At 40.5% G+C, this 72,089-nt stretch overlaps 1 protein-coding gene across 3 annotated transcripts; it reads left to right on the top strand.

The window, feature by feature from the left end:
- The first annotated feature begins 61,951 nt into the window (after positions 1 to 61,951).
- LOC127088159 (uncharacterized) lies at positions 61,952 to 71,784 on the top strand. Of its 3 annotated transcripts, none has more exons than XM_051029081.1 (5): positions 61,952 to 62,394; positions 62,475 to 62,603; positions 62,685 to 62,849; positions 63,481 to 63,786; positions 70,618 to 71,784. In XM_051029081.1, exons 1-5 carry the CDS (start codon positions 62,116 to 62,118, stop codon positions 70,648 to 70,650), a joined length of 912 nt encoding a protein of 303 aa, XP_050885038.1. In that variant the 5' UTR covers positions 61,952 to 62,115; the 3' UTR covers positions 70,651 to 71,784. The 3 variants fall into 3 exon arrangements, with proteins under 3 accessions (XP_050885038.1, XP_050885037.1, XP_050885036.1); XM_051029080.1 differs by lacking the exon at positions 70,618 to 71,784 and adding an exon at positions 64,176 to 64,534; XM_051029079.1 differs by lacking the exon at positions 70,618 to 71,784 and adding an exon at positions 64,159 to 64,534 and having other exon boundaries at positions 61,954 to 62,394.
- The last annotated feature ends 305 nt before the right edge of the window (positions 71,785 to 72,089 follow it).

Genomic DNA, 72,089 nt, shown 5'->3' with positions numbered 1-72,089 from the left:
TTGCATATAAAAACATGAAGGCTACACAATGACGTGCAGAAAGATTAAAACGTTTGAAAATCATTTTGAATGTTAAGGACACTTGACCGTATCTTGTCCATGTACTCCCTGGGGCATCTGTTGTCCTGGTTTGCAGATCGTCATCTGTGAATATTTTCCCCAATAAGGTCGTCACCTATGAGCATTCCCCAGCAATGCTTTCCCCAGACAGAATCATTCTCCTAACTTTGGATTGTTTAAGCCTTCCCCAGCGAAGCAGTTACCTCTCCAGCAGAGTTTATCCCGCCAGAGGATTGGATGAGTTATCGTGGCAGATCGATATCCGCATCCCCAACTGAGTTGTTTCTGCTTGTATGGTGGGTCGTCCCCGGCAGAGTAACAGATATTCCCCGAAGCAAAGTTCATCATATCTGAGGATTGTCTGAGCCTTATCCCCAGAGAGTTTTCTTGGTTTGTCTTCCCCAGCGGAGCTTCTCATTTCCCCGAGCGGAATTTTTCATGGATTGATTGGGCTATCCCCAGCAGGTTTCCCTCTGTTTTCCCCTGGCAGAGTTGATTCATTTCTCCCCAACAGAGGTGTTTCATTACTCCCCAGCGAGTTGCCTTGTTCTCCCCTGGCGGACTTGTTTTGTTGGCTCCTCAGCAGTTGCCATTGTTGTTCCCCCAGTGGATTTATCCTGAAGATTTCCTCAGCACAGTCGTCCTGTGTATCTCTCCCCGCAGAGTTCTTATCATATTGCATCGCATATAGTAATCATTGCATCCTCAAACTGCGTAGCATTTCCATTCCATATGGAGCATTACGCCATAGAAAAATTCAAACATATGCATTCATGTGTCCGAAACCCCATCAGACCGTATCCCCGGCAGAGGCGGATCTTTTTTGTTCGACATCAGCACCAAGTCTGCTACAGTTGCTTCGACAGTATTCAGAATTTGCTTATCCCCACAGAGGTTTATTTCCTCACCCAGTGGTGACAGAAAGTTTGTTTCTCCCCAGTGAGATTCCCAGCAAGTGATCAGCCTTGTTTTCAACACATTAGATTTGATTCTTGTGATACCAGTAAGTGTCATGTCAACACCCGCGTGTGTCTTCTTTGTTTTGGTGTCGGTAAACGCCATTGTTTCGGTGTCGGTAAACATCGAGTTCCACCCAGTCATCGGTAAATGTTTGGTCATTTTTTTGGTGTCGGTAAACGCCATTGTTTCGGTGTCGGTAAACATCGAGTCTTTCCTTCAGTCATCGGTAAATGTCTGATAATCCCCAACAGAAATCCCCAGTAGAGTCATCTGTAAATGCCCTATCTGGTTTTCAGTTGCAAATATTTGTCTGTCTCTCACCAATAAATTTCTCATCCCAGTCATCGGTAAATGTCTGGTCATTCTTTTTGATGTCGGTAAACATCATCTTTCGATGTCGGTAAACATCGTGTCTCACCCCAGTCATCGGTAAATGTCTGGTCATTCTTTTTGATGTCGGTAAACATCATCTTTCGATGTCGGTAAACATCGTGTCTCACCCAGTCATCGGTAAATGTCTGGTCATTCTTTGTTCTCTTATCAATAAAATCAAAATCCCCAGAAGTCGTCGGTAAACGGTTTGTCTGGTATCATCACAAAGATTCTGTTCCTCCCCAAGCGGAGATGCCATCGGTAAATGGCCCAGTTTTCTTCGATATCGGTAAATATCGAGTTCCCAGTTGCAGCAGCCATCGGTAAATGGCCTTGACATCGGTAAATATCAAGTTTGCTTTGAAGCAACCATCGGTAAATGGTTCTGTTTTTCTCATTACTTCCCAGCAACCATCGGTAAATGGTTTTGCTGAAGTTGATATCGGTAAATATCAAGTTTTAACCATCGGTAAATGGTTTTGTTTTTCAGAAGTTTGTTTTCCCCAGTCGCCATCGGTAAATGGTCGTGCTGAAGTTGATATCGGTAAATATCAAGTTTTAACCATCGGTAAATGGTTTTGTTTTTCAGAAGTTTGTTTTCCCCAGCCGCCATCGGTAAATGGTCGTGCTGAAGTTGATATCGGTAAATATCAAGGTTCCAGTTTCCAACCATCGGTAAATGGTTTTCCTTTTCTGAAGCTGTCGTGCAGCTGTCATCAGTAAATGACGTGGTTTGTTTGTATTATACCCAGTCGGTGCAAATTTCTACGGTTCTTTTGTATTCAATCCCTGTTTACCCTGAAAGTCTGACAGCCATTGCTATCATCCGTTCGGGTTCCCAGCTGATTGAATAGGGGCAGCTGTAGCACCTCAAATTTGCACCTATCATTGTGCATATCATTTCATATTAAGTCATAGCATATCATGATACATTGCATAGCATTGCATTGTCCTCAGTTGCCTCAAGTGCAAGCAAGCAGAATTAGGTCAAACTGATCAGGAGGTCAGTCAACCAATCAAGCAAAGGTGTTTCTCAAGGAATCAAGGCCCTAGGGTTTGTCCATCAAGTTCACATGCCTTGGGGGTCTTCTTGAAGTGTTCAAGTCAAGGGTTGAAGGCTCGGATGTCATCAGTCAATGCAAAGCCAGGTCAGAAACCCTAGATAATCAACAGTCAATCAAAGCAGTGGATGGTGGCCATTCTTGTGGGATTTGGGCACCATGGTCATCAATCAAGAGTTCATATGTCTTGTTACATCATTTGAAGTCAAAGTCTCAAGAAATTAGGGTTTGGAATTCATCAGAAATACACAATCAAGTCCAAAAACCCTAGAAAGTCAAAGTTGGTCAACTGTGGTTGATTCTTTGGATTTGATGGATAGAAATGGTTTGAAGGGGCTTATTCATGTCCTAATAGGTCTTATATGTCATGGCAATCAACATCACGGAAGAATTTGAAGCCAATCAGAAAATTTCCCAAAATAGAAACTGGACCTGTAATTTCAATTGCCAAAAATGGAAACTTCTTGATCCTCAACTTGCATCATGATACAAGCTTCAAATGAATTTTTGCCCAACATGAAAGTTGAAGGTCTTGTTCTCCCATTTTCAAAAAGTCCAAGAACTCTCAAATCCCATGTATGGTTGTCAAGATATGATCCAATCATTTTCATCAATTTGTGAACTTCAAAGGGCCATATCTCCCAAACCATAAGGCCAAATTTGGTGGGGTTTTTTCCTACAAACCACATTTTTCATCCTCTTTCCAAAAATATAAATTTCATGACCTGAAACCTTGCCAATCGAGATGGCATTTTTGGACCTTTTGCATTTAAATTCAAAGTTTGACCAAACTTTGACTTTTTGAGTTTTTGACTTTTTCTTGATTTGGTCAATTGGGAAATGTTCCATATCATATTTGTGACTTGTTCCAATTCCCAAACCATGTCCATACCATCATTCCATCATCATTTTGAATCAAAATGCAAAATTGGCAAAAGGTGCAAAAAAGGAAGTACATAAGCAAAACACATACAGCATTTTCTGTACAACCACAAGCAGCAATTGGAATGTCCTTCTGCAGCCTTTCCAGCCCACTCAAGCAGCATTGCACCTCCATTTTCCACATTTTTCAAATTGGCAAATTGTACAATCATTTTCATTTGAGCAAGGCATTGTTAGTAAGACCAAAAACAGATGCAAAACAGCAGTTTGGCAAGTCTGTTTACAGCCTGTTTAAGGCCCACTCGAGCAAATACACCCTCCATCACTCACTTATGCATAATTAGCAAAATAGCAAATGGGGTATTTTGAACTAAACCAAGTTATAATACCATTAGCAGACCTTAAGCAGGTGATATAAAGCATTTCTTCTGGACATTTGAACCCTAATTTTACACAGCCTACCAAGCAGAACACACTCTCACTCTCTTCTTGCAAATTGGCATTTTGGAAAATTCTGAGAAGACTACCAAAAGACACGAGCAACCTTTGCTTCCTCCATCATCCAAGTATTGTTTGGGAGTGCTTTTGAGCATCATTTGTCAACTGGAGCACCTCCTTTTGTACTGCATCATCAACTTGCTCCATCATTGGTATTTTTTCGAATTCCTTATTATCCAAAGCCATGCCATGTTCCGTGTACATCTTGTTTAGTAGGTTGGTTTAAGCTTTGAATGAACTAAAATGGTCGAGTATGCTGTCTGAAATCTGGATTTACATTTTGGTGAACAAATGCATTTTCCATTGGTTTAGTTTGGTTGTGATAATTTGTTGAAAATTGATGCCGTGATTGTGATACTGAAGGTTTGTTGATGCTATTCATACGTTTGATTTTTGATTTTGGGATTTTTGTTCTTGGTCGAATGCATGATGGTAGTTGCTTGTTGCTGTCTTGAAACCCTACCCTGCCCAGTACATGAGCTCATGATTATGTGTATTTGGCTGTTAATTGATGTACATGTTAATGGTGCTTCATAGGTCAGGATTATTGAGGATTCTGTTTATGTTTTGTTTGTTCACAATTGTTGGTTGATGTTACTGTTAAAACCTTGCTGTTATAAACCCTAGAGCTTGCCAAAATTTCTGCATAAATGTGTATGTTTGATTGTCGTTGGGATGTGCATGAACATTGTTGTTGCACTGCTGTTCACCATGTTGGAGTTTTGATTGCATGAAGGTTACTACACCATGTGTCATTTTTCTGCATGAGGCTATTGAATTCCTTGATTAATGATGAATGTTTGGAGATACCATGAAGTGCCCCTGCTGTTATTATGTGTATCTGCATAATCATGTTGTTGCTGCTATGCTGCTGACCATGCTATAGGTTGATGTTGAGCTTCGATGAAAATGTTCATGCCTGCTGTTTCTTAAATCCATTAGATCTGCCTAGAATATCTCCTTGAACTGTGTCTGCTTTTCTGTTTAATGCCATTTGGAGATGATGTTTAGTTGCCAGGCAAATTGGGCCTCTTGGTTGAGATTGATTTTCTCATGATGTTGGTCATATAAACAAACCTGTACCAGTGCCATGTTATTATGTGTTTTTGTTCGAATTTTGTTTGATGTTGATGAACCTTGGAGTGGAATTGATGTATGTTGCTGTTGTTTGATTGCTGTATGGACATTACATGATTGCCCTGCCTTTTGTTAAAACTCTTGCTGCATGAACATTGGCTGTTGTGTTTGCTCATGTTGCATGAAGATACCATGAATACATGCTGCCATTGCCAAACCCTAGTTACATGAACCTTGTTGTGTACCATGCTAAGTGATCTTGTGTTGGTAATACCATGGTGAATACCATGCTGTTTGTTTGCTTTTGTTCATGATGATAACATGTGGATGATGAATGCTGCTGTTGATTAAACCAAACACTTTGTCCATAATTATGCTATGCTGTTGTAATTGTTGGCCAAGCTCCTGTGTTGTTGAGTGTTTGCAATGCCAATGTCCTGCTGTTTGAGTGCTTTTGTTGGATTCCACTTTTGGTCGATTGCATGATGAATGTTGTTGCTGCTTAAAACCTGTCCAGAATTTTTTTCATGCTCATGTTTATTAGTAGCTGGATAATGTTGCATGAACCAAATACTATGCTGCTGTTGTGCTGGTCGAATTTCGTATTTGATGTTGGAAATACCATGAACATGTTGCCAATGCCCTGCTGTTTTGCAACTTCAACATTGCCCATGAAAATCCATTCGAATATGTTGTATGCTGTTACTTGTTTTGCTTGGTTTGATGATATTAATGAACCAAGTTTCAAGACCATGTTGCTAAACCATGCCGTGACAAACCCTGTTATTCTTTTTAGAAAATCCAGCTCATGTATGTTTTGGTTGCTGTTTGATTATTGTGTGAGCATCATGAGTGTGTTATCATGTAGTTACCATGCTGTTGTCTGATTTTGATTTGTTAATGAACATGAAGATAATGCCATGCTGTTACTGTGCTATTGAAATGTCAGTTGATTGATTACATGATGATGATGGTTGTATGCTGTTTTTTTTAAACCATAGAACAGAACCCTTCCCAGAATTTCCCATGAGTGCTTGTTCTAATGTGGGTTGACATTGCATGATGATGATGTTTCGTGCCATGATTCACTTTGATGCTGTTTGTCGACTGTTGTCCATGAATATGAGTCCATTTGCCTTGGCCATGCTGTTAGAAACCTTAGGGTTTTTTTTTCTTAAAACCCAGAGTTTGAGTTGATTGGCTCGGTCACTATTCCATTGGCTGAGAGCCAATCAGATTATTTCATTGCCATACATCAAAACGCTGTAGTTTTGTTTAATGAACCCAGAATTACTAGTTTGCCACTGCGTTGACTTATGTTGACCCCATTTGCCATGCCTTGTGTTCATATTTCATCCATAATTTCATCCAATTTCCACAATTTATTTCTCATTCAATTTTCATCAAAAAATCTTGAAATTTTTTCCACATGTTCATGAATGTGTTCTTTATTTAATCATGATTTTTAATTAATTTTCCATGGTCTGGATTTTAAATGACAAATATTTTCTTGACATGTATGCCAAAATGACACCCTTTGCCATTTCAATTGTGAAATTGTCATGTTATATCCATTGCCTTTGAATTTTTTTGTGATGAAACTAGACACTTTGACCTTTGTCTCCATATAGACTTTGTGCATTTATCATTTGTGGATTGGGAGTTATGATTTTTTGAAGTCATGTGTTACAATTGTTGCTATACCATGAACATGCATCTTCACAAATTTTGTTCACATACTTCCCTACATCCAAATGACTCCAAATTTTGCATGAATGATCCTTTGTATGTCTATTTCACCTATGAATTTTCGTGGAATTAATCTTGCTGTTTTCCATTTGATTGTGAATTTTCTTCCATGCTTGGTCATTTGTTGACTTTTGGTGCTATGCATTGCCAAATCTTTTGTGAAATTCTCAAATCATATTGTATGACCATGAAATTTCATATGTGATAACTAGACATCTCAAGCTTTGCATTGGTGTTAATCTCATTCATTTATCTTCTGTTTTCCAATTGATATGATTTTTTGAAGGTGACCCATGCTTGTTGACTTTCACCATGCTTATTTGAATTTGGTATGGCTTCATGATTTTAATTGACTGCCTTCCTCTCATCCAAATGCCATGAAATTTTATATGTCTACCATGTTGGATGTTAGGATTGAGTGTGATTTATTTCATAATTTTTGGAATTGTTTGGGTTGACTTTTGATGCAAGTCATTCTGTTGACTTTTGTGTGCTTCCCTTTGCCATGTTTTGACTTCTTTGATTCTTGAAATGACAATGATGCATGATATGATTGTGAGCCCAAGTGTGTTAGCTTCCCAAATGTTTGACTTTGACTTTGAGTTGACTTTTTCTTGCTGCCTTGACTTTCTTCTTTCATGTTTGACCCTAGGCTAGTCCTAGTGGTCCTTTGGACTTATGTTGAGTTCATCTGTTTCAGGTTGAGCACAGTGCTTCAAAGATCATTCAAACTTGTTTGAATTTGATTTGTTTATCCTATGCTAACCTTTGTTTTGCAGATGGTTGGACTCATAACTTGAGTCTTATGCTTTGCTCAGTTGATCCCCTGTGTTGACTGTTTGCCATTTCTTTTGATTTAAACTTTTGACTTGTTTACTAATAAGTTTGACTTTTTCAGGTACTTTAGTTGCTTAAGTTCTCTGAACTTGCTTGCTTTGCTATTTTAGCATTTGCTTTTGAGGTATAATTACTTCTTCTTCATGTAGTCTGGAGACCCGGTCTGTTATTTGACCGGGCAAACTGTCTGAAGTCCTCCTTAAGAGGCAATGCCTGTGTTTGTTTATATTTGTCCTCAGCAGGAAAAGTCCTTCAAGTAAGGCAGTTGGTGGAAGGTAGGGATAAGCAATCTATCCCCCACTATTCAGTGTGTCCTCTCTTTGCTCCCAGTACCTGGTAGAAGCATTGAGATAAATACCCAAGATCCGATCGAGTCAATAATGTGGAGAGAGTTCCTACTTTCTGAACTCCCACACTTTCTTTGATGCTCTCTCTGATTTGAGATAGAAGCAATGAGGCACACCCCTCATCTCCTTTTCATCTGCTTCACCTTAGCCTCTCAATGGCAAGGTTAAGAGCGACCTTCACCCATTACAGTGGACTTTTATAGTCAAGCCCTCTTGTGTGAGCCCCTTGTTTGGCTATAGAGTGTGCTGTTTGATTCTCATTGATTGTTTGATTGCTTCATATGCACTTGCTTGCCTGTATGTTATGCATTTATCATCATCAATTGCCATTAATGCATGAGCATCTCTTTTGTCTGTTTGACATCACTATTGTTGTTTACCCATTGAGGACAATTGTAAGTCCCACGAGTTGGCATTTGTTCCTATGATATGGAAGTGAGTATAAGTCCATCACATTGGCCACTCATCTTATTTTGTTGTACTGTTTGTATGTGAGGATACAATTGTAAGTCCCACAAGTTGGCATTTGTCTTCCTAGGATCATACTGTGTGTTAGAGTAAGTCCCACAAGTTGGCATCTGACACCCCTGTTTTGCTTTCTTTGTTTGTGAGAGGATGCAATTGTAAGTCCCTCAAGTTGGCATTTGCTTTCCTATGATCATGTGTGGAGTTAACCTAAGTCCCACAAGCTGGCAGTTGACTTCCATATTTCTTCATTGTTTTCTTTTTGAGGAGATTAGTGTAAGACCATTGAATGGCCTCTGATATCCAGTTCTGTTTTAGGAGATTGGTGTAAACCCAGCCATTGGTATCTGATATCCGCTTTTGTTTGTGAGATTGGAGTAAGACCATTGAGTGGCATCCGGTATCATTTGTTTGTTTACTTTATCATTACTTACTTCCCATTCCAAAGGACACCCTTGAATCATCCTCTATATGATCTCAAGAAGTGAACCTCCTGAGAAGCTTTACTTTCCATCCTCACTCATTCATCCTCATTGTGTCCTAGAACCTTTTCACACTTTGATCTTAAACTTGACATAGACATTGTGCAAACTTCTTCATGTTTTCAAACTAAAAACCTGGATTCAAGTCCTTGACTCTTTTTTTGCAAGCTCCATTTCATAATACTTCTTTTGAATTAATCTTAATCATACTTTGACTTCACTTTCATAATCACAATCAATTAACTTCACTCATTCACTTGTTTTGGCCATGTCCATTAATCTTTTCATGCATTAGCCGTAGGTTTCAATTATCATTGTGGTTGATGTAAACCTCACCTTATCTTTAGTGAGTCGACAGTAAGACTTCCGTACTGAAAATAGGGTTAACCCCTCTCGTACGTCGAAGCTATCCTCGCATGGTGGATGTTGGTTTGGGTCGAGTGTTCTCCCGTTGATAATGAAAAGCCTCAGTGCTATTGTTTAAAATTGAATCCAACTCACTTTTGGAAATCTTTTAGCCGAACTACGACGTTTTGATCCTTACCTTTGATGGAAGGTACGTAGGCAGCGGGTTCATCCGCTCAAACCCAATAAAACTTGTACATTCTTTCCTCGCCATCTCACTCATGTTTGCACAATGCATATGTCTTAACAAATAACAATCTTTTACAACAAGTGTGAAAAGGGCTCCCTAGGAGTACCTAGGACGTAGTGGGTGCCTAACACCTTCCCATTGCGTAATTTACCCCTTACCCAGACTCTCTGATCTTTTATTAGTTTTCTACGTGTAAAACTTCTTAGGCTTTTGTTCGCTTTTTAGCCAGTCCTTTGGATAAATAAAAGTGCGGTGGCGACACGAAACTTCATTGTATGCTTTGCTTATGATTTAATTGATAAATCATATGGCGACGAATACACCGCTACATCAGCGTCTCTTTTTAGTGTTTGTTTCGGCGTGCGTTAGCCGAGCTACGAGTGCTCTGATTCTTACTCTGGATAGAGAAGATATGTAGGCATAGGATGCGATATCCTAGCGAGCATGTTTCCCATTTCCCCGAACTACGTTGACTCTGATGTTTGTTTTTGACAAACTACGTAGGCCCAGGATGCGACATCCTGCGGAGTCCCCTTCCTCCGTTTTCCTTCACCTGTTTTACTATTCCAGTGTTTGTGCAGATTCTTTGAGCAGTTATTTAGCAACCTTTTCCTATTCTTTTGAGCGTGGATCCCGTCGAGTACGACGGACGGAAGGGGTGCTAATACCTTCCCCTTGCGTAACCGACTCCCGTACCTTGTAATCTCTGGTCGTAAGACCATTCCTTTCCCATTTCTTAGGTTAGTCCTGTGCTTCCTTTCCGTCATAGGATGAATAGCGTCGGTGGCGGCTCTGTGAACTTGTTTTTTTTCGCCGGTTGTTTTTCGCGTTGCGACAGCTGGCGACTCTGTTGGGGACTTAAAGTTGACCTCTTGCTGGTCCATCTTCCCTAAGCGAGTCAATCCTAGCGCTCTTTAGGGTAGTTTTAGTTGCTTTTACTGCTCTATTTATTGCATTTATGATTATTATGTTGTGTATATATTTGCATATATGTTTGCATGCATCATATTATCATTGTGCTGGATTCTGGACAGGTTTGGTTCCTTTGATTTTGGATGGGTGTTCTGAGTGGGGCTAAAACCCAGGCCCGAGTATACACCTAGGATTAGCGTGGTCTCATGTCTCCTCACATGTTGGATCAACATGTTGTTGCGACGTGACATACCACAGTCGGACGAGGTTCATCTGAGAGAGCTCTTCCGGGTGGAGTAGTCCACTTTGGTTGGGTTACCTCTTTTGAGTTGTTGACTTCGGCGACCGTTCTTTCCCAGATCTTTGGTTTAGATGATCTTATGAGAGCTGTAACGGCACACCCGAAAGGGCAAACCCGTTGAGTATCTTGTCCGATTGTCGAGACCATTCTCCGCCTTAGGATGACCTTATAGAAATCACCTGTGAGGGGAGGGTTTGATTCTGGCAGATGCAAGTTCTGTTGGTGACTCTCTGATGGTGACTTTAGTTCAGTCGAATTATGGATATTTATTTCTGAGACGCCGGAGTTCTGTCAGTGGTATTTATCAGCGGGTTCCGTTTATTTCGGATCCCCGGGTTGAATTTGGGGTTACTTGTTCAGAGGATCTTGTTGATTATCCCGTCAGTGGTTTTCCGGGGACGATGGTGGTGTGTCCTCAGGTTCCGTTTATTTCGGAACCCCGAGTCGGAATTGTGGTTACTCAGTCCCTCAGATGATTGTGATCAGTTCGGGGATCGGAACTCAGTGCAGTTGATGTTCAGATGACTTGGAGGATGGCACAGTGCATTGCATTCATACATCAGCATCATTCCCATTTTGCATTTATCCGCATCTAATTCGTGTTTATCCATATGCAGGGGACATTATTGATTGAGATCCTGGTTGAGAGACTTCTTTGTTCCAGATATGAGGACTGGCTTGAAAGACGATGTTGTCTATAGTTTCTTCGACTCAGAGATTGGCGTGCTGAGAGATATGATAGCATTGATTACACCTGACCGTGTGGGGATGTTCCGTGAGGTTTATGGTGGTATTCTGAAGATGGTTTTCAGGCTTACAGATGGGGATAGGAGCGCCATCCATACTTTTCTCCAGTTTTATGATCCTGGTTTGAGATGCTTTGTATTCCCGGATTATTTGTTGGGACTTTTGATGGAGGACTATACCGGTATCCTGGGTATTCATATCAGAGATCAGGTTCCTTTCTATGCCACTAAGGAAGAACCCGATGTTGGTGAGATCTCTCGTGCTCTTTATTTGAGCCCCGAGGTGACTAAGGGAGGTCTGAAGGAGAAGGGAAAGTTGCCCGATTTTCATCTGAGTTTCTTGGAAGCTAAGGCTAAGGAACATGTTGTTTTGGGTGATTGGAAGGCTGTCTGTGCTCTGCTTGCTGTGAGCGTCTATGGAATCATCTTGTTCCCTAATCAGAAGAACTTTGTGGACATTCATGCCATCCGGTTGTTTGTGCAGAGGAATCTCATTCCTACCTTGGTTGGGGATGTCTATTACTCGGTCCATAATCGGAACGAGAAGCGGCGTGGGGGATTGATTAGATGTTGTGCTCAACTGCTGTACAAGTGGTTCATGGGATATTTGCCTTCCAGAGGTGCCTTTGTCTTTCTGGATCATACTGCCAAATGGTCAATCAAGTTGATGGGTTTGCGAGCCAAGGACATAGCTTGGACTCACAATGGTATGGCTGGACGAGATTTCATTTGCAGTTGCGGGAGTTTTCCCAATGTGCCTCTTATAGGAGTTCAAGGTTGTATTAATTACAACCCGGTGCTTCTTAAGAGACAGATGGGGTTTGCTATGGAGGTTCCTCCTCTTGAGTATGAGATTCAGGAGTCTTTCTACTTCCCGGCTGAGGGTAATCAGACATTATTGAGGCAAGTGTCTGGAGCATGGCGCCACATTCAGAGGAAGGGCAAGGTTCCTTTTGGTAAGGTTAATAGTAGGTCTTTTCCTCCATTTGATGATTGGCTCAGAAAGAGGATTGAGCTCACGCATCTACCATTTCCTGGGGGTGATCCTTGGTATCCGTTGATTGAGGGGCCACGTTCTTCTGTCAGCATGGAGGAATTCCTTGAGATGAAGAAGGCAAGAGATCAGCTGCAAGCAGAGAAGACTGAGTTGGAGATGAGTGTTGCTAGAATCCAAATGGCAACTCAAGAAGTCAAAGGGAAAGAAAAAGACCAGGCTAAGAGCCATGCTCTTGTGGTGAAGCATTTTGAGATAGACACCGCCTATTACCGCAAGATCAGCCAAGCGTTAGAGTCATCTACGAAGGATCACGACATCACCAAGGAGAAGTTGGCTAGAGCTTTGAAGGTCATTAAAGATGAGAAGAGAAGACAAATCCTTGTGAAGACTCAAAGGGAAGCTAGAGGCAAAGTCCTTACTGCCGAGTGGGAAGCGAAGCTGAAAGTTAAGGAAGAAGAGCAAGCAAAGATGGTGGCTGAGAGAGATCATTATCTTGCTGAGAGGGACCATTATTTCCGTCAGATGAAGATTCATCAAAAAGAGGTGGGAAGACTTCAGCAGGAGAACACTGAGCTCAGGTTCGCCGTGAAGTTTACCAAGATAGTTGATGACGTAGAGCCTTCTGTGGGACCTTCTTCAGTCTAGACTTTTATCGCAGTTATTATCATGTGTGGATTACCGTCAGGCATGTTGACGGAATTCATTTGCTTGTATTTCTTTCTAATTCTGGAGAATTGTAACTTGATTTGTATCAAGCCTGATGTACGACTTTTGCACGTGTGGTGCACTTTTGATATATAGTGGTTATTGTCATTCAATGATTGATCTTCAAGCTTTATTTGCTTTTCTGTGCGCACTCACATAACACACACATGGTCGGGTGATATCTTTGCTAAATCATAACTCTCTGATCCGTATGGTGAAACCAGAGGATTGATGTCAGAATGTTGTTGTCAAATTATTATCTGTCTCGATGAAATCAGGATCGAAAGACAGAGTGTTCCTCATATGGAAAGACATTGCATTCATGCATGAATCATAATAACTTGTCTTCTATTTTGTAGGTGTCGGTTTCTAACGTGTTTGATTGTTTCAGGAATCATTGCTCGCGCACGTAGAATCATTCCTTTGCACGTAGCACGTCCGCACAGATACCCTACCAGGCGCAACAAATCCAAACTGATGGATACATCCAACGCAGATATTCTCGAGCTGAAAGAGAAGATGGGAGAGCTGATCAACGTCATGCAAGGGTTCGCCTTGGGGCAGAAGGCACTGGTTGAGAAAGTGGAGAAGCTTGAGCGGGCTTCTGCTGCCAACCGTGGTAATAATCTAGAGGGTGTCTCCAACAACGGTCTCGGTGGTTCTAGGGATGGTGGTGATCCCAGAAGGAAGGCGACTACTGCTGGTGTGGTGATCCCAGAAGGAAGGCGACTACTGCTGGTGTATTGATCAACAACGGTGGAGGTTTTGGTTTTGCTGCAGGTGGTGGACCAGGTCCTATGGGCAATAATCTGAAAGATAATCAGTTTCCTCCTCTCTTTGGGGCTATGGAGGATAAAGAAGAAGATCAGTTCTCGATGCTGAATGAACAGTTTGGTCAGTACGGTGTCCAACCGCCAAACAAGGAAATTCAGGTGCTGGCAGAGAAGATCAGGGCTCTGGAAAGCCATGCTACTCATGGGGCTATCAACATGACAAACATGGGGCTGGTTAAGGGGATTGTGATCCCACAAAAGTTTAAGGTGCCCACGTTTGATAAATATAATGGGAGTTCCTGCCCGGAAACTCATCTTCAGGCCTTTGTCCAGAAGATATCTGCCTATACTATGGACCAGAAGCTCTGGATGTATTTCTTCCAGGACAACTTGTCTGGAGGGTCTCTGGAATGGTATACCAAATTGAGATCATCAGACATTAAAAGCTGGCAGGATCTGGGGGATGCTTTCTTTAAACAGTACCAATTCAATGCTGACATGGCTCCTAGCCGTACCCAGCTGCAGGGTATGTCTCAGAAGCCAAATGAAGGGTTTAAAGAATACGCTCAAAGATGGAGGGAGTTGGCTTCCAAAGTTCAACCTCCGTTGGTGGATAGGGAAATGTCCGATCTGTTTATGGGTACCCTGCAGGGGACTTTTGCCGAGAGAATGGTGGGTTGTCCCGTCACGGGTTTTACAGACATTGTGGTGGCAGGTGAAAGAATTGAGAGCTGGCTAAAAATGGGGAAGATACGGGGAAATGCTTCGTCGTCTGGATCGAAGAAGCCCTTTGGTAATGGTCAGCAGAAGAAGGAGGGTAACACGAGTGTTGTGTATGCCCAGAGAGGACACGGTAGGGATCGTTACTACCAGCACACTGTTGCAGTAACAATTCCTGCTGATAATTCACCTGCACAACAACATCAACAACAGCAACAGCCACAGCAACGACAGTCGTTTCAACAAAGAACACAACGGGCCGGGTATCAGGTGAGAGGACGAATGACCGATCGTCATTTTGATAGGCCGCCTGTGACATATTCATTTTTCTTGAAGAAGTTGAAAGATCTGGGGTTGGTTCAGTTGAGAATGTTGGCTCCGTTGAGACCAGATCAGAGGCCTGCTAACTATGATGAGAACGCCAAGTGCGAATTTCATTCTGGTGCCCCTGGACACAATGTTGAGAATTGTAAAGCTTTCAAGCATGTGGTTCAGGATCTGGTAGACTCCAAGGCCATTAATTTTGCACCATCTCCGAATGTTAATGCTAATCCCATGCCGGCGCATGGTCAGATGGGGGTGAGTGCAATTTCTGAGGATAGGAGGACAATTGGGTTGATGAATGTAGATCAGTTGAGGACTCCATTGGTTGAGGTCAAGAGACGACTGTTGATGAATGGGGTTTTTTCGGGATGTGATGATTGTTGTGCTGCGTGCACTGTTGCTCTTAATGGGTGTGTTGTATTGAGGGAGGCTGTCCAGAGGATGATGGATGAGGGAAGCCTCAGATTTGAGAAGGTTGGTTTGGAGAGGGAGGATGTCTCCACCATAACCATTTATTTTGATCCGATCGACTTGTCAGCGCCAGCAGATGCAGCTCCAGTTACCATCACGGTACCTGGGCCAATTCCTTATGACAATGATGATGCGGTGTCGTGGCACTATGGTGGGGAGGTTTATTGTAATGGAGAGAAGCAGGAAGATCAGGCTGCAGGTGAAACCACCGTTTCAAAGGTGGATAATGCCGGACCTAGTGGTTTCACTCGTAGTGGAAGGTTGTTTGCACCTGACGCATTAAGGAGTGGGGATGGAGAAAAAGAAAAGAGAGATAAGGCCGAGGCTTTAGCCAGGGCAAGAGGGAAGCAGGTGGTAAGTGAGGGTACTCCTGTAGCGACACCGGCGCCTGTTGAGTCGGAAAAAGAACTTGATGATGAGGCCGAGGAGTTTCTGAGGATCATCAAGAAGTTAGAGTATAAGCTTGTTGACCACTTGCAGCAGACTCTGTCCAAGATTTCAATCCTGTCATTGTTGTTAAGCTCCGAGGGGCATAGAGAGGCTTTGTTGAAAATATTGAAAAGAGCCTATGTCCCGCAAGAGATAACAATCAATCAGCTGGAGACAGTGGTGTCTAATGTTAATGTCAGCCATGGGCTGGGTTTCACTGATTTGGATCTTACTGTAGATGGGCGTAATCACAATAGGGCATTACACATTGCAATGGAGTGTAAAGGAGCGGTGCTTTCGCACGCTTTGGTGGATACCGGCTCATCGCTCAATGTGTTGCCGAAGAAGGCCCTGGCAAAGCTGGACTGCGAAGGAGTAGTGTTGAGGCCTACTGACCTGGTTGTTAGAGCGTTTGATGGCTCTAAAAGGGCTGTGTTTGGGGAAGTGGAGCTCCCTGTGAAGATTGGGCCCGAGGTGTTTAAGTCTGTGTTTTATGTCATGGATATTCAGCCGACATACAGTTGCTTGTTGGGTCGACCATGGATACACGCTGCTGGGGCAGTGACTTCGACTTTGCACCAGAAATTGAAGTATATATGGGACGGGCAGGTTGTAACGGTTTGCGGAGAGGAGGACATCTTTGTCAGCCACCTGTCATCGTTCAAGTATGTTGAAATGGACGGTGAAATATTTGAAACACCGAGTCAAGCATTCGAAACCGTCAAGGTGGAGAATGCCATTTTTGCTAAGGAAGAGAAGAAGCCGTCCATTTCTTCGTATAAGCAGGCCGCCGAGGTGGTGAAGAGTGGAGGAGCCCCAGGTTGGGGAAGGATGATAGACATCGGTGCGAAGGAAGACAGGTTTGGGGTTGGTTATCAGCCAGGCCGAGGCTCGTCTGGACAGAATAAAGGACGTCGTTAGCCGTTCACGTTCACCAGTGCTGGAATGCTAGATCCAGATCACATCTGTGCGGTGGGTGAAGAGATCGACAGTGACTGCGAGCTCAACTCGTGGATAAAACCGTGCGTACCAGGGATGGAGATCCAGAACTGGAAGGCCGAAAAGATCATCACTGTCACTCTACGTGAAGAGTAATATTTCTGTTTTTCAATTCTGTTTGCATGAAAGCCATACGTTTTGCCCGAAACGTAATGGTTCATTGTAAGGGGCCATCTCATATGTTTCATTTTGCAATATTTGCATCATTAATAAAAAGGATGTTTTTTACATTAAAAGCGGTGTTCCCTGTTTTTCATTTATTTTTGCAGTTTAATAAAAAATAAATAAAAATGGCAATGTTTGTTTTCATTTGCCTTTTAATTTGCTTCGTTCCGGTTCTAAAAGCAATGCATGAATCAACATTCATGCAGATGCGATCATTCTCCGGATCTCATTGATAACAATCCTGTTACACCCTCATATGACTTCGACAATCCGATCTATCATGTCGAAGAAGAAGGCGAAGAAGATTGTGAACTGCCGGAGGAATAAGCCAGGTTGTTGAAGCAAGAGGAGAAGGTGATTCAACCACATGAGGAGCAAGTCGAGATTGTGAATCTGGGTACTGAGGAGGTTAGAAAGGAAGTGAAGGTTGGGGCCGCTTTGGAGGTGAATGTCAAGAGCAGAATGGTAGCCTTGTTGAAAGAGTATGTTGATATCTTCGCCTGGTCTTATCAAGATATGCCAGGGTTGGATACTGTAAGACCCCAATTTTGTCCCTAAGATCCCTCATGGCATCATATCATATCATTCATTGCCTCAAGGATCCTTGTGCCCCTTGCTTCCCCTCCTTGTGGGTGGGTCATCTTTTGAGAGTGGCTCTTGATCACCAAGCAGGTTTTGTATATGTATATCATTGCTTTTCATTTGTTTACTAACCAAAAGTACAAAAATATGTCATCTAACCTTGTTACTTGCAGATGAAGCAATCTTAGGTCAAAACAGTCAAAGGCATTCATTGAGCAATAGATGGTGGCCATTCTTGAGAATTTGGGCACCATGATCATTCACAAGAGTTCATATGAACCATGATATCATTTTGAATCAAGATCTCAAGTGGTAGAAGCTTGAATTTCATCTGAGCATAGCCAGGTCAACTGAAACCCTAGAAAAGTCAACACAAGTCAACAGTGCATTCAATCATGGATTTGAAGGTGGGAGATGGTTAGAGAGGCCTCATTCATGTCCATACAAGTCTCATTTAACATTTCAAACATCAACAATGAAGGATTTGAAGTCAGATGAAAACTTTCCAAAAATAGTAAGTGACCTGTAATTTGGAATTGCCAAAAATGGAAAGGTTTTCTCCTCAAGATTATATCACCAAAAATGCTTCAAATGAAATTTTGTCCAACATGAAAGTTGAAGATATTTCTCTCCCATTTCCAAAATGTCTAAGAACATCAATTTCTCATTTGTGGTTGAAGAGATATGATCAAAACATGGCCAAGTGTGGATTGAACTTCAAAAGTGCATAACTTCTCAACCAATGCTCCAAATCATGTGGTTCTTTTTGCTAAATTCTTGTCATGACCTATAATTTCATAATCTTGCATTGCATTGCATCATTTCTCATCACATGAACTTTTGCATTTTCACTTGAATTTTGGAGGGAAATTTCACAATTTAAAATTGGTGAATAATTTGGATATTTTACAATTGCCAATGATTTTAAAATGTGTTTTTAAGTGAAAATCATTTAAATTTCGTGCACTGTTCATTAACCCTCTCCATGCAAAGGTGAAAATACCAAAATGTGCAAAACACCTCCAAAGTTAATCATTCATTAGCATTTTGGTTAAACATGATTAAGCATGACTAATTAGGAGTATATAACCTCAAACCCTAACAGAAAATCATAACCACAATTCACAAATTTCAGATCTCAAATTTTTCTCTCAAATTTCTCTCAAATTTTTCTCTCATTTTCTTCAATCAATTCACAAATTCTTGCTTCATTCATCATCTACTATCATCACTGATCAAGATGCAAGCAAGAACCACTTGAATCCGTGCCATTTGAAGCAGCTCAAAGCAAGAATTCATCAATGGTGAAATCCTCATTCTGTTGATTCAAGCTCGATTGGACATCAAGAACTCCTCCAATACACTCCATAAGCTTGCTAGAGGAAGATCTAAGCGCTACAAGGCCAGGAACTCGTGAATTTGAAAGCTGCTCTCCAAGAGGTCAAGAATTCGACTCTCTCTTTTCTCAATTTCATTATGTGATTCTTGTAGATCGTGTTTGTGTGAGCATTCTGAGCTTTGAACCACTTGATTCCATGCATTATTCACTTAGTTTCGTTGATTTGAAGTTTGCATGATAAATGTTGATTTACTCGATCCACACGATTCTTGATGTTATATGCCATTCCAATGATTGATTCATGCTCCTTGATGTGTGTGCTTCACGATTATATGCTCATTTTAAGAATCTGGAGATTTTGTTCATGATGATCTTGCTCTATTACTGTTCCTGGAACGCGTGTTTGAAGAAGATGATTGCAGGTGCTATGGCAACGGTTTCTCTGTTTGTTTCACCACGCTTTTCTGTTTTCTAAAATTTGCTAAAACCGTTGCCAAAGCCTTAGGGTTTATTGCCATTGGTGCATGCGCGCGCCATGAACGAATTCTGATTGGCTGAGCCAATCACTAACTGAAACGCATCGTTTTGTCTAGTGGCGCCATTTCCTAATTTGAATTAATTCAATATATTCCTATTATTTCATTTAATTACTTCATTTCATTTCATTTTTCATTTGCATCTTCAAAAAATCATAATAAATTCAATATTGATCCAAATGACATGGGGATTTTTGCTATGGTTTTCTCTTTTCCTCTAGTTTTTTATCAGCATGATAATCAAAGTTGTGCCTGGCCTGGATTTAATTTTGCCTAGGATCCTTGTACATGTATGCATTTTGACATTACTTTGCCTTTTCCTTTGTGAAATAATGGTTGTTGATCCAATGCTTCTGGAAATTTGCATGATGAAACTACACTCTTTGATTGATATTTTGGTGTTGAGTTTGCATTTTTATCATTTGTGGTTTCTGGTTTGTGAATTTTCTAAGTAGGTGTGACAATTTGTGTCACACCTTTTGATGTTCATCTTATGCTATGTGATTACCCTATCAAATGATGCTCAATTGTTCTGATTTTTTGCATGCTGATCATATGAGATGTCTTGAATATGTATGAATTTTTCCAGATTCTTGTGAATCATTTCTGATTTAATTGAGATTTTTCATTCTGTTTGATCATTTTTGAGCTTTAAAATTGCTTTGAACTTAGAATGATCATGAAATGCATTTGGTAAATGATATTGATGTGAGACTTTTTGCTATGTGTCAATAATTGTTTGAAGTTTCATCATGTTAAATTTCAGCTTCTGTTTTGAATTTTTTCCTCATCTTTGACCCTAGGCTTTGACCTAGTGGTTTGCCTCTCATCTTTGAGCTTTGTTTTCAGGTTAATCACTCAAGTTCCATAGTTGTTGATGCTCCATCATTTGAGCACTTGATGTTTACCATTGTCTACTAACATTGTGTGTTTTGTAGAGTTGTTAACTCATTTGAGCTTGACTTGTGGCTTATGCCTTTGCTTATTGGGTTTGACTGTTGATATTAACTGTTGTTGGATTGTCTGAACTTTGTACTGATTTGTGTGATGTTTCCACAGGTACATAAGTTGCTTAAGTTCATTTTGAACTTGCTTTTGCTTGGTTGCTTAACCACTTAGGTATAATTTCTCTTCTCCATGTAGTCTGGAAGACCTGGCCTGTTATGTGGTCAGGCACCTGTCTGAAGTCCTCCTTAAGAGGCAATGTTTGTGTGTGTTTAATTTTGTGCTAAGCAGGAAAAGTCCTTTGATAAGGCAATTGGTAGATAAAAGAGATGTGTAGTCCATCTCCTACTACTCAGTGTGTCATCCCTTTGCTCACATAACATGTTGATGCATTATGGATATTAACCCAAGATCTATAGAGTCATTCACTTGTGGAGAAGAGTTCCAACTTTCTGAACTCCCACACTTTCTATTATTCAAAGCTCTCCCAGGCCAGGGATAAGAGCTATGAGGCACACCCCTCATCTCCATTTCATCTGCTTCACCTTAACCCTCAATGTTAAGGTTAAGAGCACAACTTACCCCATTCCAGTTGACTGTAAAGTCTAACCTTGCTTGAGCCTAATTGCTTGTATATAGTGTGTGCTAACTGAATTGATTGTTCTACTTACTTGATTCATCTGTGCATAGTTGCTTGAGTGTGCCTCAGTGCATTTATCATCATCATTTGTTTATCATTTCATAAGCTTTGCTTTATAGCATTTTTGCTTTGTCCATGGAGGAGACAAGCATAAGTCCATTACTTGGCAGCTGTTCCAATGATATGGTGTGAGATTAGTGTAAGTCCATTGATTGGCATCCGGTATCATTTGTTTTGTTTTAGGAGATTGGTGTAAATCCATTGATTGGTATCCGGTATCCATCTTTGTTTGTGAGATTGGTATAAGTCCATTGATTGGCATCCGGTATCACCTTGCTTTGCTCATTTGCTTACTTGCATTGTTGCCTCATTCCAAAGGACACACTTGAATCATCTTCCATATGATTTCAAGAGGTGAACATCTAAGAAGTTTTACTCCTTCACCCTCCCACCTTTTGTTCTTTAAAACTCCATTCACATGCTAATTCAAAAACTTTGACATCTATTGTGCAAACATTTTCACTTCTTTTCAAATTAGAAACCTAGGCTTTAAGTCTTTGATTTTTCAAACTCCATTTCATAACACTTCTTTGAATTGAATTCTAATCATACCTTGACCACTCTTTTTGTGAATAACTCCTAATTGGTTAATCCAACTCATTCAATTGTTTTGTGGCTTTGTCCATTCTTGTTAAGTTTTCATACATTAGCCATAGATTTGATTTATCCTGGTTGGTTGATGTTAACCTCACCTTGGTCCTTAGTGATTGAATTGTAAGACTTCCTTGCTTATTATAGGGTTAACCCCTCACTAGCAAGTTGAAGATATTCTCACGTGGTGGACTCGTTGTTTGTATAAGGTTGAGTTTTCTCTCGTGGATAACGAAAGACCTTAGGGCTTTTGTTTAAAATGAACCCACTCATATTTTGGAAATCTTTTAGCCGAACTACGAGGTTTTGATCCTGTAAAGGTACATAGGCAATGGTTATCCATCCAAACACAAAAATAATAATTTGTACATTCTTTTCTCATCTTCCCAATCATGTTTGCACAATATGTCATAAACAAATAAACTTTTTCGTACAACAAGTGTGAAAAGGGCTCCCTAGGAGTACCTAGGACGTTTTGGGTGCCTAACACCTTCCCATTGCGTAATTTACCCCTTACCCAGATTCTCTGATCTTTTCATTAGTTTTCTATGTGTAAAAATTCTTAGGCTTTTGTTCGCTTTTTAGCCATTCCTTTGGATAAATAAAAGTGCGGTGGCGACTCGATTCAAGTTTCCAAAAATGGCAAGTTTTTGGTCCACATTCAACTTGACTTTGCAACATCAAAGAAGCTTCAAATGGATTTTTGGTCAACATGAAAGTTGAAGATCTTTCTCTCCCCTTTTCAAAAAGTCCTATATCATGATCATATGACAATTGGTTGGGAAGTTATGGCCAAATGATCACAAAGTGTACATGGAAGTTCAAAGTGACATAACTTTTGATTCAAAACTCCAAATTGAGCCACTCTTTTTGAAAAATGCTTCTTGTGACCAATACTTTCCAAATCAATCATTGCTTTGCATGGAAAAAGCTCATATGATCATGTGTTCATACATGTGCTTTTTAGAGGGAAAATTCATAATTTGAATTTGGTTCAAGATATGTGCAAAATACCACTTCCATTGTGCTTGTTGGATGATTTTAAGTGAGATTTAAGCCATTACATGCACTGTTCACGTACACATGGCCATGCATAATCACACTTTTCATTTTTTGCAAAACACTTCATAATTCATTAATCAAGATTAACCAAGCCTAATTGTGATTAGCATTGTGATTAGTGAACCATATAAATAGCAAACCCTAACAGAATTTGCCATAACTAACTTTCTAGATCTCAAATTCATTTTTCCCTCCAAAAATTCTCTCACTTCAAACTTGAAATTTCTTCACATAACTCATCAATTTTCTTGCATAATCTTGTTCATTGAGCATTATTGAGTAGGAATCAAGCTTTAGTTCGAAGAAATTGGTCCAGATTTGAGCTACACAAGTGCATGAACATGTCAATGGAAGTTTGAAATTCAACAAGATTCAGGTGGATTCAAGTGCTTCTTTATACACAAAGCTTCAAGATACAAGTACTGGAGCAGATCTGGATCATTTGGAAGCCTGAATACGCGTGAATAATGCACTACCATTCCAAGTAGGTGGATTTTCGACCTTCACTATTTGCCTTTTCATATACATGATTATATAGAGCCTGTTATGCTGATGATTCTGATATGCTTAGAATTAATTTTGGTTAAGAAATGAGTGAGATATGTGGAATATAAGTTTAGATCTAGGAACTTCTCGCCTTCGATATGAACGATCCATGGAGAATTAGGCTTAGATAATGTGATATTTAAGATCTACATGGAAAAACCTTTCGATCCATATAAATTTCATCGGATTCTGGGAATTTTCGTGGCGGAGCTCCGCCTGTCTCGCCGGAGAAGACGGTTGCTCCGCCGTCTGCTACAGTGCTAGGGTTTCCTGGTAAAACGTTGCGTTCTGGTCTTAAAGCGCCTTCAACCATGAGAGCGCGCGTTCGATACTGGCCTGGCGTGTGTTTGTGAATTTAATAATTAGCGCTCATGGAACCTTAAGTGTGTAGGTTCGATCCTTGGCCATGTGTTTTTCTGAATTCTATTTTTAAGCTCTCATTTTGATCCCTGGCGCGCTGGTTCGAACCTTGGCTGAGGCATGTTCTATCATCTTCATTTGATTTTCATTTTCCATATTTCTTTTATTATTTCAAATATTTCATGCAACTTCAAAAATCCATAAAAAATAGTAGGATGCTTCAAATTGATCCAAACTTTTTTTCACATGTTTGTTTAAATGTCTAGTATTTTTTTTCATATGATTTTCATGATTTGTGCCTTTCTGGATTTTTATTTGTTGATTTTTGATTGGACATTGTATTTATTTTGACATGTTGAATTCATTGCTTTGTGAAGTGTTCATGGTTGATCCAATTGACTTGAAATTTGATATGCTCAATCCTAACATGTGATGTGATTTTTTGGCTTTGGTTTGGCATTTTTATCATTTGACATCACTGTTTTGGACACATGAACATATGGTGTGACAATTTGTGTCACATATTTGATGTTGCATTTGTGCATTTTCATACATATGCCATTTGAACTCTTCTGGATCTAATTTTTTGCATGATGTATGTTCATAACATGTTGAATTCACATAAAAAAATTCATGATCATTGGATGCTTTTATGTTTTAATTTGGATTTTCTTATTTGGATGTCCAATTGTGTGCACCTTGCTTGTCTTTGTGTTACATGGATCATGTGATGGCTTTGCCTTATGATTTGAGTTTGATCCTTTTGAGGACCTTTTCTTACTTGATTGAATGTGCTTCATGTGGAATATTGACTTCTGTTTTGACTATTTGACTTGCCTTTGACCCTAGTCTTTGTACTAGTGGTTTGTACTCACCAATTGTGTTTTGTGTTTCAGGTATTGAACATTTAGCACTAATGTTTGGTTTGGTCTCATTACTTGAGATGCAAGTTGCTTTGATTACTAACCTTTGTTGTGTTGTAGGTCCATTGGTGTGATGAACTCACTTGAGTGCTTGCACTTATGACTTGCATTGTGTACAGTTGCATTGGTTTCACTGTGTGTTTTCTGATTGGTTGTCTGAGATACTAACTGGTTAGCTTTTGTACAGGTACATTAGTCGCTTGCTAGATAGTTTTGCTTTGCTTTGGAGTGTGGTTGATACACCACTGAGGTAGTTTAGCCTTCTCACTCCATGTAGTCTGGAAGCCCTGTCGCTTTTTTTGGCAGACATTTGGCCGAAGTCCTCCTTAAGAGGCAATGATTGTGATTGTTTACATTTGTGCCAAAGACCTCCAAATGAGGCATGTTACTTGTTAAGTCCTCCTAAGTGAAGAAGCAATTGACATATAGAAGGGATTAGCAATCAATCCCGTGTTATTCAGTGAGTCGTTCATTATGCTCGCACTACGTGCTGATGCTCTTGAACACAACCCAAGATCTTTGTATAGTGTCAGTCAAGTGGAATAGGGTCTCTCTTTCTGGATCCCCATGCTTTCTTTGATTTGAACTCACCCAGGCCAGGGTTAAGAGCATGAGGTCTGATCCTCATTTCCATCATTTCATCAGCTTCACCCTAACTCTCAATGTTAGTGGTTAAGAGCTTCAGCATACCCCTACAGTTTTGGCTTGTTTGTCGAGGTTGATATGACCCCTCTTGACTAAAGCCCAACCATCTGTCCGAGCCTCTTGTTTGTATATAGAGTGTGATGCTTGATCATTTGTGATTGGTGTTTACTTGCTGTTTGAACTGACTTGCTTCCTGTGTGAGTTAGGTTCTACTTAGAAATCTCAACTTAGGGATTGTGGATTGCATGACAACTATTAGGCTCGAGTTAGTCTCCCTTTTAGTCTGTTGTTTCCCTGGTCTCTGGTTAGGAGAGAGTTTCTCCCCTGTTAAGGGGAACTACGTCGCCCTGATTCTCATACCAGATGAGATACGTAGGCAGGAGATCGTGCGAGATCTCTCCGGGCAACCTTTTGTTTTTTGAGTGTGTTCACCCTTTTTATTTGTCAACCCTTTTCTTTTTGTGTGTGTTTTGTATGACAACTATTAGGCTCGAGTTTCAGACTCCCTATTAGCTTGTCAATCTGATAACCTTTTGCTTTGGTGTTCGCTGGTTAGCATGCGTTTGTTTGGAGTCGGATGTAAGTCTAGGTTTGGCATTCTGTTTCCTTTTGTGTGTGTTGTTTGTTTGGAGTCGGATGTAAGTCCATGTTTGGCATTCTGTTTCCTTGTTTGTGTTGTTTGTTTGGAGTCGGATGTAAGTCCATGGATTGGCATTCTGTTTCCTGTTGAGTGTTTCTTTTGACGTCTCAGCGTCTCTTTTTAGTGTTTGTTTCGGTGTGCGTTAGCCGAGCTACGAGTGCTCTGATTCTTACTCTGGATAGAGAAGATACGTAGGCATATGATGCGATATCCTAACGAGCATGTTTCCCATTTCCCCAAACTACGTTGACTCTGATGTTTGTTTCTGACAAACTACGTAGGCCCAGGATGCGACATCCTGCCGAGTCCCCTTCCTCCGTTTTCCTTCACCTGTTTTACTATTCCAGTTTTTGTGCAGATTCTTTGAGCAGTTATTTAGCAACCTTTTCCTATTCTTTTGAGCGTGGATCCCGTCGAGTACGACGGACGGGAGGGGTGCTAATACCTTCCCCTTGTGTAACCGACTCCCGTACCTTGTAATATCTGGTCGTAAGACCATTCCTTTCCCATTTCTTAGGTTAGTCCTGCGCTTCCTTTCCGTCATAGGATGAATAGCGTCGGTGGCGGCTCTGTGAACTTGTTTTTTTCCGCCGGTTGTTTTTCGCGTTGCGACAGTATGCGGTTAACTGTTTAGACATAGTTTCTATTTGAGTTGATAAGACTCTGGTCGAATTAACCACATGAATGCCTTTTTGCTTCATCACTCTTTGACTTGAGTGGTACTCATTCTGGGACATATTCTCAATCAATGTTTTCAACTCTTCATTAGTCTTTGATCTCAATGTACCTCGAGAAACATTCTCATTTGTGTTCTCAACCCGTCGATGACGTGTGCGATTTGTTCTATAACACTCATATTGTGATTCAGATACCTTTGGAGTAACAACTTGAATCTTTCATATGCATCTGATAGTGATTCACACTCTTCTTACGCAAAGTTGGAAATTGCGGTTTTTCTCTACTAAAATTGATCATTTGAATAGTACTTCTCTGGAAACTTGTCTTCTAACTCTTTCCAGGTCTGAATAGTATCATTTGGGATGTATTACAAGTTTACAACCAATCTTTTACATGACCTATCAAGGAAAAACCAAACAAACGTAATTTTACTTAATCGTCAGTGATATCACCATATGGCTTACACATTGAGCATGTCTTGTCAAATTTTGTGAGATGCTCCCAAGGATCTCTAATTGGTTGCCCTTCGAACGAGTTCATCTTCAAACCTGTAAGTACAAAAATTTTGATGTCAAAGGTTATCACATTAACTGGCTGAAATCCTAAAGATATCTGCCCCAAATCAGTTCTTCTGCAATATTCCATCAGCGTTTGATGTGGTGGTATGACCATATCTACTACTTCCTCTCTTACTTATTTGGTAACTTATAGTGCTTCTCTTTTCGTCTTGCAGATTGCGCACATTGTTCTTTCGATTTTTGGATCGATCGATATCAACGTCGTATCAGTATCTCGCATAAACAAACAAACAATATCTCAATAGCACCGCACAAATAGAACAAAATAACAATAGAGATAAAATTAAATAACTCAAAATTCAAAAAAAATCAAAATTGAGAACTAAAAGAATTGCAAAAATTAAAACTAAAAGTGGTACACTAAATTGCCTTGTTGAAACCAACAATCCCCGACAACGGTGCCAAAATTTTGATGACTTCTCGACAATTGTATTGATAGCGTCGAAGTAATAATAAAAAAAATTGTCTCCACAAAGATCGTAATTTAACAAAGTATTTAAATTTGAATGAAATGAATGCAATGGGGGGGGGGGGGGGTATTTATTTGGTTTCAAAACAAGAACATGATTTTTTATATCGAATCCCCTTATTTTACCTGTTGATGAAGTATGTATTTATTTAGTTTCAATTAAATTATTACCTCACTTCGAACTAACAATATCATTGCACCCAATTTCTTGGTGTACAATTCATTAACCTAAACAACAAATCCTTAATTCCTTAGGCCAATTCAGATTTAGATTATGCATTCTATGAGCGTTAGTTCAAAAGTAATGACTTCTAATTATCTAACCCTAATTAATTACAAAGTCGAATAACTATCCTAGATCAGTGTGTAAACTAACAGTCAGAAATCCCTACTATCTATATTAGTTTGCACGCTCGTAAACAAACAAAAATCATTAAACTCAAGAACAATTTAAATAAGATAATAATAATAAAAGTACTCAATAAATCTCAAACAAACATATGGTCCAACAGAGTAAAAATAAGATTCATCTCAAAAAGACCTAATCTAGATAAACTTATCTACTCATTGATAAGTTTATAAATATCATGAGTTAATAAATTTTCAACATCAAAATTTATGGAAGAATGGCTTTTCAATGACTCAAATTCTCTCAAAATTCACCCCTTGAATATCCCTAACTGTCACTTTTTCTCCAAGTTTCAGAATTCCCCAAAAGTAGCAAAAATTGCCTTTAAATAGCAATTTGCATGTCAGCCAAAAATTTATTCATTGCGCCACGATACAACAGTATCACACTGCAATGCAAGCCTTATCGCGCCACGATAAATACATTGTTGGCGCAAGAATTTCAGAAGCAAAATTGTATTTTCTTCTCTTTTTCTTCATAATTTTCAATGAGTCTTTATTTCTTCCTTGTGTTGGATTTTTGCTTAATTCTTCACACTTTTACATGAATTTTGCTCATTATTCTTCATAATTCATTCTATTTTTCTCATAAAAATCACATAATGATGATTGTCATTAGTACCCCTGACCCATATGGTTTTGGAGGGGTCTTTCTCAAACATACTAGAGAATAATTCAAGGCCATGTCTATAATGCCATATGGAAAATCTTCAAAGATGGTTGGATGCCTCCAAACTACAATGCAAACATCATTATCCTCATTCCAAAGACCAGTCATTCTGACACCATGGGAGACTTCACACCCATAGATCTAGCCAACTACAAGTTCAAAATCATCACCAAAATTATGGCTGATAGGCTTGCCAAGATCATGCCCTTCTTGGTGTCCAAAGAGCATAAGGGATTCATACAAGGTATGAGTATTAAAGATTGTCTTTGTTTGGCTTATGAAGTGGAAAACATCATGGATAACAATACTCATGGTGGTAATATTGTCCTTAAAGTGGACATAATAAAGGATTTTGACATAATGAACTGGGCTTTTCTAATTCAAGTTCTAACGAAGTTTGGGTTTAATCAATTTTTTCTGTCAGTGGATCTCCACAATTCTTGATTTTGCCACAATGTCAGTTGCCCTGAATGGTTCTCTCCATGGTTTCTTCCTTGGAAAAGAGGGGTGAGGCAAGGGGACCATTTATCCCTTATTCTTTTCAGTCTTGCTAAAGATGTCCTCTGTAGACACATTGATAACTTACTCAACATTGGTAGGTTGATTCCTATGAAGGTTACCATTGAGGTTTGCTTTCCTGCTCACATTCTATATACATATGATATTCTTATCTTATGCAAAGGTAAATTATCAAACATAGTAGATTTAAAGGAGTTATTTTTGGTTTATTCTAGAGCTTCATGTCAGGTCATTAGTTATTCTAAGTCCAGCATATATCTAGGGTCCATGTCTAATACGAGAGCCAATCATCTCACTCATATATCATCTTTCACCAGGGGATCCCTCACTTTTTAGTATTTAGGGATTCTAATCTCTAGATGGAAAGTCAAGAAAGTTCATATCCATCATATTGCAGACATGGTGATTGCCAAGCTTTCTAATTGGAAGGGCTCAACCCTCACTTATGCAGGAAATTTTTTGTTAGTTAGATCTGTTATTAAAAGTATGTTATATCACTCCATGTTAATCTACTTTTAGCCTACATATCTCTTGAAGATAATTGACCAGGCCTTCAGAAACTTCATTTGACTAGGGAGTGTCAATTCTAAGAAACATGTGATTGTCCATTAGAAGAAGATGTGTCAACCTAAGGATCATGGTGGGCTTGTGTTGAGGTATCTAATCACCCTGAATAATGCAACAAACCTTAAGCTTGGTTGGGACATGATCAATAGTGATGAGAAATGGCCAAAGTAGTGCATGTCAGGGTTTTAAGAAGACATGGTATTGTTAATCACCTCATATTCTCAATTTTATGGTATAACATCAAGCCTTAGTACTCCTTACTTAGATCCAAAATAAAGTGGATGATTGGTAATGGAAAACATGTTAGATTTTGGAAGGACCCTTGTTGTGGAATCCTTCTATTGTAGAAATCTAGTTTATCCACTTTAGAGGAGCAGTGCATTGATCCTAACATGGTTATTATTGATGTTTGACATGATGGAGTCTGGTTCATCCCTAATTACTGGTACTCTCTCTTCTCTTTCCTATTGCAGGACTTGACCCAGGTTATTTCTCATGGCTACGATGAGGAAAAAGTTGTTTGTCCTAATGCCAATAATGGGAGACTTACCCTAAAGCAGGCTTTCATCACCAAAGACCGCCCTTCCATCAAGTTGATTAGGCTAAGTGTATATGGAGCTTGGATATCCCCACATCCAAATCCTTCTTGGCGTGGCGCCTGGTGCATTGTAATGTCCCGACATATAATATGTTTCAGCTCAAATGTAGTAACCTAGCATCGATGCGTAGTCTTTGCAAGTGTAAGTCTAAATCCTCTTCTCATGTCTTTTTTCATTGTGATTATACTTCAAAACTTTAGCAATGGTTGGGCAGTACTCTCAAGACTTCCATAAATATTACTTCTATCAATGAATTTTTATCCTTATTTAATAAGAGTTAATCTCCTAAAGGAGATCTGGTTCTTAAAGTGATTATTGTCTCTTCTATTTCTACAATTTGACACTCTAAGAATATTGTTCGCCATCAAAGTAGATTCCTTTATATTCAATCTACCATTTCCAGCAGCATTAAAGCCCAAATTATGATGGCAAGAAACAATTCTAGTCTTCATTCTTCTTCCTTTCTGCTGGACTTTAGGCTTCTCAAATTCTTCAAAATGAACATCCATTCTCCTAAGAGTTCAATGGTGAAGGAAGTCCTTTGGCAATCCCATAGTTTTCCCTGATTGAAGTGCAATTCTGATAGACCCTTAATTCCAATCTAGTGATTGGTGAAGGAAGTCCTTTGACAATCCCACAGTTTTGACAGGCCCTTAATTTCAATCTAGTGATTGGTGAAGGAAGTCCTTTGACAATCCCATAGTTTTCCCTGGTTGAAGTGCAATTCTGACAAGCCCTTAATTCCAATCTAGGGATTGTAAGGGTCTCTTTAGAGATTACAAGGTAACTTTATTCTTCGAATTATTAAACCAACCTTTATTGCCAACTCCCTACATGTTGAATTGTCTGCTGTGTTAAGAGCTATTGAGATAGCTAGAAATAAAACATGGGTTAAGCTATGGATTGAAAGTGACTCTCGTGGTCCAAGCTTTCTCAATTAGTTTTTGGCATCTTAAAAATAGATGGGCTAATTGTAAAAGTATTATAGTGAACATGTTTTTTTGTTATTACTCATATCCACCGGAAGGGAACTCGTGTGCGGATTATTTTGCTAATCTTAGCTGCAATTCCTAAATTCTAACTTTTTTTTCAATCCGAATAGAAATTAGAAGTAATTTTGTAAAAAAATAGGCTTAATTTATTTTTATTTTTTTAATTTGTCTTATATTTAAAGCGTTTTGGCCTATTTTCCATCTCTTTTTTTTGTATCATCTTTTTCTTTTATGATATAGCCTTCGTTCAATTTTTATTTTGACTATAACTCAATTTAATAATTGTAAGAGAGGTGAAGGTTTAAGTGAAAGAAAATAAATTGTTTTAAGAAAAATTATATGGGCGTAATATTTTCCTTATTATAATTTAATTAAATAAATTTTAGTTTATGATATATTTAATATTTTTGTTTTTTTTAATATCAAATTAAATTTTATTAATTATTTGCCTTTTCGAATATTTTTAGATTAATGTTATATGAAAAAAATTAAATGAGTAAGTAAATAATATAGGGAGTGATGATAACAAAATTCTATTATTTGAATTTAGAGAATAAAACAAAATATAATAAAATATATTTGATTAAATCCTTTGATTTGTATTTTTTTTTCAACTAGATGTGCATACAATAACAATATAATTTATTTGTTCGGAAATTATACAAAATATTTTAAATAATAGAATAAAGTCTTTATTATATTTTAGTTTATTCCATTAAACTTTAGTCTATCAATTTGATTTAATTTTTTGAAAAATTAAAAATTATTTCCTCTATTTTAAGATAATTATCATATTTTATAGAATTATTTATCTTATATTTTAGTTTTTCAATATAACTAATGTTTATCTTATAATTATGTTATTTAATTAATATTTTTTTATTTTATATTTATAATAAGGATTTAATTGAAATACACTGACACTGTAAAATGATTTTACACCATCAGCTAATCATAGATATTGGATGTTGAAACAAATTTGACTTTTATTTTAAAAATCTATGAAGTAATGCAAACAGATAATGATGATTAATCGATAGTGTAAAACTTTTTACACTGACAGTGTATAGTAATTAATCTCTTATAATAATTCAAATAATTTAATTGAAATACACTGACACACGGTCAATTAATCTTAGACGTTATATTGAAATAAATTTGACTTTTATTTTAAAAATCTACAAAGTAAAGCAAATGGGTGATGATGATGAATCGACGGTCTAAAACTTTTTACATTGACCATGCATAGTAATTAATATCTAATTTAAATAATTGATAAAAATACTATTCTCTTTTTTATTTATTATATTTTTTTAAATATATATAAAATGAAATTATTTTGAAAGGATGGAGTAATATTTTAGATGAAATTTGTTTAAATTTTTTTAGAGGGACAATAAGAGAGACCGAATATCTGGGTTTTTTTACAAAAATAACCCACTTTTTCAAGGAAATTCCCAAAATATCCCTGGTTTCAAAAAAATTCTCAAACTACCCCACTTTTAGGAGGAGTCGCCAATTGAATTGAAGACTCCTCTTAAAAATTGAATGGAGGCGCCAATTGGATTGGCTAGGACAGGTGCCCTAGCCAATCCAATTGGCGCCCCTGTGTAGGGTTTAAGAGGAGGCGTCAATTCAATTGGAGACTCCTCCTAAAATGCAATTTTTGTGTTATAAATAGATGCGTTGTGTGAGTAATTGTTCCACATCTCATATAATCATTTGGCAATCATGTTTGGTGTTCGTCGCCGATACGGAAAGGTGATTTATGTGAGAGACAAACCTCAGATGCTTATGCTGTTCTGGAACATCACTACGTTCGATCAACTGAAGAGGGAGCTGGTTCGTTGGTTAGATGGGAAAATACTAGAAGGGGGAAAAATTAGAAGTATTGAGAGACTTGACATTATCTTTGGTTGGGTGCGAATGAAGACTGATAAGGATGTTAGGGAAATGATGTTCGGTCGAGACGACATCAATTTGATTGTTGTAATCAGTTAGAAATATTTATGTTTTCAGATAGCTTATTTTGTACTGATGTTTGTTGTGAACCTCGTTGTAACAAAAACTTAGTGATATATAATGATTGAAGGTTATAGAAATACAATGTTACAAAAAGCTTAAGACCTAGATGATGCTCCTCGATTGGGACAGTTGTTCTTGTTGTGTCCTGGTTGACGGCAGATACTACATAATCTTATCATTTTATCTGTGGAATCCATCTTTGTTCTGATACGTGTGCTGTTTGGCCTTCCTTTTTTTTCTACGCATCTCGTCATTGTGCCAAACAATATCACCTTCATATGGAGGCCAGTAATCCTCCATTGGTAGTACTGAGAAGCTTTGAATATACACTCATGATGGTGTTGGCCTTGTACACATCAGATAAATGGTTGTAAGCGTCTTGACGAGTATAAGCGCATGATGCAATGACATGGGAGCAAGGTATGCGGAAGACCTGTAATTTTCCACAATCGTGTTGGTGTAAGCCCTAGAGGCCAATACTTTTGGTACTTGTATCGAATTATTTATTAATAATAAAAGGCATTTTCTTTATTATGGTTGATTAATAAAGTCCCTAGAATAGATAGTCCGTTTAATGTATTAAGTGTGACTTAATCATGAGAACACATTAAACATAAGGGCATTGTTCTTAAAGTATTCGTAGTCGAGCTTTAATGTGAAGTGGGATAACATTAAAGCATTAAGACTATTATGTTTGTAGACTGATGATCCCATCTCATGGATCATGGATAAAGAGTTATCAAGTCTTAAACATAGGTATGAATATTAGGAGTAATATTTATACCGGATTGACCCGCTATGAGAATACTATATAGAAAGTTATGCAAAGTGTCATAAGTTATTCTCATGGTGATAATAGTGTATACCACTCTTCGACCTGAAACCACTATGGATCCTAGATGTAGAGTCGAGTGCTTTATTGTTGATCCAACGTTGTCCGTAACTGGATAACCATAAAGACAGTTGATGGGTACTCCACGAAGCATGCTGAGGGACATGAGTGTCCTAGATGGAATTTGTCAATCATGCGTAACAGGATAAATGTCTATGGGCCCAATATTGAACTGGACAAGGGTGACACGGTCTATACCTTGTGTTCAATATAGACATAAGGGCAAAGGGGTAATTATACACATAATTATTATCACAGGAGGTTTTGTCAGATCACATGACATTTTCGTGACTTGGGTAGCAGTGATGTATTGCTAGATACCGCTCACTGTTTATTATGTTAAATGCGTGATTTAATATAATTGCCAACGTCGCGAAAACCTATAGGGTCACACACAAAGGACGGATTGATGAGAGATAGAATAACTAAGGAACATCGTAAGGTACGGCGCACTTAAGTGGAATACGAAATATGGTAAGGTACCAAATACTTAAGTGATTTTGGCATATTATGATATATGGGCCAAAATACACTTAAGTGGTCTTTCTAGCTTGAAGCCCACACAAGTGGTTCTATAAATAGAACCCCTTGGGTAGAAGCATTGTCACTCCACTCCACTCAGACAGAAATTCAAGTAGAGACTTGGAATTTTGTTTCCCTCTTTCTCTCACTCAAAGCCTTCATTCATAACAGCTAGCACTGCGATTGAAGGAATCCGTTCGTGTGGACTGAGTAGAGACGTTGTCATCGTTCAACGTTCGTGATCATTATCAGAGATCTGCACCAAAGGTTTGAATCGCCACAAGAGGTAACGATTCTATCACTGATCATGCCCATTCGTAAGGATCACTGAATGGAGAAATTTTTAAATTCCGCTGCGCCTTGGATGGCAATTCTCCTACAAATCGCACCAACTTCTATTTAGTCTAACAACGTAGGCTAAATTTGGTCTCCCCTCGTTGCGGTCCATTGTTTCCTGGACGCTGAAATTTTGCCTATGACGGTCAAAGACTGTTACAGCGTGTGTGCTAGCTTTGATGCTCTCCTCTTTTATGACCTTCATGCAACACTCATTGAATACTTTCCCGGACATTAACACCGCACTCCATCTTTCACCTCTGGTTGCGAACATAGAAGCCAACCTATAATAGGTTGATCTTACCAAGGCGGTTATCGACAGATTTCGAATTCCTTTGAATACCCCGTTCATGCATTCCACAATGTTTGTTGTCATGTGGCCCCATCGACAACCTCTGTCAAATGCCCTTGTCCACTGCTCTACTGGTATGTTATTTAGCCATCTCCCTGCGTCTTCATTAGACAGTCTAATTTCATCACGATAATATTGAAATGACGGCTGAGTTAGAGCATACCCAGCATTCACCACCTTCTTGCGAAGATTTTTATCTTTTATAGCACGCATGAAGTTTTGTGCAATGTGTCAGATACAGTAGACATGGGTAGAAGGAGGATCATGCCATCCGTTGTCATGGTTGTTGTAGGCACTCTCAATGGAAGCATGTCTATCAGAAATCAAACAGAGATTGGCTTGTGGAGCCACATGCGTTCTGAGATGTCGAAGAAAGAAACCCCATCCACCAGCCGTTTCACCTTCAACAAGAGCAAAGGCAATGGGAAAGACATTATTGTTGTCGTCTTGTGCAACTGCCATGAGGAAAGTACCCTTGTATTTTCCGTATAACCAAGTGCCATCAATTTGAATAATAGGTTTGCAGAATGTGAAACCTTTGATGCACGGGTCAAATGCCCAAAAGAGATGGTGAAAGATTCTATTACCTGTAGCATAGGTTCCGTATGGCATCATCGCTGACAATGTCTCCATAATTGCCACAGTTCTTGGGACATATGTTTCTAGTGCCCATAAAAACCGTGGCAATTCCTTGTATGAATCCTCCCAGTTGCCGAAAACTTGTTCAACAGCCTTTGTCCTCGCAATCCAGGCTTTCTTGTAAGATGGAGTATAATTATATGTTGTTCTGATATGGGATATAATTATACTCACCTTCACTGATGGGTCTTTATTAACCAATGTCGCATCCGCGAAAAACAACCGGCGGGCTAAAACAAAACACAACACAGAGCCGCCACTGCGCGTTATTTATCCTGAAATAGGGAAAGGAAACGCTCAGAGAAACCTGGAAAAAGCATGGTCTCGCGACCAAAGAGAAAGGGTAAGGGAGTCGGTTACGCAAGGGGAAGGTATTAGCACCCCTCACGTCCGTCGTACTCGACGGGATCCACGTTCTAAGAAAAGAAAAGGTTGCTAAACATCACACACACACAAGGAACGCAGGTGGGGTTAAGAAGAAGGGAGCTCGATAGGACATCGCGTCCTATGCCTACATATCTCGTCTGGAATGAGAATCAGAGCTGCTGTAGTTCGGCTCACGCACGCCAAACGACACACACACACCAACAGGCAAACATGGAGCCTGAATGCCAATCACTGGGCTTACATCAGCATCCGAACCAAAACACACACACACTGGAACCCAGATGCCACTCGATGGACTTACACCGGCTTCCAAGCACACCACAAGCACAATCAAACACAATCAGATAACAAGTAAACGCACACAAAAAAGAAAAAGGTTGCCCGGAGTGGTCTCGCACGACCACCTGCCTACATACCTCATCTGGAACAAGGATCAGGGCGATGTAGTTCCCCCTAAAGGGAAAGAAAATCTAGCCAGAAACCAAGGGAAGACACACTACCAGGGAGCTGGACTCGAGCCTAGTGTTGTCATGCATCATTGCCCTAAGTTGAGGTTTCTACCTACTTGCACAACTGCAAGCTAACCCTATCCAGGAAGAAAGCAAGCATACAAGCATACAAGCAAACAACAATCAAATATTCACAAAGCACACACTATAACCAGTCAAGTGAGGCTCACACAATGGGTTTGACTGCCGAAGCAAGTCATCTGTACATGGGTATTATTCGCTCTTAACCTTGCCATTACGAGGCTAAGGTGAAGCAGATGAAAGGTGAGTGAAGATTAGACTTCACAGCTCTTATCCCTAACCAGGGAGAGCTTCAGACAAAGGAGCGTGGGTCCAGAATGGAGGGACCCTTCTACGCTCAAAGACTCTGACACAACTGTACAAAGTACAAGATCTTGGGTTTGTGTCCCAATGCATCAACACACAGCCGTGTGAGCAGAGGGACGACTCAACAGAATAGTGGGGGATAGGTTGCATATCCCTTGGCTTCCACCAATTGCCTTAATCAAGGACTTTACCTGCTTGGGCATAATATTAAACAATCACAAACATCGCCTCTTAAGGAGGACTTCAGACATTTGCCCGGCCAAGTAACAGGCCGGGTCTCCCAGACTACATGAAGAATAGAAGTCCTACCTCAAGTGGTTTAAAAACCAAGCAGCAGCAAGCAAGTTCTTAAAGAACTGTAAGCAACTAAATGTACCTGAAATCAATCAAGTATCATCAGTACTCAGACAGACAAACAATAAACAGCAAATGTTAATCTATACAGACAACACAAGTTAATGCACACAAGTGCAAGCTATAAGCTCAAGCTCAAGCTTCACAACCTACAAAACAAATTCACATTAGTTCTCAACATCAAACAAGTTCAATTTTCACTTTTCAATTTCCTTCTTAAGCCTTTTTGCACTTTTAACCTGAAAAGTCAAACCAAATGTGAGAAACTAGACCACTAGGCCAAGCCTATGGTCCAAAAGGGAGAAAAAAAATTCTAAATAGCAAGGGATTCTCAACCAAAATCAAATTCACACAAATAGAAAGCCAATGCAATTGGTCCCATGCTTATACCATTCACCCATATCAATTCATGCACATTTTGGTACAAACTAGGTCAAATACAACACCAAAAGTCCAAACAGAATGACTTCAATAAAAAGCATACCAAAACAACTCCAAAAATCCTTAAATAATTCACACCTAAACAGGACATATTCAAGGTATAGCATGTCAATTTTCAGCTCAATTGGACAAAAGGAACTAGGCCAATGAAAATCAAGAAATCCAGACACAATTATTCAAGCCAAACCAAGACATTCAAGCAAGCATCCACTTCAAAAATTCATAACAGAGTGAAAACAACTAAGAAATGAATGGGACCAAAAGCATGATGTCCTACAAGGTGTCTAAAACCAGCATACCAAATTTCACATTCATCCAAAACCATATGAGAATTTCACACAAGATTAACAAACATGTGTCACACAAGGTTGCATAATGAACCAACAGAGAAGAAAAACATCAATCAAATTGAAAACACCACCAATAAATCCAGAAAAATTCTCATGACATCTCAACATATCAATGATCATCCATGCAAAATTTCAATCCAATCCAGCAATCATAGGCCAGGCAAATAAATTCATGAAGTTGACCTAGCTAGGTGTGACACAAATTGTCACACCTAGATTCAAAAAATCATATCTCACTCCTCAGGTATCCAAAAATCACAAACTTTATATGTAAATCACCATCAACATGTCCAGAATGAGCACAAAAAATTTCAGGAATTTCTTTAAATGTATGAGCATTTCACAATGAAAATGGCAAAACATGTAAAAAATACACACAAGTCAAAGATCCCTAGGCCAGGTCAACATTTTACCATGCACAACTTGTGAAACCATGCCTATAAAATTCTAGGGAAAATTTGGAATCCATCAAAAAAATCCTCACTATTTTTGGACTTGTAATTATGTTTTTATGAATTTTTAAAGATTGAATGAATTGTTAAATAATTATTTAAAAATGAAGATAAATTAATTAATTTCAGTGGCACTATGGTAATTCTCGCTGCCAGGCTCAAAACTCTGCGTTTTACTAATTGAAGTGTCAGCGTGTGGTTGGCCAAAAGCGGAGGGAAACAAAGATTCAAAAATGCAAGCGCATGGCACGGATCAAACAAGAGATTTTTTCCAGATTTCATCATCAACCTCATCCATTTTCCAGAAACGCGTCAAGAACACATGAACAACCAAACTCCATGAAAATTCACAAGCTTATAGCCATTGGAAAGGTCTAAGTGCGTGGATCACAAATATGTAACCTAAATTGCCTAATTCTCACTACATAATCCGGATCGAGCATTTAAAGAAACAACATCAAAACTAAAAATCACGATTACTTCTTCAGCAGTTCACCAAATCAAAAACTGAACCTAGCATGTTGATCTACGTTGGATGAACTACAATAAGCATATCACAATTCAAGAAACCATGAGATTCGATTTTAGGTACCTTGAATGGAGCAGTGATGAATCTTGAAGCCTTGGCGCTTGTTGATCATAAAACAGATGCAAGAGAAGCTTCAGGATGTTGACTGGAGATGTTAGGTTCGCTCGAAATTGCTTCTAGTGGAAGAAATTGCCAATTGCCATTGTTGCACCAAGGATGAACAGTTGCGATTCCAATGCTTTTTGGCTCCAAATCGTCAAAACAGTCCAAGCTTATGGCTTATGGAGATTGAATCAAAAAGAATTTCTCAAAATGATTGAGAATTGGTGAAGATTTTGTCAAAAAAGTGATGAAGGTTTTTGATGAATTTGGGAGAAAATGGAGGGAAAAACAGTTAAGTTCTTGAGATTTGTGATTCTGATTACAATTCAGTTATGATTAGTGATATATACCTCCACTTAATCCATCCTTAATCATCCAATTAACAAAAATGAAATGTGATTAGCAAAAATGCATTTTACTAAGCAAGGGCAAAATGGACTTTTCACATAGGCCCTGTGACAGCTGTATGACAGCTCACACACTCTCAAAATGCCATGTGTGATGTGTTGCAACTTGTCCCATGGTCATTGGTTGTGTATTTTTCATTTTCACCATGTCATGCCACAAAATGCATTTTCAAGTACAATTCCAAAATGACCTGATCAAATATTGGACTTTGGGCACTTGTGACCATTCAAACCATTTCTAAATTGCATTTGTGAGGTGTTGCAAAAATCCCCATGCCAAAATTCCAATTATTTCTCAACTTGGACCATTTTGCCCTTGGATTTTTAACTGTACACTTGAAAATTGACTTTTTGCATTGACCATTTTTGATGAATTCCAATTATGCACCATGAAAGTACATGTCAAATGGAGTTTGTACATAAAAAGATCACTCAATTTGGACACTCCATGTGGAAGTTATGCCCCTCTGATTATGGGTCATTTTTGAAATTGAACGGACCATAACTTGCCAACCATACATGGGAATTTCAAGTTCTTGGACTTTTTGGAAAGGTGAGACCAAGATCTACAACTTTCATGTTGAACAAATTTTCATTTGAAGCTTCCTTGGACATGTAATTTTGAGGTCAAAAACTTTCCATTTTTGGAAACTTCCATTACAAGTCACTTTCTATTTTTGGCAATTTCTTGTTTTACTTGATTTTCTCCATTCTTAAGCTTTGAAATGTCAAATAACACTTGTTCCAACATGAATGAAGTGTATCCAACTCATTTCCACCTCCAAATCCATTAGATCATGTACAGTTGACCACAGTTGACTTTTTCAACTAATAGATGAATTTGACCATGCATAGATCAAACTGAGCTCCAATCTTCTGATGAAATGGCCCAAGTATGAAACCCTGGCCTCAATAATCTCAATAAAACCATGGGATGATCCCCATATCCATCATAGACCCCATCTCCTGATCATGCCCTGATTGGCCCAATGCAACTGATTAGGGTTGACCAGTGGTCAAAACCCTAATCTCAAGAAATCTGATCCCACACTTGATGATATCAAGACCATGATGATGATGATGATGTTGCATCATTTCAAACAAGATGAAGACCAATATCTTTTTTGAGAATCATGAAACCCTAATTTAGACCCCCACATCCTCAGATGATTAATGACCAGTCTAATGAAACCCTAGCTTGCACTTTGACTTCCTCATCGTCTGACCAAGACTTGGGAGAATGGCTTGCACAATGTAACCACATGATATGCAATATGCAATGCCTAATGACCTAAAATGATATGTAATATGTTAAGCTAGTCCCAAGAGAGGAGGGCAAATTTTGAGGTGTTACAGCTGCCCCTATTCAATCCACTGTGAACCTGTCGATATGAATAGCCTCGGCTTTCAGATGATCAGGATGAAGAGTGATTGAATACCAAGAACAGACGAACAATTTGCACTCTGATGGGATAATAATTAACAACGCCTGTCAGAATCGGCGAAGAAACAACCTCTGAACAAGAAATCCATCTGGTACGGTGAAAGCCGGCCTGAATACCGAAACAGTCGACCCGGATACCAAAATAAATGGTAACGCAGGGATAACCATGGCCTGATTACCACATCCGCTGAGGATTATCATTTCTTTTTTTTTTTTTTTGTTTCTTGAACCTCGAAATTTTCCTCTTCTTTGCTTTTTTCATTTTCTTGAACCACGAAATTTTCTCTTGCGTAAATGATCCTCAGATCACCGCATTTGAACCCCGTTCTCCTGTTTGCCAAAATAATGAACCCCATTCTCCAGTTTGAACCCCAGTCGCCTGACGATGACTCGCAATCGTCAATGTGAACCCCGTTCTCCAGAAAATGCCGCAACATCTCCTTTTCTCCATTTGAACCCCATCTCCAGAAAATGCCTCAACATCTTCTTTTCTCCGTTTGAACCCCGATCTCCAATCTCTCGTGATAATTCCGCTGGCAACGTCGGAAATAACACCAAACACCACTCTGAGGGCGACATGTCAGAGGGTATACCTTCACAAAAGGAAGGTAGCATGTGTATCTCTTCCTCAGAAGACACCTATAACGACCTCCATTGGCCTCAGCCAGAGTCTAAGGTGGCACATGAACAGAAGACAATCCTAAGGACCTCATCCCGGATACAATCTTCAACTCCAATCTCCATATGAACCCCAGAAAATACCTCAGCATCTCCTTTTCTCCATTTGAACCCCGATCTCCAGAAAATGTCTCAACATTTCCTTTTCTCCGTTTGAACCCCGGTATCGCGCTGATCGCGTAACGTCCTCCGATTTTATTTCCATCTCTGTCCAACGGAAACATTTCCTCCAATATCGCACTACTGGGGAACACTGCTGATCTGACGTCATGATGCTAGACTCCTCAGAGTAACATCTTCACCACCCGATGAAACCAAACCTTCAAGCGGTAACCACGGCTTGAACTGCGCTGATCACATAACATTTCCCATCTCTGTCCGACGGAAAAGCCAATCTCCTCCAGTATCGTATTACTAGGGAATATCTTCGATTCAATCATACGGCTAAACTCCTCGGAGTAACACCTTCATTGTCTGGCAAAAACCACTTCTCAAACGGTAACCACGGCTTGAGACTAGCTTATGCTTGCAATATGATGCATGATTGATTTTTTCTGCGTAATGCTCCATAATCATGGAAATGCTACGCTATTTATTATTTTCTATGCAACATGCTATGCTATTTTTCATGATGAATGTATAAAAAGATGTCCCTCTCAAGGGACTCTGCTGAGGAGCACGAGACACTCTGCTGAGGAACTCGTCAATACTCCAATCTCCACCCTGCTGGGGAATAAGCACTGCTGTTGGGAATAAGGCAACCCTCGCTGGGGAGAACCTCCTTTGCACCCAATCCGCTCGGGAAACCGCTGGGGAAATGACCACCAACACTCTGTGGGGATACAACAGTCTTCGACTTGCTGGGGATATCAATCCCGACTCTGCTTTGGGGAACCCTCACAGATACTCTCGCTGGGGGAAATGAGAAAAGTTGGTACAACACTCATCGACTCGTCGACCCACGGCATCCAACTCCCAATCTGGTATCAGCTTTCCACTTTTGAGAACTCCCAGGCTCGTCTGGACCTTTTCTGCTCCATCATCTTGTATTCCAAAGTCGTGCCGCGCTCGACGAGACGTACTCCTGGGATTTATACATACTTTTCAATTTTCCGACTTTGAAGAGTCTTCTTGATTAATTTCAAGGGTCGTCGGACGTCTCGTCGTCTCTCCGTCCTTTCTTCATGCACTCGTCCCTGATCGGACTCTGCGGGGAATTACATACTTTCAAGTCTTCCGACTTTGAAGAGTCTTCTTGATTACCATCAAGGATCGTCGTACGTCTCAACGTCTTCGTCCTTTCTTCATGCACTCGTCCCTGATCGGACTCTGCGGGGAATTACATACTTTCAAGTCTTCCGACTTTGAAGAGTCTTCTTGATTACCATCAAGGATCGTCGTACGTCTCAACGTCTTCGTCCTTTCTTCATGCACTCGTCCCTGATCGGACTCTGCGGGGAATTACATACTTTCAAGTCTTCCGACTTTGAAGAGTCTTCTTGATTAATTTCAAGGATCGTCGTACGTCTCAACGTCTTCGTCATCCCTTCATACATCCGTCCCTGAGCGAACTCTCTGGGGATTTGTTTCAAAGCTTCCACATCACAACCTGCAAGCGAGTGAAAAAAATACCTAACAGTTCCTGCAAAACAGATCATTAGACAAAACCGTGCCCCAGGCGTGTCAAGATTTCAACACTTGGGTCACTCAACCTTCCAAATAAGATTTCAAGCTTTCAATCTTATAAACATGCATTGGAAGGAACCTGTATGTCTTAAAATGCAAGATTCTTTATCAAAAATAATCAGACGTTTTTGCAATCAAAGCGATAATGAAAAACAAAAACAAAATTATTTGACTGAATATGCATTTTATTGATTGGAAAAGTGTGGCTCAAATTGAGCAATACAAAAGGAAGCAATTCCTGAAAAGAGGTAATTACGCACAAAAGGAAAAATCTATCCTAATGGCAATGTGAAACCTGTGATCTCATCGAGTTCCAACTCGGTTACACCCCATATGTCCTCAGACTTTCCGTGCTTTTCTGCCTTCTGAACAAGACGATTCCGATTGTCCCCTACCGGGTATTATCCATGATGCTTTAACCAAAGCGCAAACGATCATGCTAGACGCAGTTGTTCGTTTCAATCCCTCTCTTGCCTGGACCGCCCTTTCGGGTTTTCAATCCACCGGGATACCCCTTTTTGCCCAAGTCGCCTTTTCAGGTTCTCGACTTGCCGGGTGTACATTTTTTCCACTTTATCCCTAATTTTTGCCCGAACCTTTTCTTTCTGTTTTTGGTTTGCCGGGATGCCCATTTTTGCCTGGACTATTTTATTCTTTTCGTCCCGCGGGTCTCTTTATACGAAGTATTTTTTAACTGCGTCTGCATTCACAGGGGATGGAAAATCCTCGCCATCCATGGTCGTTAGCAACAAGGCTCCACCAGAGAAAACCTTCTTGACCACGAATGAACCTTCATAATTCGGTGTCCATTTGCCCCTTCGATCGTTTTGAGGAGGAAGGATCCTTTTCAGCACCATATCACCGACGTGATACACACGAGGTCGTACCTTCTTGTCAAAAGCACGCTTCATCCTTTGCTGGTATAACTGCCCATGACAGATGGCTGCCAGCCTCTTTTCTTCAATCAGGCTCAACTCTTCGTACCGAGTCCTTACCCATTCAGCCTCTTGCAATTTCACGTCCATCATGACTCTCAAAGAGGGAATCTGAACTTCAACTGGTAATACAGCCTCCATTCCATATACCAATGAGAAAGGAGTTGCCCCAGTAGATGTACGCACCGACGTTCGATACCCATGCAATGCAAACGACAACATCTCATGCCAGTCTTTGTAGGTTACCACCATTTTCTGCACAATCTTCTTTATATTCTTATTGGCTGCCTCAACCGCCCCATTCATCTTCGGACGATAAGGAGAAGAATTGTGATGCTCAATTTTGAATTCCCGGCACAACTCTGCCATCATCTTATTATTCAGATTAGAACCATTAGCAGTAATGATTCTCTCGGGAACCCCATATCTGCAAATGATGTCTCTCTTGAGAAATCTGGCCACGACCTGCTTCGTCACATTCGTATAAGAGGCTGCTTCCACCCACTTGGTGAAGTAATCAATAGCCACTAATATGAATATGTGCCCATTCGAAGCTGTAGGTTCAATCTTTCCAATCATATCAATGCCCCACATAGCAAACGGCCACGGAGACGACATTAAGCTCAACGGATTTGGAGGCACGTGCACCTTGTCAGCATAAATCTGGCATTTATAACACTTCCGCACGAAATTAAAACATTGGGCCTCCATTGTCATCCAATAATAACCTGCCCTCAGCAGCTTCTTCACCATTGCATTCCCGCTGGCATGGGTACCGAACGATCCCTCATGCACCTCTTTCATCAATTGGCTTGCTTCTCTATCATCAACACATCTGAGCAAGACCCAATCAAAATTCTGCTTGTACAGAACCCCATCCTTATTCAGGTAGAACACCATGGCCAACCTCCGCAGAGTCTTTCGGTCCTTCTTGGATGCTCCCTCAGGATACTCTTGAGTCTCTAGATAGCGCTTGATATCATAATACCACGGCTTCTCATCATCAGGCGCTGTATCAACAGCAAACACATAAGCCGGTCTATCCAGACGACCTACTTCAACATTGGGGAACTGATTCCACCACTGCACCTTAATCAAGGCAGCCAGAGTAGCCAAAGCATCTGCCAAAGGATTCTCCTCTCTGGGCACATGATGCAACTTCACCTTGGTGAAAAACGTCAACAATCTCCTCGTATAATCTCGATACGGAACCAAATGAGATTGATGCGTATACCATTTTCCGTTAACCTGATTTATCACCAGAGCTGAATCTCCATATATGACAAGGTTCTTAATCCTCAAATCAATCGCCTCTTCGATCCCCAATATGCAAGCTTCATATTCAGCTACGTTGTTGGTACACTCAAATGTTAGCCGGGCAGCAAAAGGAATGTGGGATCCTTTCGGCGTAACCAAAACAGCACCAACACCGCTTCCATTCACGTTAACGGCCCCATCAAACATCAAAATCCATTCGGATTCAGGGTCAGGCCCCTCCTCCGGGATTGGTTCCTCGCAATCTTTCGATTTGAGAAACATGATGTCCTCATCAGGGAATTCAAACTTCATCGGTTGATAATCATCAATAGGTTGCTGGGCGAGGTAATCAGACAATACACTCCCCTTAATCGCTTTCTGAGAGGTATAGTGTATATCGTACTCTGTCAAAATCATTTGCCACCTTGCAACCCGTCCGGTTAATGCTGGCTTCTCAAAAATGTACTTGATTGGATCCATCTTGGAAATCAATAAAGTGGTATGAACCAGCATGTACTGCCTTAGTCGGCGAGCAGCCCAGACCAAAGCACAACAAGTTTTCTCGAGCAGTGAATATCTTGTTTCACAGTCGGTAAACTTTTTGCTAAGGTAATATATGGCATGCTCTTTTCGACCAGACTCGTCATGTTGCCCCAATACACACCCCATAGACCCCTCGAGGACCGTCAGGTACAGAATTAACGGTCTTCCCTCCACAGGAGGCATCAGAATCGGAGGCTCCTGCAAATATTCTTTTATCTTTTCAAATGCCGCTTGGCAATCATCATTCCACCTGACCGTTTGATCTTTTCTTAACAATTTGAATATCGGTTCACACGTGGCTGTTAGATGAGATATGAACCGTGAAATATAGTTCAACCTACCTAAGAAACCACGAACCTCCTTCTCTGTTCTCGGTTCAGGCATTTCTCTTATTGCTTTTACTTTTGCAGGATCAACCTCGATTCCTTTCTCACTCACAATAAACCCCAACAATTTACCGGACCGCACTCCGAAAGTGCACTTGTTCGGATTCAACCTCAGTCTGAACTGTCTCAACCGGTCAAACAACTTGGCCAAATCTACCAAATGCCCTTCTTCTGTTTGGGACTTTGCTATCATGTCATCAACATAGCATTCAATTTCATGATGAATCATATCATGAAACAAAGTCACCATAGCCCTCTGATAAGTAGCACCGGCGTTCTTGAGACCAAATGGCATCACCTTGTAACAAAAGGTGCCCCACGGTGTAATGAACGTTGTTTTCTCCATATCCTCTGGCGACATTTTGATTTGATTATAGCCAGAAAAGCCATCCATGAAGGAAAACACCGAGAATTGAGTTGTATTGTCTACCAACACATCAATGTGAGGTAATGGAAAATCATCTTTCGGACTAGCTCTATTCAGATCTCGGTAGTCCACACACATCCTCACATTTCCATCCTTCTTCGGGACTGGCACAATGTTCGCAACCCATGGCGGATAATTAGTGACAGCAAGGAAACCAGCATCCCACTGCTTCTGCACTTCTTCTTTGATCTTCATCGCCATGTCGGGTCGAGTTCTGCGCAACTTCTGCTTCACTGGAGGACAATCTGTTCTCAACGGTAGCTTGTGCACAACGATATCGGTATCCAACCCTGGCATATCTTGATAAGACCAGGCAAAGATGTCGACATACTCTTTCAACAATACTATCAGTCTGCTCTTGACACTTTCCTCCAAAGCAGCCCCAATTTTCACTTCTTTCTTAACCTCATCGGTACCCAGATTCACAACCTCAATCGGCTCTTCATGCGGCTGAATCACCTTCTCCTCTTGTTTCAACAACCTGGCTAATTCCCCTGGCAATTCACAATCTTCTTCGTCTTCTTCTTCAGCAAGATAGATCGGATTGTCGAAGTCATACAAGGGTGTAACAGGATTGTTATCAACGAGATCCGGAGAAGAATCGCATCTGCATGAATGTTGATTCATGCATTGCTTTAGAACCGGCGTGACAAAATGAAAAGAAAAATGAAAACATTGCCATTTTTATTTTGTTTTTTATTTTTAAACTGCAAAAATAAATGAAAAACAGGGAACACCGCTTTTGACTGAAAAACATCCTTTTATTAATGATGCAAAATCTTGCAAATTTAAACATGAGGTGGCCCTTACAATGAACCATTATGTGTCGGGCAACACATATGGCTTTCATGCATATAAACTGAAAACAAGAAAAATATTACTCTTCAAGGAGAGTGACCCGGATGATCTTTTCAGCCTTCCAGTTCTGGATTCCCATCCCTGGTGTGCACGGCTTTATCCATCGGTCCATGTCGCAGTCACTATCAGTATCTTCACCCATCATGCAGATGTGATCCGGATCCAGCATCCCGGCGCTTGTGAATGTGACTGACGTACGACGTCCTCTGCCTTGCCCTGAGCCTCGGCCCGGCTGATATCCAACCCCGAATCTGTCTTTCTTCGCGGGGACCTCCATCATTCTGCCCCAACCAGGAGCCTCTCCACTCTTCACCACCTCAGCGGCCTGCTTGTATGAAGCAATGGACGGTTTTTCTTCCTCTTTCGCAAACAGAGCATTTTCCACCTTAACTGTTTCAAATGCTTGGCTCGGCGTCTCCCAGATTTCGCCGTCCATCTCAACATATTTGAAAGAGGACAAGTGGCTGACAAAAATGTCCTCTTCTCCGCACACAGTGACGACTTGGCCCTCCCAGATATATTTCAGCTTTTGGTGCAAAGTCGAGGTAACTGCTCCCGCAGCATGGATCCATGGCCTACCCAACAAGCAACTGTATGTCGGCTGAATATCCATGACATAGAATGTCGACTTGAATACCTCTGGGCCTATCTTCACAGGCAGCTCTACCTCTCCAAACACGGCCCGCTTTGACCCATCGAATGCTCTCACAATCAAATCTGTCGGAGTCAAAATCAGCCCATCACAGTTCAGCTTTGCTAGAGCCTTCTTTGGCAACACATTTAAAGAGGAGCCGGTATCAACCAGCACATGCGAAAGCACGGCTCCTTTGCATTCCATAGCTATGTGTAGAGCCCTGTTATGATTCCTTCCATCCACCGTCAAGTCCATGTCCGTAAAGCCCAGCCCATGGCTGGCATGCACATTAGACACGACCGTCTCCAATTGATTTATTGTAATCTCTTGAGGAACATAGGCCTTCTTCAGAATTTTCAACAAAGCTTCCCTATGCCCCTCAGAGCTCAACAGCAACGAAAGAATGGATATTTTGGAAGGAGTCTGCTGCAGATGATCAACCAATTTATACTCTGACTTTTTGATGATTCTCAGAAATTCTTCAGCATCATCATCAAGTTTGTTTTCCGACCCCGCAGGCGCCGGTGTCACCACAGGAGTATCATTACCAACCACAGCCTTTCCTTTTGCCCTGGCTAAAGCCTCGGCCTTTTCTTTTTTATCTTTTTTTCCTTCTCCTCCCCTCAGGGCCTCCGGAGCAAATAGTCTTCCGCTGCGAGTGAAACCGCTGGGATCGGCATTATCCACCTTTAACACGGTGGTTTCACTAGCAGATTGTTCCTCCACTACCTTCTCACCATTACAGTACACTTCCCCACCATAATGCCACGGCACGACATCATCTTTGTCGTAAGGAATTGGTCCAGGTACCGTGATGGTAACTGGAGCCGCTTCAGCTAGATCCGACAAATCCACCGGATCAAAGTATATAGTTATGGTGGAGACCTCCTCCTTTTCCTTATCAGCCTTCTCAATCAAGATACTCCCCTCGTCCATCAGACCCTGGACACTCTTCCTCAGAAGCATGCATCCCTCGGGAGCAATAGTGCACTTGGCACACTCATGGCCACAGCCCGGATAAACCCCATTCAACAATAACTGCCGTTTAACCTCAGCCAACGGAGTCTTCAACTGATCAACAGTAGACAGCCCAGACCTACTCTCTGCAGAAATGGCATTCACTCCCCCTTGACCATGCGCGGGCATGGGATTAGCATTGACATTGGGAGATGGTGCGAAGTTGATTGCCTTCGAATCCACCAGGTCTTGGACTACGTGCTTAAAAGCTTTGCAGTCCTCTACATTGTGTCCGGGAGCACCCGAATGGAATTCGCATTTTGCGTTCTCATTATAACTAGCTGGCCTTTGATCAGGTCTCAAAGGTGCCAGCGTCCTCAACTGTACCAGCCCAAGGTCTTGCAATTTCTTCAGCAAAAAGGAATAAGTCACCGGAGGCCTGTCAAACTGCCTATCATTCATCCGGCCCCTGACTTGGTACCCGGCCCTCTGTTGCCTCTGTTGAAAAGGTTGTCTTTGTTGTTGTTGCTGCTGCTGTTGCGGTTGTGCAGGCTGAGACTCAGCAGGAATGGTTACTGCAGCATTGTGCTGAAAGTAACGGTCCCTACTGGGTCCTCGTTGCGTATAGACAGCGCTTGTGTCACCCTCTTTCTTTCTCTGTCCACCATTACCGAATGGTTTCTTTGACCCTGAAGAAGACGCAGAAGCAGTACCCTGAATTTTACCGAGCTTCAGCCAGCTCTCAATTCTTTCCCCTGCCACAACAATATCAGAAAAGTTGGTCACCGGACAACCAACCATTCTCTCAGCAAACGGCCCCTGCAGGGTTCCCATGAAGAGATCTGACATTTCACGATCAACCAGAGGAGGTTGTACCCTAGCAGCCAACTCTCTCCACCGCTGAGCATACTCCTTAAATCCTTCATTATTTTTCTGAGACATACCCTGCAGCTGGGTACGGCTCGGAGCCATGTCAGCATTGAACTGATATTGCTTGAAGAACGCGTCCCCAAGATCCTGCCAGTTTTTAATATCCGAGGACTTCAACTTGGTATACCATTCCAGGGAACCTCCGGACAGGCTGTCCTGGAAAAAGTACATCCACAGTTTCTGATCCATTGTGTATGCAGAAATTTTGCGGACAAAGGCCTGAAGATGCGTCTCCGGGCAAGAATTCCCGTTATACCTGTCAAATGTGGGCGCCTTAAACTTCTGTGGGATCACAATCCCCTCAACGAGCCCCATATTAGACATATTGACCACCCCGGGAGTGGCATAGCTCTCCAATACCTTGATCTTCTCAGCCAGCAGCTGAATCTCCTTGCTTTGAGGCTGAACATTGTACTGACCCAAAGGCTCGTTGTGCATCGAGAACTGATCAGCCTCTCTGTCTTCCTCTCTATCCTCATCGAAGCCATAGAATGGAGGCACAAAATTATCCTTCAAATTCTGCCCCGGTTGGCCACCAGCACCAGCATTATTCACCACACCAATAGTTGTCCATTTTCCGCCATCACGAGACCCCAGTCCCTGGTTGGAGACTCCATCCAGGTTAACCCCGCTGTTTGCTGCAGAAGCCCGCTCGAGCTTTTCAACTTTGTCAGCCAACGCCTTCTGACCAACTGCAAAGCCTTGCATGATGTTGATCAGCTCATTCATTTTGTCCTTCAGCTCGAGGATGTCTGTATTGGGAAGATCCATGAGTCTAGGAGTATTGCGTCTGGTGAAGTATCTGTGAGGTCTGGTTGAGTGCAAAGGTACGGTTCTGCGAGCACGAGCAATGATTCCTGCATCAATCACGCACGTTAGAAACAGATACCTGCAAAATAAAACACAAGTTATTATGATCAATGCATGAATGCAGTGTTCATCCACATGAGGAACACTTTATCTCTCGATCCTGGCATCATCGAGACAAATAATAACCCGGCATCAATATTTTGTATTCAGCATTTGATTTCATCGTGCAGATCGGAGATATGTGATTTAGCATGATACCCCCAACCATGTGTGTGTCTGTGTGAGTGCATACGGTAAAGCAAATAAAGCTTGAAGATCAATCATCGACTAAAAAAAACCATCACATAGCCAAAAGTGCACAATAAGTGCCATAGTCATACATCAAATCAGATAAAATTCAAATACAATCCTCCAGAATCAGGAAAGAAGTACAAGCAAATAGATTCCGTCAACAAGCCTGACGGTAATCCACAACAAATGAAAGATCTAGCTGGATGAGGGTCCCACAGATGGCCCTATCTCATCTTCCATTTTCGCGAACTCAACGGCGAACCTGAGCTCGGTGTTCTCCTGCTGTAATCTTCCCACTTCCTTCTGATGAATCTTCATCTGCCTGAAGTAATGGTCCCTCTCAACCATGTAATGATCTCTCTCCGTGACGATCTTTGCTCTTTCTGCTTCCCACTCTGCAGCGAGGATTCTGGCCCTATCATCCCTCTGATCCTTCACCAAGATTTGCCTCCTCTTCTGATCCTCAATGACCTTTGAAGCTCTAGCCAATCTCTCTTTGGTGATGTCGTGCTCTCTGGTAGATGATGCTAATGCCTGGCTGATCTTCCCATAGTAGGCAGTTTCCATCTCGAAACGCTTTGCTTCCAGGGCATATCGCTTGTTTTGATCTTCCATCTTCATTTTGATCTCCTGGTTGGCTATCTGAACCCGAGCAACAGTCATCTCCAATTCAGCTTTCTCTTCAAGTAACTGATCTCTGGCCCTCTTCATCTCAAGGAATTCTTCCATACTGACAGAAGAACTTGGACCCTCAATCATAGGACACCCAGAATCACCTCCAGGAAACGGTAGAAGTGTAACCTCAATTCTCTTCCGCAACCAATCATCAAATAGAGGAAAATACCGACAGTTGACCTTCCCATAAGGAACCTTACCCTTCCTCTGGATATCTCGCCACTCATCCAATACCTGCCTCAGCTTGGCCTGATTGCCATCAATCGGGAAGTAAAAGGACTCCTGGATCTCTCGCTCGAGAGGAGGACCCTCTATAGCAAACCCCATCTGTCTCCTGAGAAGCGTCGGGTTGTAATTGATGCAACCCTGAACTCCCACAAGAGGCACATTGGGTAGACTCCCGCAACTATATATAAAATCCCGACCAGCCAAACCATTATGAGTCCATGCAATGTCATCAGCCCGCAAACCCATCAACCTGAAGGACCACTTGACAGTAGGATCAAGATGAGCAAAAGCACCTCGGGAAGGCAAATACCCCATAAACCACCTGAAGAGCAGCTGAGAACAACACCGGATCAGACCACCGCGCCGCTTCTCGTTCCTGTTATGAATCGAGTAGTAAACATCCCCGATCAGAGTAGGAATAGGGTTTCTCTGCAGGAACAACCTGATAGCATTATGGTCCACGAAGTTCTTCTGATTAGGAAACAAAACAATCCCATAAATGCTCACAGCAATCAATGCGCAAACCGTCTTCCAGTTACCCATAGCAGCATGTTCCTTGGCATTAGCCTCCAAGAAACTCAAATGAAATCCAGGTAACTTTCCTTTCTCCTTCAAACCCTCCTTGACCATTTCCGGACTCAAATAAAGAGCACGGGAAATCCCAAGGACATCTGGCTCTGCCCTAGTGACATGGAAAGGAATCTGATCACGGATCTGTATACCCAAGATGCTAGCATAATCCTCCATCAGAGGTCCCAACAAATAATCTGGAAACACAAAGCATCTCAGCCCCGGGTCATAGAACTGAAGAAGAGTATGAATGGCACTTCTGTCGCTATCAGTGAGCCTGAAAACCATCTTCAGGATACTACCATATGACTCTCTGAACATCCCCACATGGTCGGGCGTAATCAATGCTACCATATCCTTCAGCACACCAATCTCTAGATCAAAGAAACTGTAGGCCACATCGTGCTTCAAACCGATCCTCATGTCTGAGCAGAAAGTCTCTCAACCAGGATCTCGATCAAAAGTGTCCCTGCATATGGGTAAACATGTGTTAGATGCAGGTAAATGCATTATGAAATGATGCTGATGAATGAATGCAATGCGTTGCCATCCTCCAAGCCATCTGATCCTCTGCACTGAAACCTGGTTTCTGTACTGATCATAATCATCTGAGGAATATGTAACCACAAATCCGACCCACGGGTTCCGAAATAAACGGAAGATAGATACATCATCATCATCATCAGTCTCTGAGCAGACCCATCGCGCAATCTCTGAATCGGCCCGGGGAATCCCGAAATAAACGGATCCCCACTGATAAATCACGGACAGCACTCCGGCGTCTCAGCAATAAATGACCATAAATCCGACTCATAAATAGGACCCTGATCCACGGAACCAAAAGTCACCATCTGAACATGCATCTGAAAGAATCACCCTCCCCTCACGGGTAAATTCTAAACAGGTCATCCTAAGGCGGATAATAGTCTCGACAATCGGGAAGAGATACTCAATGGGTTTGCCCTTTCGGGTGTGCCATTGTAGCTCTCCTGAGATCGTCTAAACCAAAGATCCGGGAAATGATCGGTCACCAGAGTCAACAGCTCAAATGAAGTGACTAAGCCAAAGTGGAGTACCCCACAGAGGAAAACACTATCAAATGAACCTCGTCCGGCTTGTGGTACATCACGCCGCCAAGCACATGTTAACCTAACACGAAAGAGGCGACATGAGACCACACTAGTCCTAGGTGTATACTCGGGCCTGGGTTTTAGCCTCACTCAGAACACCCACCCCAAACAGAGGAACCACCTGCACAGAGGACGGCAACAACATGATAGTATGATGCATGCAAATATTTAATGCAAATATATACATTGGTTAGAATAATAAATGCAATAAATCAAACATCACAAGCAACCTAAAATATCCTAGAACGTTAGGAAGGACTCGCTTAGGGAAGATGGACCAACACAGGTCAACATCTCTCACGTCCCCAGCAGAGTCGCCAGCTGTCGCATCCGCGAAAAACAACCGGCGGGCTAAAACAAAACACAACACAGAGCCGCCACTGCGCGTTATTTATCCCGAAATAGGGAAAGGAAACGCTCAGAGAAACCTGGAAAAAGCATGGTCTCGCGACCAAAGAGAAAGGGTAAGGGAGTCGGTTACGCAAGGGGAAGGTATTAGCACCCCTCACGTCCGTCGTACTCGACGGGATCCACGTTCTAAGAAAAGAAAAGGTTGCTAAACATCACACACACACACAAGGAACGCAGGTGGGGTTAAGAAGAAGGGAGCTCGATAGGACATCGCGTCCTATGCCTACATATCTCGTCTGGAATGAGAATCAGAGCTGCTGTAGTTCGGCTCACGCACGCCAAACGACACACACACACCAACAGGCAAACATGGAGCCTGAATGCCAATCACTGGGCTTACATCAGCATCCGAACCAAAACACACACACACTGGAACCCAGATGCCACTCGATGGACTTACACCGGCTTCCAAGCACACCACAAGCACAATCAAACACAATCAGATAACAAGTAAACGCACACAAAAAAGAAAAAGGTTGCCCGGAGTGGTCTCGCACGACCACCTGCCTACATACCTCATCTGGAACAAGGATCAGGGCGATGTAGTTCCCCCTAAAGGGAAAGAAAATCTAGCCAGAAACCAAGGGAAGACACACTACCAGGGAGCTGGACTCGAGCCTAGTGTTGTCATGCATCATTGCCCTAAGTTGAGGTTTCTACCTACTTGCACAACTGCAAGCTAACCCTATCCAGGAAGAAAGCAAGCATACAAGCATACAAGCAAACAACAATCAAATATTCACAAAGCACACACTATAACCAGTCAAGTGAGGCTCACACAATGGGTTTGACTGCCGAAGCAAGTCATCTGTACATGGGTATTATTCGCTCTTAACCTTGCCATTACGAGGCTAAGGTGAAGCAGATGAAAGGTGAGTGAAGATTAGACTTCACAGCTCTTATCCCTAACCAGGGAGAGCTTCAGACAAAGGAGCGTGGGTCCAGAATGGAGGGACCCTTCTACGCTCAAAGACTCTGACACAACTGTACAAAGTACAAGATCTTGGGTTTGTGTCCCAATGCATCAACACACAGCCGTGTGAGCAGAGGGACGACTCAACAGAATAGTGGGGGATAGGTTGCATATCCCTTGGCTTCCACCAATTGCCTTAATCAAGGACTTTACCTGCTTGGGCATAATATTAAACAATCACAAACATCGCCTCTTAAGGAGGACTTCAGACATTTGCCCGGCCAAGTAACAGGCCGGGTCTCCCAGACTACATGAAGAATAGAAGTCCTACCTCAAGTGGTTTAAAAACCAAGCAGCAGCAAGCAAGTTCTTAAAGAACTGTAAGCAACTAAATGTACCTGAAATCAATCAAGTATCATCAGTACTCAGACAGACAAACAATAAACAGCAAATGTTAATCTATACAGACAACACAAGTTAATGCACACAAGTGCAAGCTATAAGCTCAAGCTCAAGCTTCACAACCTACAAAACAAATTCACATTAGTTCTCAACATCAAACAAGTTCAATTTTCACTTTTCAATTTCCTTCTTAAGCCTTTTTGCACTTTTAACCTGAAAAGTCAAACCAAATGTGAGAAACTAGACCACTAGGCCAAGCCTAGGGTCCAAAAGGGAGAAAAAAATTCTAAATAGCAAGGGATTCTCAACCAAAATCAAATTCACACAAATAGAAAGCCAATGCAATTGGTCCCATGCTTATACCATTCACCCATATCAATTCATGCACATTTTGGTACAAACTAGGTCAAATACAACACCAAAAGTCCAAACAGAATGACTTCAATAAAAAGCATACCAAAACAACTCCAAAAATCCTTAAATAATTCACACCTAAACAGGACATATTCAAGGTATAGCATGTCAATTTTCAGCTCAATTGGACAAAAGGAACTAGGCCAATGAAAATCAAGAAATCCAGACACAATTATTCAAGCCAAACCAAGACATTCAAGCAAGCATCCACTTCAAAAATTCATAACAGAGTGAAAACAACTAAGAAATGAATGGGACCAAAAGCATGATGTCCTACAAGGTGTCTAAAACCAGCATACCAAATTTCACATTCATCCAAAACCATATGAGAATTTCACACAAGATTAACAAACATGTGTCACACAAGGTTGCATAATGAACCAACAGAGAAGAAAAACATCAATCAAATTGAAAACACCACCAATAAATCCAGAAAAATTCTCATGACATCCCAACATATCAATGATCATCCATGCAAAATTTCAATCCAATCCAGCAATCATAGGCCAGGCAAATAAATTCATGAAGTTGACCTAGCTAGGTGTGACACAAATTGTCACACCTAGATTCAAAAAATCATATCTCACTCCTCAGGTATCCAAAAATCACAAACTTTATATGTAAATCACCATAAACATGTCCAGAATGAGCACAAAAAATTTCAGGAATTTCTTTAAATGTATGAGCATTTCACAATGAAAATGGCAAAACATGTAAAAAATACACACAAGTCAAAGATCCCTAGGCCAGGTCAACATTTTACCATGCACAACTTGTGAAACCATGCCTATAAAATTCTAGGGAAAATTTGGAATCCATCAAAAAAATCCTCACTATTTTTGGACTTGTAATTATGTTTTTATGAATTTTTAAAGATTGAATGAATTGTTAAATAATTATTTAAAAATGAAGATAAATTAATTAATTTCAGTGGCACTATGGTAATTCTCGCTGCCAGGCTCAAAACTCTGCGTTTTACTAATTGAAGTGTCAGCGTGTGGTTGGCCAAAAGCGGAGGGAAACAAAGATTCAAAAATGCAAGCGCATGGCACGGATCAAACAAGAGATTTTTTCCAGATTTCATCATCAACCTCATCCATTTTCCAGAAACGCGTCAAGAACACATGAACAACCAAACTCCATGAAAATTCACAAGCTTATAGCCATTGGAAAGGTCTAAGTGCGTGGATCACAAATATGTAACCTAAATTGCCTAATTCTCACTACATAATCCGGATCGAGCATTTAAAGAAACAACATCAAAACTAAAAATCACGATTACTTCTTCAGCAGTTCACCAAATCAAAAACTGAACCTAGCATGTTGATCTACGTTGGATGAACTACAATAAGCATATCACAATTCAAGAAACCATGAGATTCGATTTTAGGTACCTTGAATGGAGCAGTGATGAATCTTGAAGCCTTGGCGCTTGTTGATCCAAAACAGATGCAAGAGAAGCTTCAGGATGTTGACTGGAGATGTTAGGTTCGCTCGAAATTGCTTCTAGTGGAAGAAATTGCCAATTGCCATTGTTGCACCAAGGATGAACAGTTGCGATTCCAATGCTTTTTGGCTCCAAATCGTCAAAACAGTCCAAGCTTATGGCTTATGGAGATTGAATCAAAAAGAATTTCTCAAAATGATTGAGAATTGGTGAAGATTTTGTCAAAAAAGTGATGAAGGTTTTTGATGAATTTGGGAGAAAATGGAGGGAAAAACAGTTAAGTTCTTGAGATTTGTGATTCTGATTACAATTCAGTTATGATTAGTGATATATACCTCCACTTAATCCATCCTTAATCATCCAATTAACAAAAATGAAATGTGATTAGCAAAAATGCATTTTACTAAGCAAGGGCAAAATGGACTTTTCACATAGGCCCTGTGACAGCTGTATGACAGCTCACACACTCTCAAAATGCCATGTGTGATGTGTTGCAACTTGTCCCATGGTCATTGGTTGTGTATTTTTCATTTTCACCATGTCATGCCACAAAATGCATTTTCAAGTACAATTCCAAAATGACCTGATCAAATATTGGACTTTGGCCACTTGTGACCATTCAAACCATTTCTAAATTGCATTTGTGAGGTGTTGCAAAAATCCCCATGCCAAAATTCCAATTATTTCTCAACTTGGACCATTTTGCCCTTGGATTTTTAACTGTACACTTGAAAATTGACTTTTTGCATTGACCATTTTTGATGAATTCCAATTATGCACCATGAAAGTACATGTCAAATGGAGTTTGTACATAAAAATATCACTCAATTTGGACACTCCATGTGGAAGTTATGCCCCTCTGATTATGGGTCATTTTTGAAATTGAATGGACCATAACTTGCCAACCATACATGGGAATTTCAAGTTCTTGGACTTTTTGGAAAGGTGAGACCAAGATCTACAACTTTCATGTTGAACAAATTTTCATTTGAAGCTTCCTTGGACATGTAATTTTGAGGTCAAAAACTTTCCATTTTTGGAAACTTCCATTACAAGTCACTTTCTATTTTTGGCAATTTCTTGTTTGACTTGATTTTCTCCATTCTTAAGCTTTGAAATGTCAAATAACACTTGTTCCAACATGAATGAAGTGTATCCAACTCATTTCCACCTCCAAATCCATTAGATCATGTACAGTTGACCACAGTTGACTTTTTCAACTGATAGATGAATTTGGCCATGCATAGATCAAACTGAGCTCCAATCTTCTGATGAAATGGCCCAAGTATGAAACCCTGGCCTCAATAATCTCAATAAAACCATGGGATGATCCCCATATCCATCATAGACCCCATCTCCTGATCATGCCCTGATTGGCCCAATGCAACTGATTAGGGTTGACTAGTGGTCAAAACCCTAATCTCAAGAAATCTGATCCCACACTTGATGATATCAAGACCATGATGATGATGATGTTGCATCATTTCAAACAAGATGAAGACCAATATCTTTTTGAGAATCATGAAACCCTAATTTAGACCCCCACATCCTCAGATGATTAATGACCAGTCTAATGAAACCCTAGCTTGCACTTTGACTTCCTCATCGTCTGACCAAGACTTGGGAGAATGGCTTGCACAATGTAACCACATGATATGCAATATGCAATGCCTAATGACCTAAAATGATATGTAATATGTTAAGCTAGTCCCAAGAGAGGAGGGCAAATTTTGAGGTGTTACAACCAACGGCAGAATGTCTTGACATATCAATGATGCGCTTAGTTTACGATGATCTTATTCAATGTTAGTTGCAATGCAACTGTGAGGTGGGTCTATTGAAGCGATCTCCCAAGATTCGTTTTTCTTCTTGTAAGACGCAGCCAAACGAAACTTACAAAGTATGTTACGACATTCGATAACATACCTTCTAGAATCAGTGCATTTCATTGTAAAGTCAGCAAAGTTGTTCATGTGGAATTTTTTGATAGCCAAAACACATTCTTCTTTGGTACGAAACATGTCTCCCACCTTTAATTCGCATTCTGATCTCGGATACGGATTATAGAAAACACTGTTGGATGTTTCATCGTCATGAAGATCCATATTGGTCATATGTTGAGGCGGATTGTAGACATGACTAGGAGGTACTGGTGGTGGTTGATCATCATCTTCATCGTCGTTGTTCAGCATGTGATCAACCTGTATCTTGGTCTCCTCTTCTTCTGCTTCTGGGTTGACTTCATCTGACCATTGTGGATCATCTTCACCAGATTCATCCTGACTGGTTAGTTGAGACTGTTGAGATGGTATATATGGTTGAAGAGTAATGTACAACTCAATACAGTTGCAGCCTGAATGTTCATGACTAACAAACATGTATTCAACATCTTCATCGTCTCGTACCTTAAGGGGGAAATACTTGCATTGACTATTCTAAAAAAATAGAGGATTTTGATATGTGATCTTTGACACAATACCCGATCTTATACAGGATTGTATTCTTTTTTTCAAATGCAAGAAGGTTGCATTTCTCTTGATCGTGAGTCTAATGGTATCAGTGTTTCGAAAACAAAAACCATATAGCTCAGACTCGTATGCCAACTGAAGAAAAACTAAGTCGTACTTATATGGCTTGGTACAGATCGGTTGGTTTTCAGTTCATTGCCGAGGATATGTACTTGTACGATCCATGCCAGATGACTTACACACCTGACACCTCAACATCAAACCCCCAACAACAGTGTCAGACCAGATACACCCAACCCTCTATCCGTCAAACGTTCCGTTCAACCAACACATAAACATACAACCAAAACACTTCATACACCCAACCCCAATACCAAGAGTATACCCCATACCACCACCAACAAATTGACCATCAACCTGAGACTCAACATCGCTTCGCACCCACCCCATCACCCTACCAAAGTCGCCTAAGCCAGAACACCCAACGATCATTCAACACCAACCGCCCCTCCTCCTACCGTAGCCAAGAAGCCCAAACCTCACAAAACCAAAACATCCAACAACCCTATCTCTACCAAACACCCCAACAACCTTTCCAACCTTTCCTCGACGCATCGTTCACACCAATGTCTCCCTTCAATCGTCCCGATCGCCCATCAATGAGTCAACCACATCCCAACTTCTCTGGCATGGGTCATGAGCTCAGCTATGGCGGTACACCATCGATACATACTGAAGACTATGCCGACTTGTCTGACTACCTCAACAGACCTTCTCTTGTAGTTGGTAGTGACGCTCCTGGCCCCTCAGATGCTCAAACACCGGTACAGAATCATCAACGTGGGTTAGGGCCATGGGTTAGGGTAGCTAGAGGATGTGGGACCAGAGGTCGGTTAGGTGATCCCGGTCATCACCATTAGATTTCTTTATGTAAACGGCAAATTTTATTAATATCAAGTGGTCCTATATCAAATTTATCTATCACGTATACCATTTACCAAAATAAATTGCATGAAGGAGTCTCCAATTGAATTGGCGTCTCCTCTTAAACCCTACACAGGGGCGCCAATTGGATTGGCTGCCTCCATTCAATTTTTAGGAGGCGTCTCCAATTCAATTGGCGACTCCTCCTAAAAGTGGAGTAGTTTGGGATTTTTTTTGAAAGCAGAGGTATTTTGGGAATTTCCTTGAAAAAGTGGGTTATTTGTGTAAAAAAACTAAAACTTTTTACATTGACAGTGTATAGTAATTAATCTCTTATAATAATTCAAATAATTTAATTGAAATACACTGACACACAGTCAGTTAATCTTAGACGTTGTATTGAAATAAATTTGAGTTTTATTTTAAAAATCTATTAAAGTAAAGCAAATTGGTGATGGTGATGAATCAACGGTCTAAATTTTTTTACATTGACCATGCATAATAATTAATCTCTAATTTAAATAATTGATAAAAATACTATTCTCTTTTTTATTTATTACATTTTTTAATATTTTAGATGAATATTTTAGATGAAATTTGTTTAAATTTTTTTTAGAGGGACAATAAGAGAGACCGAATCTCTGATTGAGATTTATTCCCAACTTGGGGGAAAGTCTCGATGTAAGGGATACCGACTTTAGCTGGTAGCACTGGAATTTATTTATCTTGTTTGAGACAATGTTGAAGCGTCGAACAAAGAAGAAAACCTCTGAAACTGAAACTTTGATTTCTAGTAAATGGAGGGTGAAGAAGGAATGAAGAAAATTTTAGTGACCGGTGCTTCCGGTTACCTTGGCGGAAAGCTCTGTCACGCTCTCCACCGTCAAGGTTACTCCGTTAAGGTCCTCGTCAGACGCACCAGCGATCTTTCCGCACTTCCTCCTACTTCCGAAATCGTCTACGGCGACATCACTGACTTTTCCTCACTTCTCTCCGCCTTGCCTGACTGCTCCGTCGTCTTCCACCTCGCCGCTGTTGTCGAGCAGTGGCTTCCCGATCCATCTAAATTCACCTCCGTAAGATTTTCCCTCATCATAAATTCTCATTAATTATGTTATTCAGTTAATTCAGTTCAATCATTTTTCTTTCAAATTAGGTCAACGTTGAAGGTTTGAAGAATATGTTGAAGGCACTGAAGCAAACAAACACGGTGGAGAAACTCATTTATACGTCGTCGTTTTTCGCTCTCGGACCAACTGACGGAGCTGTTGCTGATGAGAATCAAGTACAACAAATCAATACTTGATATTTTTTTGTTTTTCGTCTTGATGTTGTGATTGTGATTGATTTTTTGTTTCTAATTTAGGTTCATCATGAGAAATTTTTCTGCACAGAATATGAGAAATCAAAGGTTACCACCGATAAACTTGCACTTCAAGCTGCCTCCGAGGGTGTGCCGATCACGATTCTTTATCCTGGGGTTATTTATGGACCTGGCAAAGTCACTGCAGGAAACACCATTGCAAATATGGTACTGTTTCCTTTCTTTCCTTTGTTTTGTTTTGTTTTGTTTCGTCCTATATTAATTTTGAAATTGGATCATCTAAGACAATAGGATTTTTAGGTTTGGAGTTCTGTAAGGACAGTTCGATAATTCACAATAGGACTGTTAGGTTTAGAGTTCTAATTGTGATCATCTGCAGCAGCTGCAACACCATATTGCACCAAGACCCGGAGATTGTTAGGTTTAGAGTCCCGAACTATAAATATAACAGTTTTTATAGTTGGAAAATGTTAGGTTTAGAGTTCCGAACTATAAATATAACCGTTTTTATAGTTGGAAAATCTTAGGTTTAGACTTCCGAACTATAAATATAATCGTTTTTATAGTTGGAAAATGTTAGGTTTAGAGTTCGGAACTCTCAATATAACCTTCTCTACGGTTGCAGCACCTTATTGCAGCTAGATTTAGAAAATTGTGTTAGAAAATGTTAGGTTTAGAGTTTGAAACTCTTAATGCAATTGTTTCTACAGCTGTAGAATCATATTGTAGCTGTAGAACCATATTGTAGCGCAACAGCTGTAGGTTTTCAGTTTTTGTAAACATCTACTAGTATTTGGGAGTATCAAATGTTTGGTTTTTGTTTCTTTTTATTTGTCAGCTGGTAGAACGTTTTAATGGTCGATTACCTGGTTACGTTGGCAATGGAAAGGATAAATTTTCGTTCAGTCATGTTGATGATGTGGTAGAGGGGCACATTGCAGCTATGAAAAAGGGGAAAATTGGGGAGAGGTATCTATTGACAGGTGAAAATGCATCGTTCAATCAAGTTTTTGATTTGGCTGCTGTGATCACTAGTACTAGAAAACCAATGTTTAATATCCCTATGTGGGTGATTGAAGCATATGGGTGGTTCTCAGTGTTGCTCTCTCGAATCACTGGAAAGTTACCTATCATCAGTCCACCGGTAAGCTCCTTATAGAGTTTTGATATTTATCTACGAAACACATGTGAACACTGAACACACATTTGATCACATTTGATCGAAAATGTCCACATTACAAAGATTTTCATGCATCCAATCATATACATATCTTATTCTTATCAGAAATTATTTGGCTGACAAATTTATCTGAATTAAAATTGCTGTAAGATCAAATTGCAAAACAAAAAAAAAAAATCTTTCTAGGTTTAATGATTATCCTTCCTAATGGCGTTAATAAAATAAAAATAAACAGATTCACTATCAATTTGATTTCATAACATGACAAACCAAGTGAAAATTTTTAAACGAAAATAAAGTCCGTGTTCTCATTTGTGTGCTTTGACATTGAATCAGACGGTGTATTGTTTTAGACATCAGTGGGAGTATTCATGCGAGAAAGCTAAAATGGAGCTAGATTATAAACCCAGAAGCCTTAGAGAAGGGCTTGCGGAGGTACTACTCTGGTTGAAGAACTTGGGATTAATAAGCTATTAGATTATAAACCCAAAAGCCTTAATGAAGGGCTTGGGGAGGCACGATGAAGAACTTGGGATTAATAAGATATTAGTGGAATATTCTACTACCAGTACTTCAAAGTACTTCAATGGGTGTTATGGATTAAAATTATAATCTCGGGAATATTATTTCTAGGAATATTATTGTCAGGAGCTTTATTCCCATCAATGTGTTTGGCAAATGAATAAAATTGTCCGGAATATTTTTAATTTTATTTAATTAAATTTTAAAAATTATAAATTAAAAAATAAATGTCTTAAAATGAAAATGGAACAAAACATATTCCTGGGAATAAAAAGTACCCTGACATAAATTATCAAAACTTAAAACAAACTTGAGAATATATGAATTCCAATGTCATATTTCCGGAAATAACATTTGTATCCACGAAATAAACACCCCCTAAGAGTATCACTTTTTAAACACCCCCTAAGAGTATCACTTTTTAAACACCCCCTAAGAGTATCACTTTTTATCAGATCAATAACATAGCAACCGCAAAAACAATAACATTTTTTTTTGTCTTTGTTCAGACGTGTTGGGATTGAAAAAGATTAAAAAAATCCATTTGGTGTCTCTTTGAGTTCATTGAGTTGCGGAGGACATATAGTAATTTCTTTCTCTTTAATTTATTTAGGCTTAATTTTAATTTTGGTCATTCTGTTTTTTTTAAAAATATTTTTTTGGTTTTGATCCATATTCTTCATCTATCCAAATTCTTCCTCCTCTTCTACAAACTCAGTTAAAAAAAAAATTGGTAGTGAAATCGTTATTGATGAGTCTAGAATGATAAATATGAAAAGATTTTTATTTATGTTAATATTTTTGTTGCATATTATGATTTTGGAGGCTTTGAGATTTTAATTTTGATTTTAGGTTTTAATTTCAATTTTGAGTTTTTTTTTGGAGAGATGAAAGTTTCAATTTGAGTTTTAGTAATTTTTTTAGTTTTATTTTTTTATAAAACTTTGAGTTTGTTGAAGAGGATGAAGATTATGAGTGTATTGAAGAAGATGATGAATTTGTTTTTTGTTTTTTTAATTTAATTTAATGTTGTTATTATTTAAATAGAATAATTTATTTTGTTTTTATTAAATATGGTAAATGTGTCGATAACACATCATTAGATGTCATTAAAAATTAGTCTCATGATTAAATTTTTTTAAAAAATAGAGAAATACATAATTAAATCTTTAATTTAATTAAAAAAATTGTTAGCTTGGAGATTTGCAATTTAAGAAAAAAAAGTAATATGTCTTGAAGTTTTGAATGAGTATATTGAAGACGAAGAAAGATAGAGAATTTAATGAAGAAGAAGAAAATTGAAAAAACTTTTCATTGAATTTAGTTTACAAATTAGTTAAGTTAGTTTTGGTTGGTATTTATTGCTGCTAGATTTTATAACTGATCCTAATAACTTTTGTAACTCATTAACCAACCATAAAAAGATTATAAGCATGTCTAATACTTTTAAAACTCAGTAACCAACCATAAAGGTTGTGATAAGCATGTGTTACAACTCATCAATGGTGTAACTTCGGTGACTTGTACTTTAAGTTTTATTATGATAGCTTTAATATCCTTCTTCAAGTTTAACGTGGTATATGTCATGAATTAAAAAGAAAAGCTCTTTAGTGGCAAAAGTTTGGTAAAGAAGTCAGCAACTGAGCTTGTGATTTAATAGGAAACAACTTGAAGGGGCCTTGTATGAGTTTTTCTCGTACAAAATGGCCATCAATCTCAAGGTGTTTTGTACGTTCGTGGAAGATTGAATTAGCTGCAATATGAATGATGCTCTAGTTGTCACAATTGATCACAAAATATTTGTTGCATTGAAAACCTAAGCCACGTAATAAGTAAATCAGTCACTGGACTTCACAACTAGCAAAAGATAACGCCTGGTATTTTGCTTTTGATGAGCTCATCGAAACTGTTTGTTGTTTCTTTGCTCTTCAAGAAATCAACGATAATCCAATGAAAAAAACAATAACCTGAACTTGACCTTCGAGTATCAATACACCATATCTAATCTACACATATATGAAGCCAAGTATTTGAGGGTTAGAATATCTTCTGAATACAATACCTCTTCCAGGTGATCCTTTGAGGTATTTCACAACTCCACGTGTTATGTTGCAAAGCTGATATCGAGTTTGGTAGTTGTTAAGTGTAACAGATGAATCTTGATGTAGCTTCATGTTAGACTATGGCACGGATCTAGAAGGGGGGTTGAATAGATCCCAATTAAACTTTGAGTCGGCGCTACCAATTAAAAAATTGGTTTTGAAAATTTGTTTTAAGTGCGGAAGCGGCCGAGGAAAATATAGTCTAAAACGAACTGTTATTGGAAAATCAGATATGCGTCAAGCCTATGGATTAGTGATAATGTAGAATACGAATCACTACATTAGTCACACTATCAAGGATTTGTTTCACTAGCTAAGATTCCTAGTTCCAATGATTCAAAGAGCAAACCAAACTAGATACACAACTAAGATAATTTTGGTTTAGGCAAATTATCAAACACTTGGTGTGCAAAAACACTCCAAGTGATATTTATGTTGAGTAAGAGATTTCAATTAGTCTAGTACAATATTTTATTGTACTTTGAATTCAAAAACAAAGTTTTAACTTCTTACTAAATTAATATCAAGGTTTGATAAAAGTGCTTATACAAAATCACTTAATTTTTAAGCTAAAAACAAATATGCTGAAAAATAGAGAAGGCAAAGATTTGATGAGGCAGTTCCCCCGTCGTCCTCGCTTCGGGGTACGTCTGCCCTCAATTCTAAAACTAGAATTGAGATAACTTTAATAGATATCACCTGTTGAATTTAACCGTTTATACAAGGATTGCAAAGCAAATATACAACCGAATTCTCAAGACGTTGAATGTTGCTTTCACTCCTTGTTCCTTGATTCAAGGTGAATCAAGTCCTTCGATTGTTGTTGATAGACCTCCGATTCCAGCCCCTTTGTTGAATAACCCTCAGTTCTTCAAACCCTCGGCCCGGCTGATCTCAACTACAACAAATCGAACCTGAAATCTTCCCTTCAATATCACTGAATCCGCTACTAGATTGATGAAGACTTCCTCTTCTCAATCACCTTCTCTCAGCTGAAAATTGATGAAGAATTCGTCCCAAAACCCCCAAAATCAAACCAGTCTTGGAGGACAAAACCCTAAAGGTTTTATTCAAGAAAAAACCTGTCGCAAACTTCAACCCGAACCGGATTCCCCAATCTCGACTTCGAACCTTATCACCTTTAACCAATCACAAAGCACTTCAAAAATGGTTGTGTGTAATTGATGTGTTGTGAGATGTTGAAGATGAAGATGATGAATCTTGGACACCTATTTCACTTTTTCTTGTTCTTTGAACACTTGAATCAAATTGTCAAAATGTTAGTTGATACAAGTAACTAAACTTCTATTTATAGTAACCAACCAACCAACCCACTTAACAGCTTTTCAAACAGAGTGGGAAATACTTAAAAACTGAATTTGCGCACGAACGGTCGACCATAGCAGGTCTATGCGTCGATGCATGGCCTGCAGTTTTGGACAGACTGAAAAATACATCAGTATGCGTCGACCATAGGTCGGCGTGCGCTGACCTGTGGTTCATGCGCTGACCCCTATGGTCGACGCAAGCTTTTTGTGCGCTGACCCGTGGGAAATGCACTATGTTATGTGCTGACCCGTGGGGAATGCACTATGTTGTGCGCCGACCCTACGGTCAACTCAAACCCTGCAAATCTGCAAAAATTCAGATTTTTGCGGTTTTCATGCATTTTGTCATGACCACATTTTATCCACATATGTTGTATGAAATATAACAGTTTAGATGAGCATAGAAAAGGATATGATAGGTGATATGTTGCATTTGTTTTGTAGAGGTGGAATCGACAATGCCGATTCATCCATGGTGGTCATTTGTCATCATCGAAACCTATGATCGTATGTTGTATGACAGTTTGCCCTTACACTTCACACATGGATCAAGAGGAATTTTTGCAGGTTTATAACCAAGGAGACTTGTGTCTTTTAAGAGATCTAAATAGTACTTCCTTTGGCATATGTTGATTTCAACCTTATAGTGTGCAACTTCTATGCCTAGGAAATATTTGAGTCTTCCAAAATCCTTGATTTTAAACTCATCATTAAGTGCAAATTTGATTCTCTCAATTTTTTCCAGACCGTTGCCAGTTAGAATTACATCATCCACATACACTAGAACTGTAGTGAAACAAGTTACTTTATTGAGAATGAATGATTATGATCATAAGTGGATTGTTTATATCCTTGAGTGATTAGGAAACTTGTTAACCTCTCATACCATTTTCTATTGGCCTGTTTCAATCCATAAAGTGACTTTAGTAGATTGCACACTTGATTTTGTTAGGGACTTGTAACACCTTGAGGAACAGACATATACACTTGTTCATGTAAGTCTCTATGCAAGAAGATATTGTTTGTATCTAAGTGATGTAAATACCAAGAGTTGATGGATAATAAAGCAAGTAGTGTTCTCACAGTGGTGATATTTGCGTGAAAAGGTGTCAAAGAAAGGAAGCCCTTCCACTTGATCATATCGTTTGGCTACTAGTCTAGCCTTATGTTTCTCAACAGTTCCTTCTGATTTATACTTCACTTTATAAACTCATTTGCTACCAATAGGTTTAACATTTGGTGATGGATTAACAAAACCCAGCTCTTGTTAAGTTTCAAAGTGTCCAGTTCAGAATTCATGGTCTTGATCCAACACTTATGTTTGATAGCTTCCTTGTAACTTGTTGGTTCAGTATTTGCAATCACAGAAAGAGCAAAGTGTTGTTGTGAAACATATAATTTATTCAAGGAATGAAAATGCTCAATATGATAAAGAATACCTGAAGATGCAGGATCAACTAATTGCTTCAAGAGACTACATACATAATTAAGATAGATGGCTTGGCTTATGGGTGAATCCATTTGATCTTCTCAGATTTTGTGGTTAAGGTATTTGGTTTTCGTTAAGGTCGTGAATCTGTGAATGTGTATTTGTCATGAATGAATTGATCGTCAAGGTCATGTGTAATAATTGTTGTGGATTGACTTTGATCAGGATTTTTGGATTGAGTTTGGCTATGGCTGCTGACTGAATCAGGTGTGACTTCTACATCATGGTGTCAATTATTGTTTGAGTAATACTGTTGGTTTTGGTTATGATAAGGTAATTGATCTCACCTGATCAGGAGGGCCTTCCAAGGTCTTGGTGAATGGGCCGGAGACTGAAATGAGAGGGGGGTGTACCTGCAAGGTGCTCCAATGCTTAAGTCAGAAAAGGTACAGAATGAGGTTATCAGAGTGTGAGTTAGAATACCTGCCCCTTTGCCATGAAAGGGGTATTTATAGTGAGCCCCCAGCGCTGGGCCAAGGCTCCTAATGGGCTGGATTAGCTAGGCCCAAGGAGGAGCTGCCAGGGGACGCGTAAGAAGCGTTAAGACCTAGACCAAGGTCTGCTCCCTGGTCCAACTGCCCCTATCCCTTCGGAGACAATATAGGGGAGTTGGGTGACGTGGTGAGTGAGATGCCGTTATGGCCCTGCCCGACACAACTTAGGTGTCCGCGACGTGGGAGGGCCCGCTCGTTGTCCGACACGTGTTTAAGGGGCCGGGGAGACGTTCGTCGGGCGGACGGTCGTCCACCTGACGTGTCCTCGTGGTCGTGTGGACATGGCCGTTCGGACGTGGGCTTGGCGAGCATTGGGCCGTGCCGTGCCTAGGGTCATGGCCCAGTCCAGAACAGGAGCCCCCCAAGTCGAGTCTCTGAGCCAGAGAGATGACTTATGTTTCAACTAAGGGTCCCCCGAGACGATGGGGAAGCTTGAGCGTTGGACAGGTGAGGTCGTAACAGACCTATTCATGACCGACCCTTTCTTCGGGAATGTCGGGGACGGAGGTGCTCGTGTCGAAGATACCGCTGAGGTGGCAGCGTGATCATTTCGATCTCTCCACGGCGCATTACCGGGTCAAGTACGCGATGCTCGGCGAGGAGGATAGGCTCGCGTACAAGAAGCTGGTCGATTACGTGCAGAGCTTCAGCTTGGGGTTCTGGGCGAATCGACAGGGCGTGCCCTACCTGGATGAGGCCGGGGAGCTAATCACCGAGACGCGTTATATCAATACGAAGGCTCTGCTCGAGTGTGATACCGAGGAGGAAGCTCTGGCGTTATTGAGTAGGCAGACTTTGTTTAGCATTTTATTTCTGTTTATGACTTCGGTCGCTAATGTTTGTGTGTAATTTATTTGCAGGTGCCATGCCCAATGCTCGTGATCGGGTGCTGAAGCTAGCGAATCAGGTCGGCGCTCCTGACCGGGTGCCCAAGAAGAAGAAGAAAACTGCGGCCCGTGTCTCGGAGACTGCTGGCGATGCCGGGGTCGGTCCCTCGCAGGCGGCGAGCGTGATTCCTTCCTCTCCTCCTCGGTCTAACCCGATCAACATTCCTGATAGCAGTCCGTCGCCAGCGGCTTCTCCCCTCCATAAACGGAAGCGTCCGGCTGGGGCCCTTACCAGGTCGTCTCCAGGAAGTCCGAACGGACCGGGGAGCTATCTCCTACCTCCCTGCTATGTGGAACGGTCGTTCTTCAAGGCCGAGGAGTCGATTGTTGTGCCCGCGCCTGAGGCCAAGGCTATTCTGGACCAGGATGCTGCTGCTCGGAGAAAAGATCTGGCCAGGGATATTGCTGCTGTCATCCGGGTGATGGAGACGGCCATGGTTTTGACCGACACTTCGGTCTCCACTGCCTCGCTGGAGGGTGCCCTTTTGCAGGTCCGGGCGGAGAAGGAAAAATTATCTAAAGATCTGTCGGACTACAAAGAAGAGCATCAGCTGCAGGAAGGGCTGAGCCGGAAGCTGGAGGAGGTGGAGAAGGAGAGGGATCAGTTGAAGGCTGCGACGGCGAGCTTGGAAGAGCAGGTGGCCGACCATCAGAAGCTGACCGAGGACAACGCTGGCCTACGGGCTCAGGTTGCGTCTCTCGAGGGAAAGGTCCGTCCTCTGGCAGATGAGACCGAGGAGGAACGCGCCCTTGGTTCGCGCGGTGAGTTGCTAGGGCATATTCGGACTCTCAACCAAGATCTCGTGGCCTGCTTCAAAGAGGGTTTCGACAATGCTGTCGAGCAGCTCGGGCTTCTGAACCCTGAGTTGGTGACAGCAGGGTCGGCCTATAACTACTGCGTCCGGGATGGTGAGATCGTCTGCCCGTTTGAAGTGGAGGAGGAGCTGGGGGGAGAAGAAGAAGAAGAGGATGAAGAGGTGCTCCGAGCGGAGTCTTAGTTTATCTGTTTTTCTTTGATTCTAGTTATCATGGCCTGCGTGCCTTATGTATTTTGGCCTTCGGGCGTTGTAATATGGCCTTCGGGCGTACTTGGCTTCGGCCACTCTTATCGTTTTTAATGTATGAATATTTTCGTTATCATTCGTTGTGCTCGTTTGTGTCTGATACTTGTTTGTATGAATTCGTACTCTGCTCGACTTTGTTAGTCTCCTCGGTTTAGGGAACCGACGAAGTGTCGGGCTTTGTGCCCGTGGGTATCGAAGCCCGGGTCCGTTGTTCGAACCCTGGTCCCGAGGCTTGGGTCCTCCCATCGCGAGCTGGGTGCCCTGCCAGTCTTGGTACTTCGACGTTGAGCCTTGGTCAAGATCCCAACCGTCGGGGAGGGTTGTGTTTGGTACGTGACCCCGGATCGTTCCCGGGTCTCATGGTTCCTCCCTGGGGTTTTG

The sequence above is a fragment of the Lathyrus oleraceus genome, chromosome 5, assembly GCF_024323335.1.
Source record: "Lathyrus oleraceus cultivar Zhongwan6 chromosome 5, CAAS_Psat_ZW6_1.0, whole genome shotgun sequence".
NCBI classification, from domain to species: domain Eukaryota; kingdom Viridiplantae; phylum Streptophyta; class Magnoliopsida; order Fabales; family Fabaceae; genus Lathyrus; species Lathyrus oleraceus.
This window is presented reverse-complemented; position numbering and strand designations above follow the sequence as displayed.

Bases quoted from the DNA above. Each gene is read 5' to 3' on its own strand.
- LOC127088159 (XM_051029079.1), top strand. From the start codon at position 62,116: ATGGAGGGTGAAGAAGGAATGAAGAAAATTTTAGTGACCGGTGCTTCC. The intron at 62,395-62,474 runs GTAAGATTTTCC...CTTTCAAATTAG, and splicing joins ATCCATCTAAATTCACCTCC to GTCAACGTTGAAGGTTTGAA. The intron at 62,604-62,684 runs GTACAACAAATC...TTTCTAATTTAG, and splicing joins CTGTTGCTGATGAGAATCAA to GTTCATCATGAGAAATTTTT.